General features: G+C 37.2%; 4 protein-coding genes and 2 long non-coding RNA genes across 7 annotated transcripts; 3 read left to right on the top strand and 3 right to left on the bottom strand.

The window, feature by feature from the left end:
- Window positions 1-1,639: 1,639 nt before the first annotated feature.
- Window positions 1,640-11,891, bottom strand: LOC114537191 (sedoheptulokinase-like). Of its 2 annotated transcripts, XM_028558320.1 has the most exons (5): window positions 11,254-11,891; window positions 10,610-10,785; window positions 9,888-9,949; window positions 9,688-9,751; window positions 1,640-2,467 (listed from the first exon to the last, which is right to left on the bottom strand). In XM_028558320.1, the coding sequence occupies exons 1-5, from the start codon at window positions 11,886-11,888 to the stop codon at window positions 2,010-2,012; spliced, it is 1,395 nt and encodes a 464-aa protein (XP_028414121.1). In that variant the 5' UTR covers window positions 11,889-11,891; the 3' UTR covers window positions 1,640-2,009. The 2 variants fall into 2 exon arrangements, with proteins under 2 accessions (XP_028414121.1, XP_028414120.1); XM_028558319.1 differs by lacking the exon at window positions 9,688-9,751 and having other exon boundaries at window positions 9,800-9,949.
- A 1,335-nt stretch (window positions 11,892-13,226) lies between these two features.
- On the bottom strand, window positions 13,227-15,176 carry LOC114537193. The gene is made up of 2 exons (XM_028558321.1): window positions 15,089-15,176; window positions 13,227-14,555 (listed from the first exon to the last, which is right to left on the bottom strand). Exons 1-2 carry the CDS (start codon window positions 15,140-15,142, stop codon window positions 13,338-13,340), a joined length of 1,272 nt encoding a protein of 423 aa, XP_028414122.1. The 5' UTR covers window positions 15,143-15,176; the 3' UTR covers window positions 13,227-13,337.
- A 1,179-nt stretch (window positions 15,177-16,355) lies between these two features.
- On the bottom strand, window positions 16,356-29,578 carry LOC114537210 (rabphilin-3A-like). The gene is made up of 18 exons (XM_028558345.1): window positions 29,381-29,578; window positions 28,340-28,480; window positions 27,500-27,629; window positions 26,698-26,784; window positions 26,221-26,310; window positions 25,572-25,626; window positions 24,762-24,893; window positions 23,954-24,154; window positions 23,107-23,280; window positions 22,246-22,325; window positions 21,853-21,927; window positions 21,213-21,322; window positions 20,211-20,337; window positions 19,980-19,997; window positions 19,244-19,383; window positions 17,664-17,745; window positions 17,013-17,109; window positions 16,356-16,564 (listed from the first exon to the last, which is right to left on the bottom strand). The coding sequence occupies exons 1-18, from the start codon at window positions 29,458-29,460 to the stop codon at window positions 16,431-16,433; spliced, it is 1,953 nt and encodes a 650-aa protein (XP_028414146.1). The 5' UTR covers window positions 29,461-29,578; the 3' UTR covers window positions 16,356-16,430.
- A 1,964-nt stretch (window positions 29,579-31,542) lies between these two features.
- On the top strand, window positions 31,543-36,332 carry LOC114537207. The gene is made up of 3 exons (XR_003688563.1): window positions 31,543-31,651; window positions 36,096-36,151; window positions 36,314-36,332. It is a non-coding gene; the product is annotated as an uncharacterized LOC114537207 (long non-coding RNA).
- A 24-nt stretch (window positions 36,333-36,356) lies between these two features.
- LOC114537202 (stimulated by retinoic acid gene 6 protein-like) lies at window positions 36,357-39,028 on the top strand. The gene is made up of 5 exons (XM_028558338.1): window positions 36,357-36,412; window positions 36,617-36,674; window positions 37,127-37,212; window positions 38,417-38,550; window positions 38,904-39,028. The coding sequence occupies exons 1-5, from the start codon at window positions 36,357-36,359 to the stop codon at window positions 39,026-39,028; spliced, it is 459 nt and encodes a 152-aa protein (XP_028414139.1).
- A 3,555-nt stretch (window positions 39,029-42,583) lies between these two features.
- On the top strand, window positions 42,584-43,511 carry LOC114537183. Its single transcript, XR_003688561.1, has 3 exons — window positions 42,584-42,640; window positions 42,734-42,809; window positions 43,462-43,511. It is a non-coding gene; the product is annotated as an uncharacterized LOC114537183 (long non-coding RNA).
- Window positions 43,512-61,841: the final 18,330 nt, after the last annotated feature.

Here is a 61,841-nt window from a genome sequence, read left to right as displayed (position 1 = left end):
GCATGTCAGTAGCTGCAAGTATATAATTATATGGCTATGTGAAATATGATGTCAGATGAGCCCTAACTAATATTAACCTACCAGCTATGAATAGTTCGTCCGATACTTTTCATCATCAATAAGAGCGAGATGTTCTCTGTTATTAATAGCAATTCACAACTTCACAAGAGGCACAAAAGTGTGTAAAACATCTTTTTATTTCTTGTATAACATTCGAAAGATCCGAAATTATTTAACCAAGAATGTTACAGCTACACTTGTTACTTTTCGCTTTGAACATTGCATTGGTTTACTGTACGGATAACTTTGAGATATCAAAACAACGTTAATCTTTAAAATATGTAAATCAGCTCTCTTGGTGTTTTTCAGTGCAAAGGAATCTACTAGCTTTCTAATTATAGATATGCTTAACGATCTTGGTTTTGTGGAAAACAATGCTCTTCCGTGTCTTAATGCACATGTTCGAGTCGTTGAAGGGAATGTTTCCCTCATTGAATTTATTATTTCATATAAAATCCCTCCAAAAAGAATTAAGTCAAATAAAAAAGTAAAGCTTTCACCAGAAGTTCTGGCGGTTTAGTGGAGAGGAAGGGAATGTTTTTCTCATTGAAATTATTATTTCATTTAAAATCTTTCGAAAAAAGGATTAAGTAAAATAAAAAGCGGCAGCCTTTCACCACAAGATCTGGTGGTCAAGTATGCAGTCGATGGTTCAAGTCCTGGATGAACCGAAAAAGAACAAGGTAAAGCGACAATTTGTGAGCGTGAGAGGACTAGAGCGAGTGGGTGAAATATGCCCTCGCCTTGGGCGAGAAGTAGACTTAGGGGGGTTGTCTTTCCCCCTCCTTTCCTGACTTTTAAAGCAAGCTTTCCTCAAACATTTAGAGGTGTTAGGGAATAGTTTGGAATATCTAGGAAAAAAAGTGGGGATAAATAGGAGTATATATAGGAATAAAGAGGAGTAAGTGAGTATAAAAAGATTTTTTTTCTCTCGTTTCCCATCTCATCCCAAGCCCCGGCTCCCACTCGCCCCCCAAGTCTTTTTGTATTCATATACCCCTCATCACCCCTACATATCTCCTGGTTTCCCTGAATTTCCCCAAAGATTAATTTTGATTGATCAACATACCTACCATACGTTATTTCTTTAACCGTGATGAGAAACGTACCATCCCCTTCTTGATCCCTCGATCACATGAGACTAAGGGGCTGTTTACATGAGCCCGGTTACCCGAGATTCAACGAAGTGTGAGAGGACTTTGAGGTATTGAAATAAGTCTTTATGACACCAAACAAGCACATGCAATTGTTGTGGTGATTATACGACTGCCAGGATTATGTTATCTGCTGATTTCAATACCTCAAAAATCATCTCACGCTTCGTTGAATCTTGGGTAACCGGGCTCATGTAAACAGCTCTTAACTGGTGATTGTTGGAAGCCTAAAGCAATTCTAATTTTGCCAAGTATTGTTAAGAGTGAAAATTCTGATATAAAACGTGTTAAATAGGATTCGAACCATGGACTGCTGACACAGGAAATTTTTATCTTTACCACAAGACCACGAGAATAACTAACGGCAGTGGTTAACGGCAGTGGTTATTTAATTCACTTTTTGCTTTTCTCGAAGGTCGTGATGAAAAAGAGTTAATGCTTGGATTCGAACCATCGCTTGCCACTAGCTGTCAGAATAATTGTCTTCGCCACAAGACCACGAGATATTTTGCTGCACTCATTTATTTTATTTAATTCTCTTCTTAGTTACCACAAGAACGTGTGCTGAGCAAGAGCGATTATTTATTTTACCTAATCATTTTCAAGGTCTTAATGAAAAAAAAAAGTTTTTGCAGGATTCGAACCATTGATTTACAAATATTGGGGGCACCATAATCACCATTCATTTAAACTTAGATCAGAGACCTAACCTCGAGTGCAAAGCTTGTGAGTTGTGTAAAATGTTTTTCTTTTCTTCTTCGTGAATTTCTAACTTCGTGAATTGTTTACGACTATTCACGTAGAACATTTATTAATCGACATGGCTGCGCCCATCGCTGCATCTGCAATTTCACATGTTTCAAAATCCTTACGAAAGATTTCCCGAACATTTTCCTGTATCATTTTGTTTTGAAGTAATGCATTACCAGTTCCTACAAGTTTGGTCACTTTATATTTCGTAAGAAACTGGTCAATCATTGAATGGATGTTGACCAAAAGACCAAAGCATATCGAATTATAAATATTCCCAAGGGACAAAGAACCAGGCAAGATATCTTTAACAAAGGCTTTTTGCTCTGGATCATGGCGCTCTCCCCAAAGTACTGGATGTATTGTAAGTTTAGGAACATGTCTATCTTGAACACCACATGTGAAGAGTCGTTGGTAAATGTAGCTGTCTGGCGGCGGATCATATCCCAGATCATGTAACCAACTTTTCAGTGTTTTTACGAAATAAGCCAAAACATTTCCTCCTGTAAAGTGAAGGGAATTTTACGATATAGCATAAATTTCTAGAGTATTAAAATTAAAGAGATAAAATTGTATCTTTACAATTTCCGGCAATTCGAGAAGCCATGGGGAGATTTGAGACTTCTATAGACAGCGTGGAACTCGATTTTACACAAACACATTTAAAAATTTTGTTTTATTTTGTAGCCCGACTGCTTCATTTCTTTTGACCGCTTTCTTTTTTTTATTTTTTTTTGAATTTCCAGCTTTTAAACAGGAACGTTGGTAATATTTCCACTTTCAGTAAATTAATCCTCAATAACAGGATTTGGTTTTAGACTAGATTTATGACTGATTATGGTTAATCCTAATCCCTAATCTAACTTTAATCCTAACTTAATGTGAAGGATTAAAATCATGAATTTAGAATTTGCTAAACATGAAATTTTTAAATGGAATGTAAATGAGACGACTCACGGATGCACGAACAGCCTATTAATTGTTGTGGCAGTGCTTCCACTTTCAACAAAAATTCCAGAAACAACATGTTTAAATTTCCATAAAATTTCCATGAAAGAAATCTAGAAAAGGCAGTATTTTTTAACGCATAAAGTTGTTTTCTGTCAGTTTCTAATATCAAATTATCAATAGTGTTCCATAATAATGCCAACAATTACGAAGTTGTTTATTCACTTTCAAAATTGATGATTTTCTAAAATTTTCTAAAATTTTCTAAAGTGTGTTACATACCAAAAATGGCTTCAAATATTTACTAAGGCTAATCTATTTCATTTTTGGGCATATTTGTATTTTGACTTCATCGAAAATACAAAACAATCGCACCGTAACCATTAGCTTCACCTGGGCCGCATATAACAAGCTTATGGCAGAATGATGCTGCTCCTTTGCTTAATGGTTTCCATACCTGTGATATTTTAGCGTCAGCACAAATGTTGATATTATTAGTTTAAAGCTACGAATAAGATTCGAAGTTTTGTGCGTTTTAGACAAGAAATTAAATCATCATCGTCAAAGTTGAACTGATATAAATTTATGTAAAAACCTTCGAAAAAAGGTTGAGTAAAATAAAATAGTGTCGTAGTTCACCAGACGTTCTGCTGGTCTAGTGTTGAAGGCAATGCTCTCCCATGTTCCAAGCCTGGGGTCCCAGTCCAAACATGTCCTTCGACAAAAGGATGAAGTAAATGAAATAACCATAGTCTTTCAGTACATGATCTCGTAGTCTAGTGGTGAAGACAGTGGTCTCCCAATTGCGAAGTCATTGGTTCGAATCCCAGTATGCCTGTTTTTCATTATGAACTTCGTGAAAAGGATAGAGTAAATTAAATAACCATAGCCGTTCAGCAGAAGATCTTGTAGTCTTTGGGGAATACAATGGTCTCCCAAGTGGTAAATTGATGGTTCGAATCCTACCATAGCCGTTTTTCATTATGAACTTCGGGAAAAGGATAAAGTAAATTAAAAAACTATGGCAGATCAAGACAAGTTCTTGTAGTCTAGTGGCTAAGACAGTGGTCTCCCATGTTGTAAGTCGATAGTTCGAATCCCACCAAAACCATTTTTCATTATGAACTTCGTGAAAAAGATAAAGTTAATTCAATAACCATAACCGTTCAGTAGAAGATCTTGTAGTCTAGTGGTCAAGATGTTGGTCTCTTGTGTCGACAGTCGAAGGTTCGAATCTCGTTTTAGATGGAAATTTTAGTTATTAATGTTACATGGTAAGGTTATGGAGAATAAGTTAATGTAGGCTTCCAACAATCACCAGTTAGCCTTGTGGTAAAGTCGTGGACTATCAAGTACAGGATCGGGGTATCATGAACAGGATGGTACGCTTCTCATGGCGGTAAAAGAAAAAAAAAGTTGGCTATGTTGCTCGGGGGAGGTTTATATTCGGTTAATGTTTGGAATTCAAAGTTAATCTTTGGGGAAATCACGGGATAGATAGGGTGAATGAGGGGTATATGAGTACAAAAAGACTTAGTAATTGGGCGGCCTCGGCCCCCGGGGCAAGGGGGGGGGGGAGGGGCGGGGGGGCGGCCTCGGCGGGGGGGAGGGTATAGGTGAGAAAACAGTATATAAAATGTTTAAGTCTTTTTGTACTCATTTCAACCTCTTTACCCCTATTTATCCTCCTATTTACTCCTATCTATCCCTACTTTTTCGTATCCCCACATACCCCCAACTATCCCCTAACACAATTAAATGTTTGAAGAAAGCTTGCTTTGAAAGTCAGGAATAGCGGGGGAAAGAGAACCCCCCTCAGTCTACTCCTCGCCCAAGGCGAGGGCATATTCGCCCTCTCGCACTACTCCTCTCACACTCACAAATTCTCGCTTTGTTACCTTGATCTTTTTCGGTTTATCCAGGACTTGAACCATCGACTGCATACTTGGAAGGTCACCGTCTTCACCACTACACCACCAGTTCTTGTGGTGAAAGCCTACAGTTTTTTATTTTACTTAATCTTTTTTTGGAAGGATCTTTGACGAAACTTAATACCTTTTGGTATAGGATCTCAAATGAAATAACAATTTAAATGAGTTAACTTTAATGTTGATGATTAATTTTCTCAAAACTCACACACTATATCTTTACTATCTTATTTGCGGCTTGTAACTTAATATTAGCCATTTGTGTTGTCGCTAAAATATCACATACAGGTATGCAGTGCCTTATTGCACTGACTTTCCATAAGTTGCTTATATGCGGGCCAAGTGAAGCTAATGGTTACGGTGCGGTTGTTTTGTATTTTAATGAAGTGAAGTCAAAGTAAAGTACAAGAATTAACAATGTATTTCAAAATAGGTTTAAAAGATAAAGTACAAGAATTAATAATAGCCGAATACTCATCTTACTGAGACGGGAAAGTTGATAGCCGTAAAAACCCGTCTGAATGTGACTAATCGGGATATGGAAAATTTATACGTACGATGGGTCGGGTAATGCGTAATCATTACGATAATAATTGTGTATACTTTCCTTAGCCTTGTTCCGTCCTCGACCGTGCTGATATTTCTGAAACTCGTCTGATTTATCCGTCTAAATGCGATTTTAAGATGAGTTTCTCTCCCAGACAGGATTCCCGTCCAACTTACTCGGGAAAATTCGGACGAAAACCCCGTCTGTGATTCACATCAGACGAGTTTCCCGTCTTGAATGAGTTTCCCCTCATCGATGAGTTTCCCGTCTCTAATATGAATTAGGCTGTATATAACTCGTAAAGTCATGAGGCAACAAGCATTATATCTGAAATGGCTAATGAAGCAAATATCCAGTTGAAAAGACATTGACTATTTATTTGAAGACTTACAAAAAGACGAAATACTAGCTAGTCTAGCCGGTTCGTCGAATATTTAATACTTGGATCCTTGGAATGAAGAGACAAACGTCTTAACAACTACTTGACGACCACATTGTTTGTCGATAAGCTATTGTTCTTTATTTTACTTAATCGTTTCTTCGAAGAACTTTTAAATGAAATAATAATGAATCGTCGCCGTAATATTGTTGAGCTGCTGTTTGTTTGTTACCGCGGTTAACTGCTTTTTAAGCGTATTTTATATTCGACGAACCGGCTAGACAAGTTAGTATTTCGACTCTACCAGAGTACGAGGTCCATGCTTGTTGCCTCATGACTATATATACGCGTTATACACATTGAAATACATTCTTAATTCTTGTACTTTTTTTCTTTTAAACCTATTTCTACTTTACTTTGACTTCACTTCATTAAAAATACAAAACAATCGCACCGTAACTATTGGCTTCACTTGCGCCGCATATAACTAACTTAGTTATGGTATGGTGGTGCTTTACGGCAATTCGTACATGCATGTATGTGATTTTTTAGCGACAACACAGATGGCTAATATTAAGTTACAAGCTACGAAGAAGATAGTAAGATATAGTGTGCGAGATTTATGAAAATAAATCATGAACATTAAAGTGAACTTATTTAAATTGTTATTTCATTTGAGATCCCAAAAGGTCTTAAGTTTCATCAAGGATCCTTCCAAAAAAGGATTAAGTAAAATAAAAAGTGTAGGCTTTCACCACAAGAACTGGTGGTGTAGTGGTGAAGACGGTGATCTGCCAAGCATACAGCCGATGGTTCAAGTCCTGGATAAACCGAAAAAGAACGAGGTAATAAAGTGAGAATTTGTGAGTGTCAGAAGAGTAGTGCGAGAGGGCGAATATGCCCTCGCCTTGGCCGAGGAGTAGACTGAGGGGGGTTCTCTTTCCCCCGCCTTTCCTGACTTTCAAATCCAGCTTTCTTCAAACATTTCATTGTGTTTGGGGATAGTTAGGGATACATGAGGATAGGAAAAAGTAGGGATAGATAGGAGTAAATAGGAGGATAAATAGGGGTAAAGAGGTTTAAATGAGTACAAAAAGACTTAAACATTTTATATACTGTTTTCTCACCTATACCCTCCCCTAACCCCGGGGGCCGAGGCCACCCAATTACTAAGTCTTTTTGTACTCATATACCCCTCATTCACCCTATCTATCCCGTGATTTCCCCAAAGATTAAATTTGAATTCCAAACATTAACCGAATATAAACCTCCCCCGAGCAACATAGCCAACATTTTTTTTTCTTTTACCGCCGTGAGGAGCGTGCCGTCCTGTTCTTGATGCCCCGATCCTGAACTTGATAATCCACGACTTTACCACAAGGCTAACTGGTGATTGTTGGAAGCCTACACCAACTTATTCTCCATAACCTTACCATGTAATATTAATAACTAAAATTTCCATCTAAAACGAGATTCGAACCTTCGACTGTCGACACAAGAGACCAACATCTTGACCACTAGACTACAAGATCTTGTGCTGAAGTGCTTTGGTTATTTAATTCACTTTATCCTTTTCACGAAGTTCATAATGAAAAACGGTTTTGGTAGGATTCGAACCATCGATCTACCACTTGAGAGACCATTGTCTTCACCACTAAACTACGAAATATTGTGCTGAACGACTATGGTTATTTAATTTACTTTATCCTTTTTTCGAAGCCCATAATGAAAAACAGCCAAGCTTGGATTCGAACCAACAACTTACGACTTGGGAGACGATTGTCTTAGTCACTAGACTACAAGATCCTGTGCTGAGCGGCAACTGTTATTTTATGTACTTAATCCTTCTAACGAAGTTCATAATGAAAAAACGTTATGGTAGGATTCGAACTTTCGAATTACCACTTGGAAGACCAATGTCTTCGCCACTAGACTACAAGATCTTCTGCTGAACGGCTATGATTATTTAATTTACTTTAACCTTTTCACGAAGTTCATAATGAAAAACGGTTATGGCAGGATTCGAACCCCCAGTTTGGAACCCGGGAGAACATTGCTTCACCACTAGACCAGCAAAACTTGTGGCGAATTACAACACTATTTTATTTTATTAAACCTTTTTCGAAGGATTGTACATAAATTAATGATGTCAAAGAGTTTATTTTGACGATGATGATTTATGTTCTTTTCTAAAACGCACATAACTGTAAAGGCTAATTTCCACTCCGGAAAACGAGCAGCGGATCGGATCGGATTTTTTTCCGAGCTGGTCCAATCCATGAAGTGATTTCGGATCGGATCAAAAAAAATTTAAAACTATTTGAACTTTTTTTTATTTCGTCTCGGACGCTTTCGGATCAATATAAGCCAAAAATTTCAACAGACGGCGCACGCGCGGATTATCTTTCGTTCCGATCCGCTGCTCGTTTTCCAGAGTGGAAATTAGCCTTAAGCAAATCGCACCGTGACCATTAGCTTCACCTGGGCAACATATAACTAGCTTATGGTAAATAATTCATTTTTGCTCAATGGATTCCATACCTGTGATATTTTTGCGTCAACACAAATGGTTGATATTAGTTAAAATCGGAACGAAAGATAATCCGCGCGTGCGCCGTCTGTTGAAATTTTTGGCTTATATCATCCGAAAGCGTCCGAGACCGGATAAAAAAAAGTTCAAATAGTTTTAACTTTTTTTTGTCCGATCCGAAATCACTTCATGGATCGGACCAGGCTCGGAAAAAGATCCGATCCGATCCGCTGCTCGTTTTCCGGAGTGGAAATTAGCCTTTACGGTCAATGAAGTCAAGTCTGATTTCATAGATCACAAATTAAAATTTCAGGAAATGGTATTTCATTTGGTAGATTCATGAGAACTAATTTCACACCTGAAATTGTACTCCAATACCAGGCAACAGATAATAAATAACTCTACTTCTCTTAAGCTCCGTTAACATAAAAAATATTGTCAGGACAGGAGAGAACCGGTAGACTGGCGTGTCACACAGTGGATGGGATTCCAAAAACAGAAGGCTTATTGCGTATATGACATTGCTCTTTGTGGGATTATTATTCGTTCACTGCGACTGCGCGGGAATTCCTTATATTAAATTTGACTTTTTATCGTTTTCCAAAAGCGTTAAGTATGTTTATTAATCGTAAAGTGTCCTTTTTCACTCACTGCGGCTTAGAAAGTTTACAGCTCACAGCAACATAGGACAAGCATTTGACATTAAAACAGCGTGGTTATCCATATCAAAATATTTGACATTCATAACCAAAGCATGGTTATATTGTTTAATGTTTGTATATGAGCCCGAAACATGCTGGAAACTTTACATAGAACAAGCATTTGACCATTAAAACAGCGTGGTTATCCATATCAAAATATTTGACATCATAACCTAAGCATGGTTATATTGTTTAATGTTTGTATATGAGCGCCAAACATGCTGGAAACTTTACATAGGACAAGCATTTGACCATTAAAACAGGAGGGTTATCCATATCAAAATATTTGACATTACAAAGCATGGTTATATTGCTTAATGTTTGTATATGGTCATTAGGCATTAGTATTGCTTCATTAAATAAGGGCATAGGCCCTCCAAGATGTCATCGCAGTCCCAAAAAGTCTTTGGAAATATTTAATTTTAATCACTGAGCTCTATGATTTTAATTAAAGAAAGAAAATGTTGAAAGTTCTATAGAATTTCCATAAGTTTTTCATTCCATAAAACTTCCATTTCACTTGCCTGTATATCAAAATTTCCATAAAAAATCGCGTTATGTCGTATTTCCACTTTTTGTCAAAATCAAAAATTATTTTTCATGCATGCGCTGAAGAAGGATGTTTTGCATCCATCTCATATAAGGTGGTTCTAAATTTAATTTAAAAGGATAATTTTGTGACATAATTACCGAAAAGGTCTATCGCGAAGTTTATTTTAAAGGCATCTTTGACATCCCATCCTGAAGCTAAAATCTGCAATTTAAAAAACTGTGGTCTAAATCATGCATGCATACTTCTTACCTGACAGTGCAGCTGCGACAACTAAATAGCAACTGTTGAAGTATGGTAAGATATGCAAGGCTGGGTAGAGTGATATGTCATTTGAGACCTCATCCTTTCTGCTCTCATTAATGATCACTGATAGTTGTGCTGAGGTGCCAATGTTAAGAACTAGAAAAATGCAACAAAATGAGTCAGTACATGCATGAGCAAATTATTATTCAGAAAAAGATACAGGGGTTACTAAAAAAACATAATTGAGATTCATACAGAAATTTTCAATGGCACCCTTGAAATTGTTTGCATAAGCGTCACTTTCTGAAGTTGAAAATAGAAATTTCCTGAATGCCCTAGCTATTTTATGTATCTTATTAATTAAGTAACTATCTGTTTTAGGGCCAATTACAAGATTGGACCATTCACTTCTGACATATGGAATGTAGTTTTCTATTAATAAAGCATTAATACTGCATTGGCTTTAGATGATTTGCTGTCGATGTACATTGCAAACCAACAGATTATGAAACATCCATCAGAAGCAAATTGAATCTGACAAAATTGGATTGTGTGAATGGACCTTTATATCTCATAAGAAATTGACAAATATTTCCTATAAGATTGTGAAGACTTTTTGTCACCCATTTCCTTGCAAATGGCAGTGATGGCACTTTCAATCAGCTTTGGGTGTACCCTTTGAGAAAATGTGCCCTTTCCCAAGCTTCATTTCAAGTCTCATGTAGTTTGCCAAGCCTCAATCATTCCTATGTCTCATGTAGTTCGCCAAGCCTCACTCCTATGTCTCATGTAGTTAAAAAGATTTGAAGCAGATACCAGCATCTGTAGATCCAGCATTAGTAGCTAAAATGGAACATTGCATATCTCCGAGGGCAACTCTGACTGTAGCATTTGGCTGAATATTTTCCCAGGTGTGTGACAGATGACCAACAATATATCCTGGTGGGCAAATGGTAGGTAAAAGATGAACTGGGAAATTTGCTGCTTGTAGTCTAATTAACAATAAAGTACTCAGGTAATTTAATTAACTATATATACTTTTAATAATTAAGTTGGGGACAATGGGTAGAAATAGAATCAGATAGAATCTTTATTAAGCTTTTTCCTAAGGCGTAAATTTTACCTAAAGAACAAACTGCAATACTTTTTTAATTTTTTGCTATTTCACTTTGATGGATTTTACAAGTCACACTTTGCCTTCTAGCTGCCATTTTGCATGGGCACATAAAAAATTAAAATATTGTTGGTTATGAGAAAACCACCAAAGATGTAACTTGTACATAAATCTCTAAACCTCCAATGAATTGATTGAATTAAAAGCCTCTTATAACCTACGATGGCAGCACAGATGGCAGACAACATACTCGTGTGATACCGTCATTGCAAGAGCCCTGATTACCTTACTCTACCATATCTTATGCAGAAACATTTATTGTGATTGCATGTCCAATAGCACATACTTTTCAATCTCCCATTCCTGCTTTTCAATATCATAATAGCCCCAACTACAAGCATTCTGTGTAGAGATATAAACTCCATTGGAAGAACAAAGGTAAGATACAACAAGATCCATAATGGTGCCTGCACTGTCAAATTGACTGACGAAATCAGGCTGGTGTCTTTGTAACCAGAAAAGAGTCGCACAACCAAAGCCTGAATACAGCGATAAACTTGACTTTGGCAGCGAACTTAAAAATTCTGTCGAACAACGTTTGTCTTCCCAGGTGAATAAAGATGATATCTGAAGTTTTTCATTTTGAATAAAATTCTCCTTGACTAGATTTTCAATATTTGTACCGCTTGTCGTAAATTCCTTGTTCCATAATACGCACCCATGCATTTGTCCACAAACAACAATATCTTTTACCAGCCTGCTCTTGTCTTTCGGTAGCAATTTGATGCACTTGTCTATGGCCACAAACAACTTCTGCACGTCTTGTTCGCGCCAGTTGGTCCCATTTTCTTGCAAAATAATTTCAGCACAGTGCTCAACAGTATTTCTTGCAATAACCTCTTCACTAGACATAACAACAGTTTTTATACTAGTTGTTCCAATATCAATTCCCAATGTTAGAGATTCAAAATTGTCCGCCATATTTTCAAGCTGAAATTTTGCATACATCCACCAGAAAAAGGGGGGGGGGGTTTGTGGGCGGAGCCCCCCTTCTCAAATCTCGGAGAGGGGTGAGCCCCCCTTCCACTTTAGGAAATTAATAATTTATTAAAAAGAATATTAAAGAAAACTTGTCTACTTTTTTATTAAGCGGAATAAAAAATTCAATCAATCAATGTCTCTTTATGCTCCTATGTTCATCTTAGCTAAGCTAAATTTAACTTCCAGCGTGAGTCTTGTGGAGCTATTTTGATTGGCGCAGCCAGCCAACTAATATTTGATATTAAAGGATGTAATATGAGTTATGATCTGTGCGAGTCGATATCTTTTTATTCTCCCCTATACGAGTAATCTCAGTGACGACTTCTGACGTCACACAATGACGTCACCACAGCTCCAACCTCGTTAAGAGAGCTCCCCTCTGGTAAATTTAGTTCTCCAGCACTTGCTAAAAGCACAGAATACCATAGAGAAAGAATAAAGATGACTTTCTATTTAGTCTTCTGTGCTGAAAGTGAAGCAAAATAGCGAAAAAATAGCAAGAAAAATAAACATCGAAGGAAAATTCTCTAAAATTAAACCACTATTCACTGTTTAGTGTTTATGTGAATGTGAATGCACTGACTGACCTATATATAGGTCAGTGTGAGCATGTGACATTACCTACCTCTTCCGCAGGCCCTTTTTGAAATTGCCATACCTTTGGAATTGCTATACCCATAGCTATACCATAGCCACAGCCACAGAGGCCCAATAACGAATAGTTTATTTGAAGTAAAATGCAAACAGTAAAACAACAAACCATTGCTACTTTAATGTCATTTATTTACATGAAACTGATGAAAGTAGCAATTTACTTTCATGTCATCTCTTTACTTGGAAATATACAAAAATCCTCTTGCCTACAACGGGTGACGTGCGAGCCTGACAATGTTCAGGCAATGTAGGTATTGTATGGTATATATATTATATATGTTATAATCTTAATAGTCGTGATAATAGCCATTTCAACCGATGTGAACTAGTCCGGTTATTTCTACACACACTTAGAAATATTCTATCACATTAGCCACCTGGGGCCGGTTGTATGAAAGCCGGATAGCGCTATCCACCGGATAGTGATTTTTTCAACCCTTCTAAAAATGCTTGAATAGCTATAAAATTTCAGCTTTGTAGCCAACATTGGTTAAAGAGGACCCTCACTTTAGGAATACTAAGTGTTAATCAAAGTTATACCCAACAACGGGCGATTTTAAAGCGATTGAAAAAATCACTATCCGGTGGATAGCGCTATCCGGCTTTCATACAACCGGCCCCAGGTCATGTTCACGATACTAATGGCTTTATTGAAACCAGGCATTAGATCTTTAATACAGTCGTGCTCACGTTCTTTCGTCTTTTCTTTTCGACTTTCAACTTAACTGCGACTTTTCACAGTAAGTTACATCTGGAAGTTTTATCATCCGGTATAGGCAGTTGAGACGTTCGAGAACCCCGAGGAAAGTCTCTGATTGGGTTATATTTCCCGCGTAAAAATTCTATCATATCTTTCGGGACAGGAAGCTGATCTAACAACGTCGGTCTGACACATTCAACAATAACGGCCCGACACAAGATCTTTAAACTGTACATAGCAGGAATCTTGTAAAAAAGCAGCTCATATTTCTGTTTATTCCGTCTACCATTCTCTTTCGCAATGTGGCAAGTAATGAGTTTCGTCTCACATTCCGAAAAGACAGGAAACCTCCAAGTAAGCCACAAGTCATCCAAAGTGCTGTCCATTGATATCCGACACAAAGGCTCAAGTGTGCTGACTTCTATGATCAAGCAGGCATCCATAGACTCATTTTCTATGTAACAAGGTACACTCAAGAATCGACCATCCGAAGAGAAATCAATTCGATCCCCACGATAATCCCGAGCACCGTACATCCAATAAATTGGCCAACGGGATTGAGGTTGCACTGATTCCAATTGAAGAATTGAATGTCTCAGCGTTACCAGGTTTAGCATAGTCAAAATGATTTCTTTTTCATTTCCTGTAATCATAGCCATTTGATACTGACCTTGCAATACACTGGAGGGATTCAATGCAATGGCAAGTGGGTCATGCTTCACAAAAGGTGTTTCTTCAAAACGTCTTTCGAAAAGTTGTACTGGAGGTGATAACTGGTAAACAGCAATTGCTAGTAATTCTGGAGAACGAGGTGGTCCCAAAAGAACAGCATGGTTTCCATCATGTGTTAATCTGCAGAAGAATTGAGTCTTCTTTGTAAAGTCACCACGAACAACCATGTTAAATAATATGCTCTCAGGTGCAGGAAAATAGCCCAAAAGAGTTATCTCATTTGTAGCATGATCAATAAAAATTACTTTAAGATCCTCTTCGAATTCATCAGAAAGAAGAATTGTTACCAGGCCATTCCCATGAAGTGGAACTGTGAGATTTCCTTCGAACACAAGATGTTGTAACGCAACCTTACATTGCTTTTGTGGATCCTTCTGTTTCCTTAAGAACCATAAAAACATCCTAACAGAGTCAGCAGAGTATGACTGCAGTACCCTGCTCACAGCTGATTCAAATTCATCTTTGATACCTGTTTTTAAGTAAGGCTCAACAAATGTTGCTGTGATGGTTGGGTCCGAAATCTAAAATATGTAAACATAGTATAAATAAGAATCTAAGAATACCTGGTATCTAGTCACATCTGAAACAGAACAATTGACCAGACAATTTGCTTAAAGGATATCATTGCACAGTCCAGATATGGGGCATAAGCCTTCATAAGGCATGGTGGATAATGATTAATGGTCTGTTACTTGTACTAGGGAAAATATATTTAATAATTTAGTCTGAGGTTGTTTAATTGAGGCCCAATCAACACTAATTATCCAGGGTTTAATAATAACTGCTGTTATTCTGCATGGCTGTTCTCTTTGAGGACTTTCTTTGGGAAGTAAAATCTATTGGACCGGCCAGGGAAGATTTCTGCAAATCCAACTAAAACTTTTGGAAAGTTGGATTTTTTTAGTAGTTTTTCATTATAACCAAGGTTTAAGCTGACTTTTGAAAATTAAAATCATAAAATGCAGGTATTAAATGTCGTACAATCGTACATCGTATAGAAGTAACAGAACTTTAGGTCAGATCCGACCAATTATATGATGAAAACTTCTCATACCTTCTCACGATAACTGGCCATATTCTTATTTGACAAGTTGACATCTTCACCCATATTTTTTTTAGAGTTCCATCATGGACAAAGATCATGATGATTTGCATATTATTGATATTGCGAAATATTCCAGTGAACTATATATACAACTGGAACGATAACTGAGATGTCTTGATTTCAGATTTTTAACAATTAGCCTCAAGCTGACTGTGAAAATGAACAAATAAAAACCTCGACTTTTTCAGTGTCCACCTCGTCTTCAATGAATAATTGTTACCTTCATTGTAAGCCGTTACACCTTGACAAGCAAATGAAACAATGTCAAACAGAACATGGTTATGGAACGTATGTTACCACAGCTCAGCTTGTGTGTGTATACTGATTAATGATGAACTAATGAGAACGAATGACTGAACGTTTCATAAACTGGTGAAGACCTTTAAAAAATGTTTGCCTTATTATGTCACTTGCGGGCAAAACAGGAACAACTTTTTACGAAGGTTTATGTTATTATGTACCACAGCTATTTACAACTCTTCCGCTCCTCTCTGCGTCACAGTCTCACAGACGCTCTCGGTCAAAAGGTGGCCGATATAAGTCTGCAGATTTTCGTCTTCAACACACTATGCGTTGTCTATACCGCTTCCCGTGGAGACAAAAACAGTGTTTACCATTCTATTAACAACATATCCTTACAAGTGTCTATTTTGTACCAAGTATATATGCATTTCATTTGAATCAATCGACTTTTAAAGTCAAATTTGATAACATTGCACATAACATCATTGTTTCGTAATTAGTTTACATATTTTTGCTGTGACAGATGTGTAATGTTTCAATTAGAAGCATCCATTCCATTTATTTTTACAGTTGTTTGAGAAGGCAAGCTCACTTCGCAAGCCTGTGAAAAGTTTCGAGGTGTTTCTGTATTCGACGTAGAAGATTATTTCTTGTTGAAATTGTAAGTCTTATTGACAGTTATAGGGGTGGAAAATTTTGGGAAAAGGAAAAAAATGAAATTCGATTGCCCTGTATCCTGGAAATGGACATTTCGGATCATTTCTAAAACCTATATAGAACTGTAAATACTCAGTTTGAATTTTAAAACATTTTCTTCAACGGATACTCTGCCGGTCCAAAAACTTATTCGGGGGGGGGGGGGGGGAGCAACGCTCCCTCCGTTTTCCACGCCTCTGACATATTATTTTTAACACAGAAGACGAGGCGGAAGACGAGGTGTGTATTTACATGAGCGTGCAATTTTGTGCTTTTAGCTTTTAGTGTCTCGCATAAATAAATTCGGGACAGAAAAAGCAAAGAGCAAGACGTTAGCTCGAACATAAAATCGTTATTCGGCTTCATTCAATGTTATATCTTTTGTGAGTGAGTGCCAATACTTGGATTCCTTATTGTGATATTTAAGTGTCTCAAACCATTGTTTCAGCAGCTGACCCTGCGATTTAACTCCCAGGTGAATACCACCTGAAACAGATCAGAAAAAATAGAATTTTAAAGACTTTCGGATTAGATATTAATATATAAATAAATTATCAATAGTTTATATATATAAAAAAGGTTTTCTCAATTGTTCGGGGTGAACTCTATGAGAAAGATAGATAATTTTCAAAATTATTCCAATATTTTTCAAGTTATAGATTTTCACTATTTTCATGCACGACACCAGGGATAATGGTGAGATGCACGAAAATAGCTAGCATATCGTTACTTGGTACAAAAATCGACCTTTCTAAATGGTTCAAGGTATTGAATCTGTTTTTACCGTGTTTGAAGTTAAGATTTGATGTTTGGGTAAAAAATTATCTATGTTCCCTTGGCCTCGTATAGAAAAAGGCTCCCCTCAGCCAATCGGCGGCTGTGTACTATAAACATTACTATAAAAACAGAATAAAAGTTGAGTTTCCAAAATTACCAATAAATTCGTTAGGTTTTCCAAAATCTTCATCCCAGACTGTTATTTCCAGAGTGCAACTTGCCAAATCATTCGGGGCAATTTTGTACGAAAAGTGCTTGAAGAAAAAACCAAAATATCAAAAATAGGCGCGCTTCGCGTACCTGTGGTTGTGATTTCAGACACAAAACGAGAAAGCATAATATAAAATTTCAATGGTAAAAACACATATTAACCTAATATATTAAACCCCAACCAAACATATATTTTAAAAAAATGATTCTGCGAGAGGTTGTCTATGTTTTGGTCGTCAGGTGAACATATTGGAAAACTAAGAAAATTGGAACAGAATTATCAGAATTCGACTAGCTATTCCGTAGTCGACTCATTCACATTAGGTTAGTCGATACAAGCATCCAAATGTCAGAAGAAATGTCGCTCAAAATTTAGGCGTCCACGGAATTCAATCAACAAGCGTATCAAAATCTTGTCTTTTATACCCCTGATACTGATTTTGAACATATCTGATTTTGAAAACGAACATATGACAGTTTTGTCAAGGCCCCTCAGACGTCATGATCGCAGATCGGCTGATGCAATCTCTTAAAAATCAACACCCATCTTGTCGCTAACTTCATGCACATAGCTATAATATAAGAGGAGAATCTTTACCTCGTTGAATTCCGGATTGAGGTTACGCTTTTTAGTTTTTGTTCGTTGTTTCGACTTCTTGTTCGGATCTGGTAGTAAGTAACTAAAGAGAGAACATAGTAATAGTTATTTTCATAAATAGTTTTGCTCAAAGATGCATTATAAAACAAGACGCCTGGTAGGCGTCAACTCGAGCTATGTAGCCGGTAAATACACTGCACTGAAACTGAGCTATATTGATACACTGTAAATACGCGACTGTCCGCGCGGAACTCTAAGCCTGCGACACACACACACACAAAAAAATTATAATCGCGAAACCTAGACTCAGCTATACCGAGTAATAACATGTTTATAACGTGTGTCTTTATTGGTCGAAGCCAGTGTTTGGATAAAAACACGGAAATTTAAATCGCTTATGGAAATCAAACTTGGAATAATACATTTTTGTTGTTATGGTTCACGTGTTTGGATGGTCTGATCCAAACACTTAGGAATGTTGTTTGAGTTAAGAAAAGCTCGCAAAAAAGTTCCGCCTGCTTTCAGTTCCTAACTCTCGCAACATCCCCGTGTGTTTGCATGGATCAGGCCATCCAAACACGGAAACCATTAAGTAATTGTTTATTGATCTTCTAAAGTTCAACGATTAGCATAGTGTTTAGTTAAAGAATAGATGTCTAAAAAAAGGTGTTATTTACTTTTATTATATACAATATGCGGTGTTTTTTTGGCGAATCCGCCATTGCAAAAAGCGATAATAACACATGTGCGATTATCGTGTTTGATCCACCATTCAGGAAGCAGGTATAATCAAGTTTTATTTAAATCTCCCGGTTGGGATCGGTTTTTTGTTATAAAACAACACTCGAAATAAGTTCCATATTTTCCGCATTATTCTCTATATAACGAGTGATGGTTGATGGCCACCTACGTCTAGAGCTGCGAAATGCCACGATGGTTACCCCAATTAATTAATTCCAATTAATTGAAAGATAAACGATTATAATACAAAAACAACTGCCATTTTGCGATTCAGCCGAAAGAGAAGTTATTTAATTGTTTTGCAGTCATCAAAGATCACGAAGTTTTGAAATTTCTACATATAAAATTTAGCTTTTTCAATAAGTTCATTTCATTTTCACTCACCGCACAAATGGTTGATGAAATCGAAAAAATAAAAAGGTCCTGGAGCCGGTTGTATCAAGCCCGTTTAGCTTAAACGGTGGTTAAGTTCAAAATAGAAAGCAAGTCTATCGTTTTATTCAACAAGCAAACTAAATGTTTTTAACCTTAATACAAAGATACTGTTTACAATTACATATTCAGTGCATAATATTCAAGTTGAGTCATTCAAGAGAGATGTAAGAGTGTTATTTAATTTTGACTTATCCACCGTTTAAGCTAAACGGGCTTGATACAACCAGCCCCTGGTTTTAAACCCCTTCCTCCGCATGGCATCGCTCCAGTTGTATATAGAGCGCCTTGACTGAATATTGTCTTGAAAATTACGTCATAATCGCCATTCATGGCGGACATTTAATTTATCGCTGAATACACTCTCCCCATGCACATATTTTTTATTTTGTGTATGATATTCTTACCATTTCACATATGGATCAGAGTAACCATTTACATCCATTGCAGCCAAACTGGAGCAACGAATTATACCAACAACAAGCTTGCTGTCTTTTGAAACGTAACGCAAGGAGATGTAAATACGGCCAAGAAACTCACCAGGAGACTAAAAATACCAAAATAAGGAACTTATGCACACATTATATTCACTTTCAGTATATAACGGGAAACCAGTAAAATGTTTTCAAGAGGACTTAAGAAGAGTGTTTATATGTCGCGTATTTTGGCGGGAAAACGTTCAAAACATCAAATCTTTTCGGCGTATAGCACTCAAAAGTGCTTTTATTTTTGCTTCATTCTTGACATTTGTAGTAAGTATCTCTTAAACCATATCTATAGTGGTTGCAAACACCAAGTGACAAGTTTTTTTCCACAACATATGTGGCTATCAACAATGACAATGTTTTCAAATTCACTGAAATGAATACAAAAGTACAGTAGCTTCGTTCAAAACGATACTAAAGTGTCATTTTCTTCTCGGCGTAGCCCGAGAGATCTCTTCATTCACCCCGAGAAATGTCTTCATTTTTACACTGTTTTTAGATTATCTAGTAAACATACCAGGTTTCCAAAACGTTCTTAATTACAATGGTTAAAATTTTAGTTCGGATGCATGAAGATATTATAAGGTTTCGAGCACATATATCACGCGATATAGAAAATATTTCCGGTTAAACTTTTAATTCTCGAGTATCAACTTACAGCAGCGTCCGCTTTATCCTTTTGTGCCGACAGACATGTTCATAAAAACAAGAACAGATATAAATCAGTGAATTTCAGTGTTACGAGGAATTGATATTTCAGTGGAGAATATTGTACAAACTTTACTGTAAGATATTGTACAAACTTTACTATCGATGTTTTATCCTAACCATTCCCCAGGAGGTACCAAATCAACTTTTTCTAGTCCAGTTGATGGTTGTTAAATGTTACCTCGGATTTTGGCTGCAGTATTTTTTGCATTCTTCTGTTGTTGGTGAGGAGCACAGCCGTCAATGGTAGTTTGATTTCTCCAATGAAGTCATTTCTAGCCAGCTTGTCTTCATCAAGCACTTGTAACCTTAGAAAAAAGAAACTCACAGATCACTCAAAGTTCAGGTTAAGACGTCACTCTAAGGTCAGGTTTAGACGTCACTCTAAGGTCAGGTTTAGACGTCACTCTAAGGTGAGGTTAAGACGTCACTCTAAGGTCAGGTTAAGACGTCACTCTAAGGTCAGGTTAAGACGTCACTCTAAGGTCAGGTTAAGACGTCACTCTAAGGTCAGGTTAAGATGTCACTCTAAGGTCAGGTTTAGACGTCACTCTAAGGTCAGGTTTAGACGTCACTCTAAGGTCAGGTTAAGACGTCACTCTAAGGTCAGGTTAATAAGACATCACTCTAAGGTCAGGTTTAGACGTCACTCTAAGGTCAGGTTAATAAGACGTCACTCTAAGGTCAGGTTAAGACGTCACTCTAAGGTCAGGTTAAGACGTCACTCTAAGGTGAGGTTAAGGCGTCACTCTAAGGTGAGGTTAAGACGTCACTCTAAGGTCAGGTTAAGACGTCACTTTAAGGTCAGGTTAAGACGTCACTCTAAGGTGAGGTTAAGACGTCACTCTAAGGTCAGGTTAAGACGTCACTCTAAGGTCAGGTTAAGACGTCACTCTAAGGTCAGGTTAAGACGTCACTCTAAGGTCAGGTTAATAAGACGTCACTCTAAGGTCAGGTTAAGGCGTCACTCTAAGGTCAGGTTAAGACGTCACTCTAAGGTGAGGTTAAGACGTCACTCTAAGGTCAGGTTAAGACGTCACTCTAAGGTCAGGTTAAGACGTCACTCTAAGGTCAGGTTAAGACGTCACTCTAAGGTCAGGTTAAGACGTCACTCTAAGGTCAGGTTAAGACGTCACTCTAAGGTCAGCTAATGCAACAGAAATCTTTCAATTACTAAACGAACCTCAAAGTTTTGTTCTTCATATCTTCTTCTGTAATTCCATGGTACGTCAACGTTTCGTTGAACACTGGATCCAAGGTTTTCTTAATTGTTTGAGTGCGAGTTTTGTTACCCTGTTGCAATGTTTAGAGCATTTTCATTGATCAATCATGAAATTCTATCAGTGATATTTAACTTTTCCTCAGATAGAATAACACCGGTGTGACATCATATGGGAAAATAGGCAATCTTCAACATTTCCACTCGGTCAGTGCCACCGACAGTTCTCGGTGAAAATTGTCACAGCAAAAGTCACTCTTCACAACCAACATTACATTACCGGTATTTTAGAATACGTTTAAAAAGTTTTAAAATACTCTCATACATCTTGTGAATGACTGCACCTATATCTTATGCATTAAATATGGACTTCCATTGAAAATTAAACTATTTACATCGAAATATCTCAGCGCAGTTGTTCAATAAATAGATAATTTTGTTTTCTATTTTGAACTTATCCGCCGTTTAGGCAAAACGCCTTTCGAACAACCGGCCAGGATAAAGTGCTTTAATTGTTTGCGAAGCGACCGATTTGCGAGGTCAAAAAATTACCTAATTATGATGTAGTTATCATATGGCTCAAGAAAGGATTTATAATACTTACCCTTTTAGCTCCAGGTAAAAGATGAACTTTTACATAAGGATCAGAAAAACCGGAAGAATCCATGGCTCGTAATCCCTACAAATTGTTAAATTACAAATTATAGATTATGTTTTATTTCTGGAGAAATACGCGCGCCTCATGTCGGGTAGTGTCGCAGCACCTCGCAAGAATTATTTTCATTGGCTGAACTTTACAATACATTTCTGTTTCAACCAATAGCATAGGTTCGTTCTTTAGAAAGCATAGAAAAGCATTATCCAATTGGACGAAATCTTCCGAAAGCTGCGACATGTCCCCTTTTGTCCTAGAGGGCTTTTAGTAATCATATATACACAAAATTCTTAAAAGCTGTGATTATGAGGGAGCTGGTGAAAAAAGTATAAATGATTTTACCTTGCCATGATGAATATGCACTTCCAAACGTCTATCATCTTTTATATAGTTGACAGTAAACTCTAGAACGCCAAGTGGACCTGCAAAATATATAGAGATTAAATAAATTAGTTTGTAGGTACACCACGTAAGTATTTAATACTGCAAAGCCTTCGGTCCGTTAACCCTAAAAACACAAATTATTAGTTTGTCCTACAAACAAACCAATTTACTTTTTGATGTTACCATGCAAAGCTAAAAGAATATTATAACATATAGAGATTATTTGAGAATATTGAAATCAACCGATGTCGAGAAATGAATATTCAGAAGAACTAACATCGATTTTAGCAACTCGAAAAGAAGATCTTAAGGCCTGTCTACGAGGAATACGACTTGCAATATTTGCTGCGATTTTTATGTCCGATTTCCTTCTCTTGATAGATGTGAACGAGTGAATTAGTTACGGAAGTTCAAATAGGAGTTCGTACACATCAGAGTATTCGTAACTTATTACTCGTTCACATCTATCAAAAGACGTGTAAACGGGCCTTACGATTTTACTGTATGTCACTGACAGGTTATAGTATAGCTATAGATTTTATGCCGGGCAGGCTATAGTATAACTACACCACAAAATTCAGGAACCAGTACAAAGTTTGGATTTTGCAACGGTCAATACAATAGCAATCAAGCAATTTTAGGTCCTCTTGAAACGTCAAGGTTTGATCGGAGAATTGATCTCAAAAGGTTTGGTTTGTCGTAAGTTACTCGCTTGAACGTTTGAAATTTTGACTTCTTTTGTACTGGTTTGTGAGTTTTACCAGCCATCGCCGCCCGAGAGAACACCTTTGAGAACATAAACTCTGAGGCAATAAATACCTTTCAATTCTTCCTTTGAATTACTCAGGCCGTTTGAACCATCTTTATGATCTTTAGGAGGATGCAGCCGACCTGAGTTCTGATCAGACACCGCGTCACTCGACAAAGAACCATCGCTTCCTCCGCTATGAATGCTATGGTTGCTATGGTTACTCGGCCGTTTGTTTTTACGAACTGAAAGTTAAAACGACAATGTTAACAGTGTCGCCCGGTGAACTCTATGTATACAATAGTTAATAATCTCTCCATATAACGGAGTTTAATAATGGTGAAGTCGGTCCGTATACTGGGAAATATTTCCCTCGGTCACAAAAACGTCCCTCGGCCTCGGGCTGTTTTTGCACCTTGGGAAATATTTCCCTTTATTATATACACAAGCGACAGATATGAGGTATGCTGCAATTTCATTGGTTGGCTACTAGACAGATATTAGCTCATATCTGTCTAGTAGAGAAAATTAAGCAAAATGGCTGAAAGATTTGGGGAGTTGAGTGAAATAGAAATCCAAGCTTTAGTTGATAATAGCACACCAAAATGCACCGAAAGGGCGACAAAGTTTGTGTATATAATAAAACTACGCGCCGAGTTGGCTATCAGCTCATAATTATACGACTCGAGTTCGCAGAATAACTGTTAAATATACGGACCTCCAATCTGGTAAATAACATATATGTATTTTATTGCTTTTTGGCGTATGTGCTTGAGGACCGCATGGTAAAAAAAGGTGATAGATATCGTGAGAAGCAGATTGTTTTGTTTTATATTTTTAATAAAGAAACAAAATGATCGTTCTGAGTGCTTCGTTACAGTATATAGCTACACTACGGCTGATAATACGCATACATACCAAGCAATGGACTGTGGCGTAATATCATGCTGTTTTTGGATTCCGGTTCACCATCCGACGTATCGTTAGCACTTCGCTGAGAGCCGCGATCAGGAGCTTCCTCTCTACGTCGACTGAAATCATTCGCAGTCAGGGCTGATGAACGTTGCAAGCCGTTATAGTCAGAGTCATTCTCATCCACGTCACTTTCATATTTAGGTTCTGCACATGACAAATAAATAAATGTTTTTACTGTATCTAGTAGTCACTGACCAGAACTGTTATATTTCAGCTCATAACTCAGAAAAACTATTAATTGACTTCAAGCTAATATAGGGATGTTTGTCAAGAGTTAGCGCTCCAGTTTACCTACACAGTTCAATGAACTTAACCGAGCATAGAATCTGTATATACATATCAACAAAAGATTGTTGTCATGAAACGTCTCGCCGGCCCGAACAAACAGCCAAAATACTGGTCTGAAGTAAAAATGACCGGTAAACCTTATTTTATGCTCGGTCAAGTCGGTTTTTGACTGGTCACTAATATACGTATCGCAGGTGATCCGAAATGGCGGGAAAAGACTGGGACTTGTTGTAACATAAAAGTTCATTCCTCGGTTGAAACAACATAGTAACTTTTGAAATATACTTTATTTTTGGTTCCAAATTGATGTCAGAGGTAAAATTCTTGTGGCTAAACATAATCACAAAACTTCGAGTGATTTCATAAAGGATAACAAAAGATATTATCGATACTGCAGAATAGATTTCTATTTCGACGACCTTTCTGAGCGCTGATTGGCTGAAATATGAGCGGTAACACTTACTTTCATGCAAGCCGTCGCTAGCTTGTGGCTTGTCCTTGCCAACAGTTTGACCCAAAGATTTTCGTCTTCTGTGATCTTCGACCAAATCTTCGGAGGAACTATAAGATTCCACATCTGAATCGGAGTACAGTTCTAGAAAGACACGAGACGGGGTAAAGAGGTCGGCAAATTTTTATCCAACTCTACCAAAATTCGGGATATTTCTGCCAAAATTAGCGATTTTGGTAACCAGTTCACGATTTGGGTCATTTTTACTGAAATCAGCCCCCTGCCCCTCAAAATTTTTACACCTGTACACCTATGCGTTTGTTCTACAATGTTTGTGCCAAATATTGGTACATGTGTAGTTTAAAATTCAATATACCAATTTTATCTAGCAAATAAGGGCACTTTTCTTTATACAGTAAAAACGGCCAGACCTGTACTGTTGAATTTCAGTACAGACAGATTACTGGAATTTCTTAGTGTTTCAAGAACTCTGTATTTAAGTGGGTCCATATTGTTATTTAAATCTGCCTAGCTCGGAAAATGCAGTTTCACCGCTCAATTTAAATTCAAAATATGACCAGTTTGACGACCATTTCGGCCGCTGAAAGGAAAGCGCCCCAGGACATACAGTGTTGTGCTCGATACAAAACTAAAGTTACTGGCGTTAATAAAGAGGATCGCGGGCTCTGGGTACGAGATTGGACGAATTATTAATAAATGTTTTGACATGCAGAGAAGGGGACCAATGCTACAGCCATTTAGGGACCGCAATTTGGACGACCATTTACTTTTTAACAAGGGGATATAAACAAAGAAACATACCGCTTGCAACACTTTCTTTTTTGTTTTTCAATTCCGGAGTCGGGACAATAAAACTCTAAAAACATATTAAAAATTATTGACTTGTGCACAATCTATGTGCAAACGAAATTTCACGTGGAACTATAAGATATCTAGGGTTGATGCTCAATCTTTCTGCATGCTGAAGCGAAGAGTTTTTAGATAAAATTCTCGTCAAAACAAAGACGAATAAAGCCTACACTATACACTAGGAATTAACAGAATCGTTTTATCGACACACAATATAGCCATGCAGTAAAAGTGATAGTGCATTATCACTCAGGTTATGAGTGAATATTGTAATGGCGCCACTCTGAGTAAAACCAGTCGTTTGACAACGGTCATAGGAATCATACCCGCGATCTTTGTGTCCGTTTTTCCCAAAGTTAATACGTTAAGATCCGATGGCCAAATACAGTTTTTGAACAGAAAAATTTCTTTCCTATTTGCCCTTTTACCCGTACGGTAGCGGAGTCTGAAATTCCCCGATTCCCTGAGATCTTGGAATTCTTTTCAGGAATATGAAAAGCCTGTAGCTGAGTTCTGAACTTCTGAGACTGTTAGAATTACTGTGGTTTTGTCTGCACTTTTCTTTACAAAAACGACTCCTAAAATACTGATCCATTCTCACCCCCGATGACATATACTGTCGCTCCCTCGCTGGAGGCAATTCATGCTTCGGCAATTGTCTGAAAAACCAAGCACCAGATTTCTTCCAAAACTATAACAAAGCCCAAGAAGAAATCATCAATGGCAGATATCTACAAACATTATTATAACTTATAGAGACTTCTACACACAAAAACAAACAAGCTGGTGGAATAGGTCTACAAATAAGTTGTTACAAATTGCCTACAAGATGTCAAGAAGATTTGTTCAAGTTGTTGTACTTTTGGGGACTAGCTGTATTTATAGTGTACAGTATTTGCGACAAGTTGTTGTAACATATTTGTGGACTTTAGCCTTATATCAGACTTGTCCAAAAACCATGGCCAGCAGACATTTTGATGAAATAAGAGATGGGACACTTTAGTGTTGGGAAAATACACAGAGTGGAGCTTGTTGGTGAAGACAAAAGCATCTGACCATTAACAGTGATCTGACTTACCTCTCTTTGTTCATTGCAAAGTTTGCAAAGAAAAATTGGCTCATTTGCACTGCTCATGGTGTCAACACCACACTTTGCACAGGCAGCCTAGAACACAATGATGCATGTTAATATATTTTCATGTACCTACACTGAAATGATGTGAAGGTGAAGCGTGGCAGCTTTTGTTGAAAGTGCACTCTTGTAGCAGCGCATAAAGAATGTTTGCAAAACAATTGGTCGGTTGAACTTTGTATTGTCATGTATGTGTTTTGTGATTTCACCAGACGACTGTGCAATTCTTGATGCTTGTTGGTGGCACTTCTAATTAACTTATGATATAGAATGTAATATTTAAAAATGAAAGGGCATCTTTCCCCCCCTTCCTTCGCTGGTAAAAGGGAAAGGGGGAAGCTGCCCCTGCTGGCCCCTTCTGAATACCTTCAACTAATATGTCAACTAATATCAATCAACACATAAACTTCAACACTAATCTCTGTCTTCAACTAATATGTCAACTATTATTTTATATAAATAAAAAATTATGATTTATGAGTTTCCAAATACTATTTTATATAAATAAGAAATTATGATTTATAAGTTGTCAACTACTATTTTATATAAATAAAAAAATATGATTTACTGTATGAGTTGCCAACCACTATTTTATATTTTCTGACTTGTCAACTACTATTATATATAAATAAAAAATTATGAGTTGACCATGTTAGTGGCTTAATTGCCCCATATGAAATTTTGAAAAGCCAGTTCTAAGGCTTAGTATGTATATATCAGCAACCTTGCTATAATAATTTGTTAATACCTTTTCACAAATGCTGCATTTTATTGGTGTTGCTGTTATTTTCCCAAATTTTTCATTGCACAGTAAACATGTGGTAATTCCATTACCCTGTGCATTATTCTTGATATTTTCTAGACGATCAACAAGTCTCCTGTTGCACAAAAAAAAGGGTAAAACCAAATGAGTTAAGAACAACTGAGATAAATTAAATCTGACAAGAGTATATTGTAATAAATAGTGTTATATACCTAGTGTCAAAATTTATCTTTTCTGCTTTCCTATTGGACCTCTTGGTCCACACACAGAGTGCTTTAAATCTGCATGATTACGCGTGATCAACACAAGCAGGCATCAAATTTCATAATATTCCCCAGGGCAAATTATGAAATTTGATGCTTGTTGCTATGCTTTTCCTAGCAATGCAATCCTGGAAATCACAAAGTTTTTGAAGTTAACTTTATATTGTTTTACACTACATTCTAATCTATACAGGTAATGTCTAGGAGTTGGCTCTTCTTTGGCCTCTGGTTTATTTTCATTTTGACACTAGATATAATAACAAATCACTTATTATTTACTGACACTTCAGGAAAGCAGTGTGTTTTGTTGACCCTCGACCACTCATTGTTGTCCATCAACAGCCGTCTTGGGTCAACCAAAACACACTGTTTCCCTTGGCTTAAGTAAATAAATGTCTAGTGTTGTATCCCCTAAACATCTATACCACATTGATGGCTGATTAAAATAGATATATTCCAATGCAATTTTAATAATTTATGTATATAGCCCCTTTTTTAAACCATCTCAGACCTATATCTTTAAGCAAAATGCCCACATTTAAGTAGTGTAAAACTAACTTACCCAATTCTAAATTCCTCTCTTAATGTGACTTCTTCTGCTTTTTTAATGATGCCTTCAATAATGCAAATTTCTTCCTTTTTTATTGGCAAACGTTTTCCTGCCTGATGTCGGTTTGTGTAAAATGACCAACCACTATCAAGCCTGAAAGAGAGTCAGATTTTTCGTTGAATTACCTAGACCTACTGTATGGGTAAATGTTGGACTCTGGGAGACCATTGGATGAAGGAGCTAGGGGTTGACTTTTCAAAAATTTCCAAACAAATGCCATTCTCATTATTGTGGCGTACAGCTTTATGAAAATAAATACAACAAGCTTTTGTGGATGCTAATTGTAACATTCAAACAGGTTTATTGAAAAAGTACTATTAGTACTAAAGGAAAGTAATAATTTTGAAGTTTAAAATGTAGTTCTGTTAAATTCTATGATTTTGATCTGTTCAATTCTATGATTTTGATCATTAAACTATTGCCTGGCATACCTATATCTTTCATTGCATGATTCTCATTTGGTTCATCATTTGCAAAAATAGCAACTACTAAATACGCATACGTACATAACTCTTTCACACAAACAGAGAGAATAAAGCAATCTTTTAGATCGAATTCTTGCCTATGTTATGCTTACGTATTGTGATCCGATATTTCTAACCTAAAATCACATTACTGACCAGTATCAAGCCAAAGATAAAAGATAAAAGACCAAAGGTCATGAATGCCTAAAATTAACAAGCCGTATGCTTGTATGAAATATAGCTGTATGTAATGGCTGCAGAACAGTACATGCAGAAGGTAGTTACATAAGTAGTTCCGTGGTCAAAGTTACTTTTATATGTTGGGTCATCTTTTATATTTTGAAATACCCCATTAATCGTCATTCACCTACAAACAAAACTAAAATCGAGCCACGAAGACACGCTACGTATATCCAGCGAACAACAATGACCTCAAAATGAGCATCGACCACAATCATATATATATTTAATGCTAAAGTAAATATAATAAAAGAAATTTGATATTAATTTCGATATTACGACGACGTACTTTGCACGGAGCCCTAATTCCCTGTCATTTGGACAAACCCATGGATCTTCCGCTTGAAGTTTCATATCGGTGTCCATCATACAGCGATTGAAATGCCCAAAGCTTTGCGACCATTAATCAACAAGACGAAGACATTGTCTAGCCACAACTATGCTCAGTTGACCTTGAGATTTCACGTTCTGCTTCGCTTAGGTTCTGTCTTTGTTTTGGACAAAGATCCCCCCCCGTGCTGAGAGTGCACATATATGGGTAACAGGGGCGTGGCTTCAAGTCTAGATTTGGGGGGGTCGAAGGATGAAATATCCTGTTTTCCATTCGTGTTCGGGCCAACGTTTCTTTGCCCAGCTGAACTAAGCCAAATTTATCACAACTTTACTTCCGAAACTTTCCATACCGGTAAACGCGATTTTTATTTTTTTAATTTAGCCTGATTTTAATGGTCAGGCACTAGTAAAATCGTTTTATCTAAAGACGTTGGTGTAGGAAGTTGCTTATTCAAGGATATTGAAGGAAATTAAAGGTCATTGGGAAGGGCCTTTAGGAAATAGATCTTGATATTCACTGATAATCACAAACATTACAAATAATCAGTACCCCAGCTGAGTACAAAAATCAACCAATCAGAAGCCAGATCCTCGACAAACTGAATTATAATTTCTTTCATTTCATATGACTTCGGCACTTGAAAATTTGAGTAATACTGATTTTGAGTATTCTGAATTTCATAATAACAAATCACTTATCTACTGACACCTCGGGAAAGCATTGTGATTTCGGCTGCACCTCGGACAACAACGGCGGTCTCGGGTCAACAAAACACACTGTTCCCTCGGCTTCAGTAAGTGTTTAGTGTTGTATCCCCTAAACATCTACAGTATAGCAACATTGATGGCTGGCAGACCTTGGCAGTCTAAATGTCTAATTCCTTGTTTACAAAACCGTTCGCCAAAAGTAGTCAATTTTACGGTCAGTTATGGTCAAGCTCGCTGGTGTAATGCCTAGTTTCCATTCAGTTGTTAGCTGTCGTTACATGTCTTTCCGTGTCTTTCAGTCTTTGGAATACTCGTGAAAGACCGATAACGAATGAGAGAAACAGAAAACGACAGTGTCGCTCGGATAAAATTACGGATAGAACAAATCCTATCTCAACGACATAAAAAGACTGGAAACGACATGATTCTTCCCAGTGGCGTAGCCAGCCTGACAATTTGGTCATGCTATGCAAATTTTAAGTCATTAGAATTATTAAACTCTTTAGAAATTCATTGTTTTCACAGTCAATGAACACCAAAATATTAGCATAGCATGACTAAATTGTCGGGCTGGCTACGCCACTGATTATTCCCATAACTCGTTATCGGTCTTTCATGATTATTCCAAAGACACGGAAAAACACATACGACAGCTAACGACTGAATGGAAACTAGGCATTAAGAATACATTAGGAATATGCAGTGGCGTAGGAAGGGGGGGGGGCACTGGGGACACGTGCCCCCCCAACTTTCAAGAAGATAAGAAAAAGTGCCCTTTTTACAAGGAAAGTGCCCTTTTTCATACCTAACATTGGTATGCCTTTATGAGAGTTTGTGCCTAAATTAATGAATGCAGTAAGTTTTTTTAGGATTCCAGCATTCGCTAGCCCCGACTTGCCAATTGCGACGTTTATGTCAATAAAAATAGCACAAATACCGAAAGTTTCCAAGCCGGAAATATCACGTCTTCTTGTTGCTAAGTTACCGAATACAGATTTTATATGGTCAAAGTTATAACATAATCAAAGTTGCTAATTTTTCTTGTTAAAAATTCATGTTAAAATTTTAAACTCTTCTTATATGATAAGTGATAGCATACAACATGGTCCCGCGCACCATGCGGCACTTTTTGAAAATACTACGAATTTGCTGTTTCAATGTAGCTTGCATTATAAATGTGAAATACAGACACAAACTAAAGTCATAATTTTAAGACAAAACAAGAATTGCGCTGTTTGGCAATCGAAAATGAAGTAACTTGAGGATGCTCTTTTTCTATGAAGAAGTGCCCCTGAAAGCATGTGTCTCCCCCCCAACTTTAACTTGCTCCTGCGCCACTGGGAATATGCAAATTTGTTTTTTCAAAACAAAGTCGTGACCGCAGTGCGTACCTTTTGTTCTTGTAACAGATAACAGACAGACTATACCAAGTGGCTCGTCACTCACTACTCAGTGCACTATCCATATTGATCAACACTTCGATCGAGTAATTCAAGCGGAATTCTTTGCGAATAACACGGTAAGTTACAGACATTTTGGTCTAAGGAATTGAAGTTTTTGGTGACTTCTTTGAAAATTTAAGTGATCGGCAATCGAAAGGCAGCAAAGTGCCAACCACGCTTGCATGATTGATGCATGCTAAGAACGGAAATCTCGCTTGTCAACTTGCGGGCATTACGCGATTCGAATTTACTCTATGGTTTGTGTTTGTTACTTTATTGCGATCAAAAATCATCCAATCGCCGCTTTGTCACAAAAGAATTCTGGAAAATTGTAGCGCGTGACATCTCACAGATATTAGCCAGACATTATAAATTCCATGTGTACTAGACTATCATTTATACCTTGTTTATAAAATGGAAAATATTCACACAACGATAAAAAATGCAGAACTCTTTCAAATGCAGAAAGAATAAATTATGAAAAGTTTACAATAATGTAGCCTTTATCAATGTTTTGGCGCTATACTATAATGTACTGGTATGAACCCAAGATTCCCGCTAATTATAAGTCACAAAGAAAATATATCAAAATAGCCGAAATTAGCATTCAAAGTACCTCACCGAGGATACTGAAAAATCGACGAAAATTGCAATAAATGTTATCTACTTATCTCTGTGTAAAGCGCCGTCGTACAAATGACGAAATTTACGTGAAGAATATTTGGGGCACAGATTTGAGCACTGTGGTTATGACTAGTTTTATTATGAATACGAAAGATTCTCAGTCAATCAGGGACACACGTCCAAAACATGTTGTACGCTTTGGCAACGACATCATGCTTTTATGCATGTGATCAGAAAAGGCGTATATTTTCAAATATAAGCTTAGGAGGGTCGAAATTTTGAAATTCCCTCGGAAACCAAACTTTGGCACATTTTGGGCAGCAATCTTCTATTAAGTTCCTTATTTTAACGTTTGAATTTTCCCGGTTGGTGAACCAGTGAAAGTATAGCTTCCGGTTAAGTGCCACAGTCTAGTAGTTACATCATACAAGTATATAGATATAAAATTCTCTTGGCATAGACTTTTTCTCAAGAAGGGTGAGAAGTCTACACTCGGGACTCAGGATAATTGGCGATTTTGACTGAAGCCAGATTTGACCCCTCTAGCTAGATCATTGAAAATAGTCATTCCAGAGTCTTACTCTTAGTCGTAAACAGTCCTAACGTGTAAGGTTTTAAAAACTCACGAAAATTGTAACAATCACGTACATTAATTTCAGGTATACACACTTTTAATTTAGAACACATTCGCATTTCACAAGGACACAAAGTCTGCCAATCAAGGCACGCTATTTTACTGCCTAGATGCCTGAATCTCAGAAAATACAATACAATACAAAGCATTTATTTCACACGATAAATTACAGCATAGCTGATGTGGTCGTGTATCTAATAATGAAATATAGTACAAATATACTAATTAACCTAACTATATACATAATTAATTATTCTGTATTTCATGTTTAAAATGACCTAAATTAACTATAGCTCTTTGGTTATTTTCCAAGGAGTTCCATAAAACGGCAGCTTGATAAAAAATTGATTTTTTCAGATATTCAGATTTTGGCTTAGGTAGTAAAACTGTTTGTTTCCGTCTTAAGTTATAGTTACTTTTGTATTTAACTAAATACGGCAAAAGTAGCTCAGGCAAATGACCATAATAGCACTTATGTGCTAAAGTCAGTAACTTTTCAGAATAGATTTCTTTTAGTGATTTCCATTTTACTTTCCTGTAAACGTCTGCTGTCGGTGTTTGCCAGTCCATCCCATAGATGATTCTAGCAGCTCGTACGTGTATTCTTTCCAATTCGTCAAAGAGCACCGTTCCACATGATCCCCAAATGATCAAACCATAAGTAACTGAGGGCAGTAATACTTTATGGTAAAAATCCCCTTTGGCTTGGATAGGGAGAAAGTATAAAGATTTTAAAAGGTTAAGTTTCTGTACAAAAGACTTTATTAGTTTTTGAACATGGGCTTTCCACGTTAGTTTATTGTCAATTTCAATACCCAGACATCTTGATTTTTCAACCAGTTTAATACAGTGGTTTCCCAGTTTAATCGCTTGTAGTGGACCTATAAAGTTGCTTCGACTTAATATCATGCATTCTGTTTTTCCTGGATGTGGTGTTAATAGGTACTATTACACCAGTTTTGCATCGCAGATAAAACTTTATTTAGTGCTGAACAAACTTGATCATGGGTTGGCCCAATTACATACAGGGTAGTGTCATCTGCATACATGAAAATGACACCTTCATTATCATTACAAATGTCTGGTAAATCGTTACAAAACAATGCAAACAAAATAGGGCCTAACACTGACCCCTGCGGCACCCCACATTTTACTGTCATTGGGTTTGATTTACAACCGTTTACAACCGTTATTTGAGCTCGATCTCTCAAGTAATCTTTAATCCAACACCATAAATCTCCTGATATACCAATACCTTGCAACTTTTGAAGTAATATCGTATGAGATATCGAGTCGAATGCTTTTTTAAAATCGACGAAGACGATTCCTACGACTTGATGGTTATCTAATGCTCTTCTCCAGTCTTCAGTCATCTTAATCAGCAACAACTCAGTGGAATGACCTTTCTTGTAAGCCCACTGATGTTGATTACTCAATTGATTTTCTGATACGTGAGTTGCAATTGTCGTGGCCACATTTGACAATTGCAACTCACGTATCAGAAAATCAATTGAGTAATCAACATCATCAATACCCAGACATCTTGATTTTTCAACCAGTTTAATACAGTGGTTTCCCAGTTTAATCGCTTGTAGTGGACCTATAAAGTTGCTTCGACTTAATATCATGCATTCTGTTTTTCCTGGATGTGGTGTTAATAGGTTACTATTACACCAGTTTTGCATCGCAGATAAAACTTTATTTGAATCAAATGAGGCTATAAGCCACAGGTGGATGTTGCTGTGACTTCATCGGTTAGCAAATTTTCAAATGGACTTATCGAAGAATATGGGCGTCGGTCTTGCAGCGCGATAAGGGCAGAATTTCGATGTTGTCAATGACAGATCAAATGCTATAATAATCTGTCAGCTAGAACCGACGAATATCGGACCGCGGTTTTCTGTTTGTTTTTGCCGTTTTCATTATAAATGATCTGTTTTTAACTCGTAGACTTAGCACACCACTCGTCCAATACAGGAAGGAAGGGATGGGCCGATATCGTGGTATCTATTATCGATACTAACTTAAGTTTAGGAGAAAATTATTGATATACTAACTTAAGTTTAGGAGACAAGTATCGATACTAACGTATATTTAGGAGAAAAGTATCGAAACTAACTTAAGTTTAGGAGACAAGTATCGATACTAACGTATATTTAGGAGAAAAGTATCGAAACTAACTAAAGTTTAGGAGAAAAGTATCGATACTAACTTAAGTTTAGGAAAAAAGTATTGATATACTAACTTAAGTTTAGGAGACAAGTATCGATACTAACGTATATTTAGGAGAAAAGTATCGAAACTAACTTAAGTTTAGGAGACAAGTATCGATACTAACGTATATTTTGGAGAAAAGTATCGAAACTAACTAAAGTTTAGGAGAAAAGTATCGATATTAATTTAAGTTTAGGAGCCAAGTATCGATATTAACTTAAGTTTAGGAGAAAAGTATTGGTATTAATTTAAGTTTAGGAGACAAGTATCGATACTAACTTAAGTTTAGGAGACAAGTATCGATACTAACTCAAGTTTAGGAGACAAGTATCGATACACTTAAGTTTAGGAGACAAGTATCGATACTAACTCAAGTTTAGGAGACAAGTATCGATACTTACTCAAGTTTAGGAGACAAGTATCGATACTAACTTAAGTTTAGGAGACAAGCATCGATACTAACTTAAGTTTAGGAGACAAGTATCGATATTAACTTAAGTTTAGGAGACAAGCATCGGAGGCTGAATAGTGCTATCCAGCGGACAGTCATTTTTCAATCGTTCACAGAAAGCTGGAAAAGCAACAAAATTACAGCTTTAGAGCTAACAATCATTAAAGAGGATCCTAAATTTCAGAATGCTAACGAAAGTTATACTGAACAGCGGGCAATTTTTGAGAGACTGAAAAAATGATGACAATTATTTACGTTAATTGTCAAAACATCTAACCTCCAATCATTGCGCAATATTTTGGTCACATGTATACATCTGTAATTCTCCATAAAGGTCTTATGAATTAGTAATTCATAAATTAACTTTCAGATTAGCATTCCTAACTTTGTTACACACATGCCCTAATATGCAATAAGCTTAATTTATTTATTTCACAAGCACGTTAAAATACTCGCGGCCGATGTAAATACCCGTACAGATCAGCCGCTCGTATTTTAACTAGTACTTGTTGTGTTAGATCGAGCGATGTATACTGCGTGCCAAAAAAGTACCCTTAACAAGTGATTCCAAAAGTGGGTATTTCGATTTCCGTTTCAGATACCATCCCTCTGACTTGCGATGAGTTTTTTTATCACAACTCAACCTCCCACAAGGTGAGCCTATTTTATGTCTACAACATTGAATAAAGAAGTTCTATTTTAATCTATGTAGCAGGCGGGCACTGTGCTATCTGTGCTATCTGTGCATGGAAAATGGCCCTTTTTAAGCTTTGCATGAATATTTCCATGTGATTGACAATATTATTTTGCTCGAAGACGTCTTAGGCTAAATTTTGTGGTGGGGGGGGGGGGTTATGGAATGGCCAACCAGGGAGAAATTGAATGTTTAAAGATTGCTGCAGTATTTTATCGCAGGCACAAGCCCTAAATGTAGAACTGAACTGATTTGGTTCCAGGACCCATGCATGGCTACAGGTCTTGGAGTTAACCTCACCGTTGCATGTTAAAATATTAATTTGCCCACAACTTAAAAACAAAAAATGTACTAGTTTCTAGATGAATCTATTTTGTTGCAAACAAATACTATGTTGCATAAATATAAAATTTCTTTACTTTTAGTCCTCCCCCCTGCATTGTGGATGAAAACTTTTTTCGTCACCTATTTTTAGTTCCAGCTGTAAGTTTTTAGACGCAGTTTTGTCGAATTAATAATATCGATAAGATGTATATAGTACTTGGCTACTGTTTCTTTATTATTATATACAATGCTGCCATCAAGTTTGAATGGCACAGAGGTAATCTTTACTGGGGAGAAAATACTTACATAGAGGAGGGAGATGGTTCACCCATCCAGTCTATACGTTAAAAAAGGTCCTGAACTTGGCTTTGAAATGGATTCAAATATGGCGACCGAGTTCTAGTTCTAGTTCACATACATGTATTTCACTGGAAATTTCTATTGGAATTTTTTATTTCATGAAACTTCGTGTCTTCATGTCTCGCCGTTCCTGTAGAATTTCTAAAAAAAAACTTGTCTACTGTCTTGTTAAACTAGAATTACCAGGTAATTGTGAATATCATTCAACCCAAGTTGCCTATCGGATAGCAGAAATCGAAAATTTTTTTCAGGGGATAATTCTTACAGTATTGGCATTCTTACGACGAAGAAGGAGTTTTAAAAAAGATATTTGTGGAGGACGACCTGGCCTTGTTATGTACGTTTATATCATACTTTGTTAACCGTCAACATGTTGGACACTTAGGGGCCGATTACATGGGCCGGGCTAGCCCGGCAAACCGGGCTGGCCCGCTTTGCCGGGCCAGCCTGTTTCCTATATTATCGCAAGCAATTTTCACGTTTCGATTACATGGGAATTTTCAGCCCGGCTTGCGGGGCTGGCCCGGTTATGTCAACCGGGCTAGCCCGTCTTGCCGGGCTGAAAGTTAGCATGTAATCGTTTCAGCCCGGCAAACCGGGCTGGGTATTCGTCAACACATGCACAGTGTTACACACATGCATAAACAACAATGGCGTCTGCGTTTGCTAAATTTTCTTCGTTTGCTAAATTTCAGCCCGGCAAAGATTACTCATATAATCGTTTGCTAAATTTCAGCCCGGCACAGCGGGCTAGCCCAGTCCATGTAATCGGCCCCTTAGGGGCTGTTTACATGAGCCCAGTTACCCGAGATTCAACGAAGCGTGAGAGGACTTTGAGGTATTGAAATAAGTCTTTATGACACCAAACAAGCACATGTGATTATACGACTGCCAGGATCATGTTATCTGCTCATTTCACTACCTCAAAATCATCTCACGCTTCGTTGAATCTCGGGTGACCGGACTCATGTAAACAGCCCCTTAGGGCTGCTTTCCACTGTCGCGTAATTTGCAAGTACGTACTTGCACGTAAAAGTTTAAAACCTTTGTTGTATAATTAATTTTATGCCAAAAAAACCACACCAAGTCTTCAACAGAATTCTACCCTATGCATCCATTCAATTGTAGATTCTATAAGTATAATCTAAATGATTTAAAACTTTTATGTGCGTGTACGTATAGTGCAAAAAACGCGACAGTGTGAAGCAGCTCTTATGCAGGTTTTTTTCTTATGCCATTGTTCAACAAGCGTCACTTCGGTGTAAAGAGTATATATTGCATTAGAATTGGTAGGCTTGGTGGAAATAACAATGGAGTAATAAAAAACCCCGCATAAGTGTTATGTTAGCCCGGCTTTCTCGCGATGACGAATATGCTTTTCATATATTGTTTTATAATTGTTTGAATTTCTTTTTAATTTTTAAAGTTAGTAAAAGGTGGCAAATTTTCGCCATCGTGATTCGTGAGAAAGGCTAATCTGGAAGCTCGAGTTGTATTTGAGAAGTTGTTAGTGCATTAATAAAAACCTACCTCCTGTTTAGACCCGTTGATTTCCTTGGTTTTGATCATGACCGCTTGGCCATCATGTTTGTGTTTGGAGCTACAGCTGGAACAATTTTAGATCTCCTTTTACACTTGAATATTAATACGGCTGTTTCAAACTCTTGGACGACTGGTATGTTAGTCTTGTGATATTTATTATACTTTCAGCAGGTGTCTGGTAAAAAATGAGCACGAAGTTTTGCAATCTAAAAGACAATAGTTTTCAACGGTTAGTAAATCCCAGCGCGTATTAGAGTTTTCAGTTTAGACAGAAATTTCATTAATAGTGGTGTCTACGAATACCGCTGGCAAACATCTGCGCATGCGTGGCTTTTTTCGTATTTCGCACACTGATCGATTTCGTGCCAGCAAATAGGAACAAGAAGAGTTAACAAACTGACGAGGAGTAAACATTCTTTTGCTTAAGGAAGATAAATTACAAGGCATTTATTGCTCATTCAAGCTCATTATTGGTTTATTTTATAGCGTTCCTCACCATCGGACTTGCTCTTGAACCAGCTTTCTTGTACTACCCATACTTTGCATGTTTGGCTTCCTACCACAGAATCATTGGTGCGATGATGGGATTTCCCTATGCAGTAATATTGTGAGTCTTGACTTAATTCTACTCGATATTCAAGCCTATTTCAACACAATAATAATACTATTGTGGCCCGTTTTAAACGCCAGAGTTTTCATGTGCCGAAGATCATTCACAATGGACAATATCTATATATCTTTCCTTCATATCTATTGCGTTCATAGTTTCGGTATAAGAGAAGTTCGATATTTTCTGCCGAGAGACCATTTCCGAAGTAGACCAAATGCTTGGTTGGGGCAGCTGGAAAGAGCATGCCAAATTCAATATAGTTGCTTTAACTGCGAAATGTTGAAAAATAACTGAAAAATATAACCGTGCATGTGAGGAGCAGTGCGTAAGACGAAAAGCTTTAATTTTTATGCGATGTCCGCTGGAAAACCGAGCCCTCTGTACTGGGAGAATATTTGCCGAATATGACCGACGTGGAAGCAAGCAGTTAATTTTGTATGAATTTAACAGTAAAAAGTAAATGTAACACTGACTGATATATATTCCATTACTACTGATGTGCGGAGTCCATTCTGGGGGAGCTACGTTCTGGGATTGACTTTTGTACGCGTTTTGTATTTGATAGGAAAAGCCTACTATTGTAAATTCATCTCAAATTCATCTCTCGATTCCCGGACCGACTTTCTTGGTCTCATTCAGATTTTCGGACCGACTTTAAGACTAATTTCAGAAACGCTATAGGGGGATGTGCGCCCCCTGTCTGTGAGCTAGCAACACGTGTTTGTAGTCCATTTAAGACTCGCTCGTTTTATCCATGATGTAGCGTTACATATACGCTTTATGACAGTATAACTGTATAACTTCATAACATAACAGCATACGCATAACAGCTTTATGAAAGCATAACTTCTGTGAATTAATGAAAGGTATTTTGTGGTTTGTAGTTTTTCTGTTTCCACGCTTGTAGATCTTCAAAAGTGTAAAAATGTGAGTTGGTTTGGTTCTGGAGCTTATATATAATGCGGACATGAAGTCCTAGAATAGTTTGACAAACCTGTATTTCCATTTGCTTTTAGAACACTTCGACGTGGGACGAATATGTTTTATCAATCGTTCCAAAAATACCCACAATGGTGTGCCGACTGTGTATTCTGGGAAAGTTCATACTTGTCCTGTGTGTGGAAATCAAGAAATACAGGATTATCGGGATGCGGGTATTGTCTCGTAACGTAAGTACATTCTAAATGGTTCTCAGCAAATTTTAAGGGAATACAAAAGCCATACGTTAGGTTGTATTTGGCTGTAAACCATGCAATAGTTTATGTTCAATTATCGTGCGACTCGTAAATAGTGTGGTTAAATGCATGTCTATCCAGGAGGAGAATACACCTTCACAAGTGAAATTTGTCAAACCTTGGGTGAAAAATTACGTGAAAAACCTATTTCAACAAAGGTAATATTCCGTCCCAGTTCAATGATCGAGTATTTAGTTGCTTTGCCGAAGGTTTTCTTGTATAACTCATTTGTTTACACAGTAGTGTTTACAGCACCCTGGTCAGTGATCCTGAATATAACATGCAACCTAATAATTTTATGCAGTTAGGATACTTATAATAATTCAGATCAGTTATCCGCGTGGATTAGGCAGTTGTCATGCTAAATTTCAGGCGAAGCTATTCCAAGACCCTAGCATTCTACCCCTACGTAATATTGGGACTTATAATATAGCTACTCGCCGTATACGAGCTGTTACTGTGATTACTGCGTTCTTGGATGATTGTTGACTTGCTGATTGCTGTAATAGCTCACGAACTGAGGTTAACTCTATATGTTCCCTGGTTCGCCATGTTTCTAGACCACCCCGTCAATATTCAAGAATGGAGTTCTACCTGAGGAAAATTTACAACCCTGAGAAAAGTGAGTGTTGGATTTGAAGTCCTGAATTTCAAATCCTGAATTTGAAGCATCAGACCCGTCACGGTAATTTCGGAAACCAAATGACTCATTTCTTTTCTTATACAAACATGCCTGTCTCACCCTCACGTTCAATTTGGTGTCGTAAAAAGGTAACAATTTCAAATTCAGACCTGTTTGGAAAAATTATGGAGATGACAGCTTATGAACAAAGGTTTAAACCAAATTTTTGAAGCGTATTTCTTTGAGCAATTTCGTCCTTTGAGAAGACAATTTGGTACTTTGAACGGTCTCAGGTCTCCATATATATACGTCTCATTAGGTTCAACATGAAGCAAGCCCTATAATTATTATAAAGACTGGGCTGGAACGATCACTGGATTGTCACAACAAAGTGGAATTTTGTTTTAAACCAAGCGGAATATTTGTTTGCATTTTCAGGCGAAGCCAATCAGAATGGCTGGATTTTTAATACTTCATGTAAAATGGCAAATCATGTACCTTTTTACCGGAAGTAGTCAAAATTCATGCATTCTAATTGGTTACTGAAAATGTAAACAAACTTACTGATTGGTCTAAAACGAAATTTCCCCTTGTTGATTGGCACTTGTACTCAATACGGCTTGAAATTAGCTTCTGATAGCAACCGAGTTATCGTCATATTCGAGGACGACTAGCTTGTTAAGTGATAAAATGATGCGAATGCAGCTCCAGTCCCTCCATTTATACTGGAAAAAGATCCAATTGAGTTGCATTATTTTTTTAGATTTTAAATTTTCCACCCAAACGTTGTCAGTAGTGATGATCTGTTGCATTTCGCTTTACAATGTGAGTGCTCCGTTGATATTAAAACCATACCAGTTACACGTTAAAAAACATAATAAAATGTTAGTATACACTGCAGGACGCTATTGTACGTCAATTATGTACTGATAAAACTGCGTGATCGTATATAATCAAATGTAATAATGGTATATATAGACTATATCTATACATACTATACATATATGACGTCACCTCTGGTTCGCAAAAAAACCCCCGTATCTCGAATACTATATAGATATTTATAGATATACGTCTATTTGCCAAATAGTTTCCTTATTTCCGATCTAAATTTTCTATTCTGTATTTCAGATTTCCTTTCAAATTATTTTTCTGTCCAGTGATTTTTTGCTTAAAGTCAAGAAGGCTCGCAATGCTGGTTTTCGTTCACCACTTGTGGAAATTTTGTATGTAGTTTTAGGTGCGTTTTCTTCCGTTAATATATAACGTACATGCTTTAAACCAGCGATTAATTATGATTGGTATATTTACCAAGGTGATTATTGAAAATTCTGTATTAACCGATGCGTTTAAAAGGTAGAAATGTTACATAAGCAGAATTTAATAATACGTGTGTTGTTATATTTGTATAATTGAGCTTTCATGGACTATGCACGGTAGTTTTCTTTTATGAAATAAAATAAGTAGTCGAACAAAGTCCATTTATAACAGAAACTAGTAACAGCAACATACGTATTCGTAATCTTCCTTATGTAAACATTATTCCTATATTTTATAAAATCGTATAGTTATACACATTAAAATCACCACAAGTGTTTCTATAACTATATAGAAACGCAGGAAAAATGTTTTCTATTTCTTGCTATACTGATAATTATTGTTTATTTGATACCAACTTAGGGCCACTGATCGCCGCAACTGTTCTCGCTACCGCTGTCTGCATGATTTCGTTGCTTCGCTTCCTGGAGAATCACAAGTATATGCACCAAAAGATGTTTCTGTCAGGTTTCTTTAAAATTAAGCTATTTTATAGTACCCCGATAAACAAAATCTCGCTCTTCTTTCATAGGAATAACATGCTAAGGATGTTCAAAGGAGACAAATCATTCATTGCCAAGAAAATTAACGTGTCACAGTTCATGATTGTAAGTTGAAAAAATTGTATCATGCATGCCATAGATAATCCTGCCATAGAAAAAATTTTGATCAAGACAAGAAAATCTGAACTAACACCATTTAATTGAGTGTTAACCTGTGCCCAAGTCCATGTTGTAAAACATATCGTGAAAATCATACATCATTGGATCATAATCCAAAAAAGCCTTTTAATTTTTAAACCGTGATTATCCCGAATTCGTAACAATAAAAAAGATTACCTTTAGTTACGCTTGCAAACTTATTATTGATCACGCGTTTGAAACTTTCAAGTCTAACGATGACATGCATACACGGAATGGAATGGCTAAGTGTATATTCGCCATGATTTAATACGAAACTTTCGCCAATTTGCAAATGTAAAGAAGTCAACTTCGCGTCTGGTCTTCGCCGGGTTTGTGCGAATTTAAATGAACGCTGTAGATGAAAATTATAAAGAAAACATTAAATACTACAAAAGACACGGCATAATGAAATGAAAAGGAATTACGAAGGATTTATTCCGCTGGTTTACTTTACTGCAGGAAAGCAGTTTGAAAACGATATTGAATTCGCTGTACATACCTGAAATCTGCATCTTTTCGAATAGTCTTATTCCTTTTCCGTGATTTAAATTACTTGGCATCAATTTTGTCCTTGTAGGGTAAAGGGCTGCGATACAGCAGCTATCATATTGCATACTTCTTGTGCGGTAAGTGTTTTTTCCTTATTTAAGCTTAATTGAATGAATAGATTATTCTAGTCAGCGTTAAGGGCCAGATTGTTTTGTTGCATGTTTAAACCAAAATGATCAACAACACCATTTCTATGGATATTTTGGATATTTAAGATCAAAGACTAGTGCCAAGGCCTATTTAGCGCAGTAGCCCCCAAACAATTGGCAACCAAAGGCTGAATTTCGACTTGCGAAAAATGGTTCACAAGCGAAAAATTTGGATATTTTCTATTGAAATGAAGGGAGTCTCAGGTTGAACTAATTTATTTATTTCTGTCAAAATTCAAAAGAAAATATACAACTGAATAATTCGCTAGTACACCATGTTTCTGCAAGTGGAAATCCACCCTAACTGACTATCAACTGATATCTCCTTCTAACTTAGGTTCACTATGGTCGATTTATAGGCCACACTCGCTCCTATAGGCCGAAAGAATCAACCCACCGTTACATTACCTGACTACGCGATCGCTCGTATGAGGGGGATATGTTATTTGATGCCCCTAACTTTGGTGTTTTATGTTTAGGGTATTTCCTAGTTATGTCGCTTTTATTTGTCTTGTGTACAAGTTTGCGTCTGTTGCCATATCCAGAAGTTCAACACTGGCTTGTAAGTTTTCTCTCAGGAACTGGGTAGGTCAAGCAATTTGTTCATATTTCATGTATTAAAGCACTCATGCGTTATCGTATTACATGCACAAGTTGATAATCAAGGAACGAGAAGTTCAATGCAGTGTTGAACTTCGAATTCCTTGTTTAGGAACGAGTGCATGTAAAAACCGATAACGCACGAACAAAGAAAGTGTTTTAAGACTTTTATAAATACACACAAAGTCTGTAAAAAATGAATTTTTGTTTGTTTCCTTAATTGCCGCCATTTTGCCAGTGCAATGAAATCAATTTGATAACGGCACTGCCGTAACATTGTTGCTATATAAAATTCACTCACGTGGTTCAAATCGACCAATCAGAACGTAAGTTCAATACAAAAGTACAAAAAACAATATATATATATAGCAACATATATATATATATATATATATATATATATATATATATATATATATTTGTGAATTTTATATAGCAACAGTGTTACGACAGTGCAGCCCCGTCACGAGCTATGACAGTTCTTTATCTACTCTTCCAGTGTAGTCATCGGTATGGCAATAATCACTCGTCTGTCCTTGCCTATCACTTCGATGACGATATTTCGTGATCACAACTACTCAAAACACGTCATATCAATCAATAACAGGTACGGCGTGATTTAGTTCGATTTACCAAATCGAATAACAACCAGGTGAACTCGCGTTCATATTTTAGCCAATCAGAGCTAAGAAGGTTTGTCGAAATAGAAATCAAAATGTTGTATTTATTAACTTATATCCTTCGTTATTCTTTATGGAACCAGTCTAAATTTTGTGATTACGTTTATTCATATGAACTTTAGTTCTGACATTTGAGACCGAAACAAAGTATGTTTCAAGAGATATTTTAAAAGTTGTCTCAACCGAGAAATGGATGCTTTTTGACAACCAGTGACTAGTCCAAGTCTTCTCCCGACATTTCAGTTCACCTGGAACTTTTATTGCATAACAACACCTCAGTTTCTATTTTTTGTGCCTCGTCTTCACACACTTCATTCTAAATCGCTATGAGAGAACAATTAAAGTGCAACGAGTAAAATATTTTATCGAGCCAGTATTCCTACTGAGAGAGACTGGGGAGTGATCCCGTTTGGGTAGGAAAATTTTCAAAATTCTATAGAAAAATGGATTTTTCTCAGAATTTTGTTGCAAACATTTACATGATTTTGCAAAATCATAGGCCGTAAAGACTTCGCCCACTCATTGCAAAAACTAACTCGGAAGCTCGCTGCGAGTTATTTCGTCAATCACAATGCTTGACGAGCTTGCGAGTGGGTTTGAGCGAAAAGAACTATAAGGCTTGGTTTCCACTTGCAGATAATGATGTAAAATACGCATAAGTGCTGCCTCTCAAGTGAATTTTTTTCTTTTTCCAGAAACGTCTATTTGGTGTTCTCGTACTTCTGGTTTTTCCTGGGGCTTCCTCAGGCATTCATGTCTGCCATTTATCGGGTGTTGAAGTTAATGTGCCTCGGCGCTGTGATGTTGCCAATAATTAATCACAGCGTAATGCCAGATGGCTTTCAACAGTTTGATCAAGGTAAGGTAAAGGCCAGGGTTCGTAACGCATGCTTAATGTCGGTTGTAGTAATATATTTAAATACAGTATTTATAATTACTTTTATATAATTGCTTTATTTATAATATTGTGGCTGTGTTACTCTGAGTTACCAACCGGACAAGCTGGAAAATGAGCTTGACCATGGTGGAAATCAGACAAGATACCTTTGAACTACTAGGTCGAGACGGCTCTAATAGAAAAACCAAAGTCGCGAGTTAGAAACCCTCTTGCTATTAGGGCTTATTTTGCACGTACGTAAATACGCACGTACTGTAAAAGTTTAAAATTATTTACTGAATCAGTGGCGGATCTAGGGGTTTGCAGAATGGATTACTACAGATTAAAATCGCAATCGCATTGGCATATTTTAATGTAAAAATATTCTTTTCAAATCTATAATCAATAGCGCTGTTACAGGTATGTGTCTAACAACTTAGAAGGTTTTAAACTTTTATGTGCGTGTACGTACGTGCAAAAAACGCGACAGTAGAAAGCAGCTTTTATATCAACAACTTATATCATTTCCTTCAAGGTTTTATTTCCTATATTTGTTATCTTCATGTTCAAACAGCGTACAGAAATCCAATTCTTCGCCTTTTCTGTCAAATCTTGCATGATCATGCAACACGTAAGTGCTACAACGCGTTAAAACGAATGAACCAGGGGTGAGCTCCGCGTGTTAAGTGCGTTTCTCACAAACTTCATTAAATAGTTTGGAAACAAGGCTGGGGCGTGGGTGAACGAATATAATGAAACAATACCAAAATCCCTCGAGACGCGTGTTTTTCCCCGTTTAGGCTGTTTGTTTTATATTACTATGCACTTTACTATTGTAGCGTGACTCTCGTGCATTCTCGAGGTTAGAACACACGGTTCAATAACGAAATGTATTGCAAAGTTTTTTAAAATACCTTGAACTTTTCATACATTCAAAATCCGCAACCATGCATGATATAGGCACTTAAATGTACCTTCCCGCTAATTTTGATGACAAAAAAGCATTGTAAGAATACAGTCACCAGAGAATAGTAAAAACTGTCTGTAAATTTTTTTGTTTCAGAAAATCAGTCGGGAAACACGCACTTGTTAGGTATGTATAGGAGTAATATATAAATATATCAAAACTCCCATAAATTACGAAAATAACATGTGCATGCATTGGCATGTAGTCTGCATCAGTGAACTGTAAATAATAACTGGAACGATACGTTCTCATTGTTTCTTTCCAGCACTTTGCAAAAAAGGAAAAAGGTTCCGGCCAACTTTGCACGCAGATATTTTTCACGCTTCTTATTTGCTACCAAACCAGCTCATCCGTTTTGCTCAGTTTAAAATGCTCTTTCTAGCTGCACTAACAAGGGGGGAATTTCGTTTTAGACCAATCAGAAAGTTTGTTTACATTTTCAGTAACCTAATAAGGATGCCTAGACTTTGATAAAAAGTACAATATGTACCATTTTACATGAAGTATTGAAAATTGAGGAATTCCGATTGGCTTTGCCTTAAAACGTAAACAAATGTAAACAAATAGGGTGATTAGTTTCAAACGAAATTCCTCCTTACTAGCTGCATTAATGAATATTTCTAGTCTTAATTTTAGTTCAATTGGGGAATGGTCTATTATCCAAGTAGCTCAATAGAACCTGCATGAAGTTAGTCTTTTCAATTTCATCTGCATGGTCGGGTTTAAACAGGGAGCCTTCAACTAATCTAAAACTACCCAAGTATAATAGATTATTAACACGAAACCTAACCTGTTTACAATTGATTACTGTGTATTGCAGGGCGAAACACGGAACAGAAATGGATATTCTCAGCTCAAGCTCGCACGAGGTGGTTCCTTGCCCTTACCCTAGCCCGCAACCCACAACTTGCATCTGAACGCAGACCAGATATTCGTGACCCCAGGCCGCGGCTGACCGAATATGGTGGCAGGCATTCTGATGTCCTTATTGAAGTTCATCAATATGGCTCTGACAATGTTGGACTTATTCAAGATAATTAGATGATTGACAATAAGATAATTCTTGAACATACGAGAAATTTTGCATATATATTTTCAGTATTTTAACAAAACCACTACCATTACACAATGGAACACAATTAAATCTAATTTATCTCAGCCAAAGGCATGGGGCCAATTGTACAAAGGCTGGATGGCGCGAAAAGTTGTGAAACCGAAGATTTTAGCTAAGAATTAATAAAGAGAGTCTCCAATATATAAATACTAAGATTTAATAAAAGTTTTTACCGAACAACAGGGATTTTGGAACGTGAAAAATCACTATCCGGTGAATAGCGCTATCCAGCTTTCGTACGACTGGCCTCTGGGCGTTTTGAGTGAGTTAAGAATCGCGTTCACATGATTGGCTAATTGAAGGTTAGTTCGTTCGATACTTGATTGCTACATACGCAATTTCTAGCAAACTACAGTACATAGAATTAAGCTGGTTTATTTTCAATTTTAAAAGATCTCTAATCAGTATCATTGATATGGTGATATAACATTGACATAACGGCGATAATTCTTGATTATTTTCATAAAAAACAAGGTAAATACATTAGTTGTCATTTTGTTACACAGCGGTCTCCACAATATGCGATTGCTCGTGAACAGGGTTGTCTTGAGACTCTCCACTTTCTTCATGGTCGATTTTAATCAATTTAAAAACGAAAATGTTTTTTTTGGATCCACAAACTCTCAATGTATGACCAAGTTGCTCGTTCATTGACATACAACTAGAGTATCTCCGATCCGCATGGTGATCAGCATAAATCATGTCAAAAACGAAGGGTACCAGGATAGCAACAATGGTGCTGATTGCTTGGAGACTTCCGGAAAGTCCAGTTTCTTGAACCAGAATCATGACAATGAACATGATCCAAGCGTAAATACCAACGATGACGACTCTTCTGAAGAAACAAAATAGGAGATGGTCCAAAGGAAGGACAATTTTGCTAACTTCTTTAAAAAGTTCTCTCGAGATCATTGCTTCGCCAGTTGTGTCAAATTTGATAGCGAGTGTTTTTTCCGCGGCATTGTTGTTTACATCCTGTGAACTGCTTCCACTTTCTTGATAGCCGTTACCATCTGCAAAACGATAATAGTTACTTTAGGAATTATGAAAACCAGAGGACCCCCTCCCTACACTGGTAAAATCTTGGTCTCCTCCTGAGAAAATGAGATGAGTCATTGTTATGACGTCAATAATGCAAACAATCTGTATGTATTTAATCTCATCAAAATTGTACATCAACAATGCTAGAACATCCTGCACAGAATGTTTAGCACAAACCTTGCACAAATCTTCTGCCCCCTTCGTTGTTGGGTTCACCAGTACTCTCATCTGGTCGACCATTTTCCCAACCATTCCTCCTACGGATTGCATTTCCACCATGATTGACCTCATTTGAAACAGGACTGGTTGTCAACGATGTGTCGTTGTTTAAACTGGTTTCTCCAGTGCTTTGGGTGGGGACATTACTGCTATCTTCTTCGTCAGCACCAAACGACTTAATTTTTTGCTTGCCGACGTCAATGATTAATCTTTTTAGCTGAAGACATTGCGCTTCAACCGAGAACTTCCAGTTTTTCGAAAAAAAGACAATCAGAGTAACAACGGGAGCAACAAAAGGACTAAAGAACTCACCATTCAGAATCACACCAACGATAATGGAAAGAACGAATATGAGCAACGAAACCATTAAGAATACGATGGCGATTAAAGTAAATAATCTTAAAACAATCGCGCCAGAATTTTTAAATATTTTGAAAGGACTTTGTTCAACACGGCGATGAGGAAAGACAAAACCCCAAAAAAAATGAAATATGAAAAAAAGGAAATTCTTTGCGACGAGCAATGGGAAAACCAGCGTAAAATAGATAAGGGTCGAAATGCAAACAAAAGAACTTTTAAAAAAATCGAACAAGTTTTCAATGCACCAGTAGTTTTGATGCCAAGTAGCGGTGTTTTTGCTGAGTAAACGTATGTAATTAAAAGGAAGAAAGAAAGGTTCTGAGAAAGAAGAGATGAGTTTTGCTCCAAAACGTGGCTTCAATTCATTGTCCGTCATATCAAACTTCATGTGTAAACAGAAAAAAAAAGCCCATATAGCGAAGAAAATTTTCAACAGCCAAATCCCCAAAAAATCGGTTAAGAGCAATACTACCAACGTAACCCCTACGAAAGCATATCGTCTGAACAAAGATTTGGTTGGTCCCTGACCTTCAAAAAATATCATCGACGCGATGGAAATAAGAGACATATGACTGAATGAAGTTTCATAAAAGTCTTTGTATTTGTAGGTTATTATGTACTCCAGTAAGAAAGGTAACGTCATTGAAGAGAATATTACCACTCCAACTATTAAACCTGGGAGAGCCCATCGAAGTACAATAGAAGAATAATCTCCGCAGATTGACAACTTCCCATCACCTAATATTCCACAACATTTAAACTGAACGTGTCCTTTTTTGTCGTCGTACGGACGACAAAGTTTGTAGTACCTGTCCTTGTCTTTATCTTCCATGTGTATAAACATCTTATTCAAAAGAAAGTCAAAAACTAGGTCTGACCCCTCTTTCCCAGAAGGTAAACAACCAGTAGGTTCCTCCGTCACTTCCATAGAGACTTCTTCCATTCCGACTTCTAATGGAAAAGTATAAATCGCCGAAGCGAACATAGAGTCAGCGCGAGAGATCAACGACATTAAGGTCCGACCAATTTCGTTCGCCCACACCCACTTCATTTCTGGGAAAACTCGAGTTCTGTTCGCAGACGAAACGGTCATTGTTATTTTAATCGTGTTTATGGCAGATCTCCGCATCAAATGTAGCACGTCGGCCAATTTTTTTTCATCAAACTGAACATTCTTGCAAGAAGTTGAACTGACATTCCTTTCACTCATTTTATCGTCTACCAAATTTCTAGAAGCCACTGTTGCTGTTAACAGTTGCAAAAACACGAGACAAACCAAGAGGTTTGATAAAGACATCTTGAAACAGGATTCGAATCTACACGTGTCAAAATAATGCGTCAGTCAAAACTTCCATTTGACGGAGTTTTCTACTCAGAACGAAATTTTCCTTTCATTCTGTGAGCTCCAAAAGGCGGTTTTCCAGGAGGCAAAATTTTTCGTTCTAACGAAATGTATCGCTTAGCTTGATTTTATTTTTAATTGGAATCAACGAAATCCGCTAAGGTCGAATTCGCACAGTTGAAAAAACAATCAGACGAAAAATTTAGTTCAATCAAAAATTCTGCCTAGTGGAAAACCGCTCTTATGCAAAGCTAATAGTTGAAACAAGACGCCTGTTCTGGCGTTAACTCCGGCGTGCCGCGCACGTGCCAGTCTTCAATGTAAAGCTTCTAAACATAAACGATACAGTTCATATTCATTTAGATGGCTTTCGAACCTAAATGTTGCTCGATCGCGAAATTCAAAAGCACATCGTACTTTAAAAAGTATAGACTGCAGTTCAAATATTTAAAAATGTAAATAAACCGCATAATACGTTCACTTTGTCCAAAACTTTGGAATTCGCGCTTATATTACATTTTCAATCCTGTGCAAATTGCGACGTGTCAACGTGACCATACACGACCACATCTTGTTAAACGGCGAAATAGCAGCGATATTATTAAAATAGGACCAGAATCTCCATGTATTAAATATATTCTTACCCCAATTGAATCTAAACCTAATCGAACAGCATCAAAAGAACGGTTTATTTTTTCCTCTTGGAGGAATTGCCGTATCATGCGAGCGAAATCAAATCGCGCATCAGTAAATTAGTCAGAGATTTCGAGCTGTGCACCACAACTCTTGGGAGACAAAACTGTGACGTAGATGAATACGGTCACATGAAACGGTCACATACACTTTTCGCATGCTAGTATTTTTTGCGCCAAAACAAACTTTCAACGACGAAAAATAATAATAATGAAAAAAAAATAATAAAAGCAAAACCGAGGTGAATTTTCAACTCTGTCGCTGATAGTAGATAACCCCCCCCCCCATATATCTAGCAAAGGGTGCCGACACAATAGAATTCACGTGAACAAAAATCACGATTCACGTGGACAAAGACCATGCGTTTGCACATGGGCATGGGTCATGGATCATGTGAACAAAGAGGTCATGATTCATGTGGGCAATGCATGAGGGATGAGGTTTCCCATCACGTGAATAGGAATCATCGAACATGTGAACAGTAGGACGTAAATGGAAGCGCAGATGCATATTTGATTAGGTATTATTTTAATATGGTATAAATCTGAGTAATTATGCTACATTGAGTATTTTAATTGACAAAAGACATCGTCTAAAAAATAGTCCAAACATTTGGTTAAGTTAGTTCCTTTTTGCCTCCGGTATGAAGTTAGGAGTTGTAAGTATGGTGTATTGAATATCAGTTCGAATTCTCTTTGGGTTTTTTCGGAGGGTTTTCTAATATTTTGGTGTTCATTAACAGTGAAAACAATGAATTTCTAAAGAATTTAGTAATTGTAATGACTTGAAATTTGCATAGCATGACCAAATTGTCAGGCTGGCTACGCCACTGCCTGTAGCTTTACATGATTTTTGATTTCTTAAAATCGAGGCAACATTATCAACGGATATTGGGGAAAATTTGAAAGATGTACTCTGAGGCCTGATTTCTATTTAAGAAATAGAAAACATTTTCCGTGTTTCTATACAGTTATAGAAACACGCGTGGGAGTTTGGGAGAACGAGAAATAATCAGTGGGAAAACGAGCCCGTAGGGCGAGTTTTTCCACGTTATTTCGAGTTCTCACAAACTCCCACAAGTGTTTCTATAACTGTATAGAAACACAGGAAAAAATGTTTTTTATTTCTTTTATAATATAACTCAATAAAAAGATTTTGTACAAATATTATAATTCGATTCAATTACAAATTCTCATTACATCGCTTCGCTTGTCAAGTTCGGCGGGAAAATTCCCGTGTTTCTATACAGTTATAGAAACACGCTTCTCGACCAATCAGCACGCGCGTACTATAAATGTTATATTATAATATAGTTTATGCGCAGATTATCTTCATTGCCACAGGACTCATCAATACATTCCGCAGCCAGCTTTGACCCGATACTAGTAAAATAATTATTAAATGCATCCGCAATACATTTTGGATCGGAAACTGGTGTATCATCAACCAACAGCTCACTCACGTTGTTGGATTTATCATTCTTACTCAGTAAATAATTAATTAGTTTCCAGGTCTTTTTAGGATCATTCGTATTAGTACATTCAGTGATTTTATCATGAAAATATTTTGAATTTGATTTTCGCATTTCAAAATTCACTTTATTTCTCAGAAATTGATAGTTTTCCCAGTGTGACTGTGAAGCATTTTTTATTGCATGTTTTTTGCAATAATCTCTGTTTCTCATCACTTGATATTCATATCTGTGCATTTTTTTCTGATATACGTATATCATTACAAAGGCTTCAATATAAAACCTTGCAAGCCCACAAATGAATCCCTATATAATCCTCAAGGTATATGATGCCATTATGCCAATGTTTTCCTAAACTCTCAGTCACTCTTTGCACCTCGACATCCGCTGGTCTTTGCACTTGCATGGAGAGTGCATGTCTATAGATTATTAGGTTGATAAATGAATTTCGCTATTATTGGCCTAGATAATTTGATGAGTTATAGTGGTTATCAAAATATATATTTACATCAAAGTATATAACAGAGCAGCATGCACTGGAATATTTATTTTATACATTTCTGCCGCAAAGTTACACCGGTTATACCCGCAGATATGTCGTTATGGGGTAGAACATAAGCTGTCAGGTAATATGAACTTACATAATTGTGATCAGTAAAAATTTTTTTTCAGTGAGACATTCAGCCGACAGTGTGAATATATCAAGGTAGCTATTGTTAGGACTATAAGTTCTTCAAAATTTAGGTTTAAAATTTTAAAACGGAATCAAGGCTGATTATAACTTAAATACCAACGAATTCGTCTCGAATGAATGTACAGATGATGACTGAATACTAAACCATATGATTTAAACACATGATGGGTTTGTACAATGGGGGTATGAGGGGTTGGAGACATGAAGCAGGAAGAATTAAAAAACGGTCACTTCCGTTTGTGTTCCGTTCATGCGTATCCCAGCGTTTTCGCCCACAGAGAGCGGAAGACGTTTAAAGTTTCACGTGAATTTACAGCCGCGATGAACGTCCGGTGACAATAATAATGTGTTATCAGTTATTTGATATGGCGCTGGCCTTTGCGTCGCGTTGCAGAAAACTTATCAACGAATATTTCTTACACGCTTGAAAATATTCGCACAACTTTTACCAAGTGGCTTTGTCGCCTGAAATATTCGTGTGTTCTTTCAGCGGTATAGCGCACCAAAAATGGTTTAATTTTTCGTATGGTACGTGATATTTTATATAGATTATAACACTTAAAAATTTAAAGTGGAAGTCAAGCTAGTCCGTATGTAAACAAACGGTTTACATTTTAAACTAATGATGAACTGCTATACATTTGAAAGACGTTGTGTTGTCATTTAAATGAATATGAATTAATGGTTTTGATTAGAAAATTCGAAACATGCGAGGAACCAACCTCGCAAGCCAGGCTCTTTTACCTCGCAGCCCACGCTGCGGCAAAGACCCTGGTCAAGGCTGGTCATGTGACATCGCAAAATCTCCCAAAATATGGGAGATTTTCAGAGATTTTTAATTAGCGTTTAGTTCATATCCATGGGAGGAGTGGCAAAGTCGTTATACCATTTCTGCTATTTTTAGCACTTGTCACAATCCAGATCGCTTTGTACAGTTGTACTAACGCAACTAAAAATAGCGGTTCACACAATAAATAAGTACAGCTGGTGTAGCGCAGCAAAAAACTCAAAAGAGCAATATACCGAATTTAGATTCAATTGTATTTAGATTCAAGTTGGGCGTTAATGAATTTTAGATTCAAGTTGGGCGTTAATGAGCGAATTTAGAGATCAAATAACAATAACGACATTATTCAGGTTATTATATTACACAACACAGGTTATTTGGCTTTGCGGTACAACAGCGCTCAATGTTCAGTCCTAGAAATACGTTGTTTTAACTGATGTGATTTATGCGCTATTTGTGTCCCACCCATCCCCACACGGGAGAAGCGTAAGAAAAGAATCACGTGACCAGCCTTGACCATGGTCTTTGTCGCAGCGTGGGCCGTGGAGCGAAGGTAAAAGAGCCTGGCTTGCGAGGTTGGCGAGGACTCTATCTGAAGACCTCACATTGTTATCAAGAGGACCGATGAGCAGACTTGATTTTGACTATAGTTTTTAACGTTTGTTTACATTGTGAACTGTACTGTACCCCACCTAAAACACTTCCGAGTTTTGGTTTCGATATCAGGTATATTTTTTGGCAACTGTCTCACCAACCTGTCGTTGCTTATTTCCCTCAATTCAGGGCCCTTAGCTTCGCTCAGTGCTTAGCTATATGATTAGCTTTATATGGATTAATACTGCGCGATGAGAGGACTATTTTTGAATGCAAGCGTAGGAAGAATCCTGTTTGATTTGACCCAACAAACATCCTGTTTGACACAACTCAAAAATAGTTTGAATACAGTTCGCAGACATATGCATTATATAGATAAATACAAATACTTGAGTTACTACTTGAGTTACTATCCTTGTCAATGACCCAAAGAGTTGTAAAGTAATTTAGGAACCGCATTAACGAGCATTAGGGAGTTCAGATGCACAAGGAACAACGGGTACGGAATTAAGTTAAGTGTTTTCAAAATTTCTGAAAACAAACAGTTGGATAAAAAAATTTACATACTCCTAATAGTGGACATACACCAGTGATTTTGACCACGCGCGACATAAACCTTATTATTTGGTTGTAACAGCAGAATAAAGAACGTAGAAACAAAATTGACTACGCGCCGTCACTTGTGGAGGATTTTTTATACAAGGGTGTGACAGAAAGGTTTAAAACTTACGAAACACGAGATTTCCGCGTGTAGAATAATCTGAGATGAATTGTAAATGACAAGTATCTAATATTTGCAAGCAGTGGACAAAAATGAATTCGACCGCATTCAGTAGTCCGGTGCCAACATCTTACTAAGTTTACGACACGGTCAAAAGTTAAATTAGTGTATATAGGGCACTCATGAAAGCGACACCCGGAACGTTGCTAAAAGTGGTGATAGAATTCGAATTTACACCTGTTGAATGATTTGAAAGTCATTTCATGAAGATGAAAAGCATTTTACCTTGATTTGTGATTCTGCGACAGCCTCAAGTACGGTGGCCTGTTAGAGACTCGCGCGTTCTGTGGAGGAAGACAGAAAGTGAAGCACTTCACTGGAAAACTTCAGCTTTTCAGTAGCGGATGCATAACTACAGTGGCGTAGCCAGCATCAATAATTGGGGGAGCCCATATTGATATATTCATGTTAACAGGTTGTAAAAACAATTGATTTGAAAGAAACAACGTTAACTCCGGCGTGCCGCGCACGTGTCAGTCCAATATAAAGCTTCTGAACATAAACAATCAGTTCATATTCATTTAGATGCCTTGCGAACCTAAATGTTGTTCGATCGCGAAATTCAGAAGCACATCGTACTTTAAGTTTAAAAAGTATAGAAGTTCAATAGTTCAAAAATGTAATTAAACCTGCGTATCACGAATATATGAATATCGCCTCCCCCGCAATTATCGTTCTGGCTACGCCACTGCATAACTACTTCCGTGTATACGATTGTTTGTTTCCGGAATTCTCAAAAAGCTCAATAATGAATCAATTCCAAGTGTGGCGTCCCTGCTGACAGGGAGTGGAGCGTCAATCAGACCGGTAAAGCAACATACTTAAACCGGTTAGTATAAATATTTTATTCGGTAACCAGTCGGTGATAACTAAAAAGGCAATTAAAGAGAGCTATAGTATTTACATATAAAAGGTTATACAAAAACAAGACAAATGATTGAACATATAAACAAATACGTGGTGACTTACATCTTTGCTAGGACTAATTAATAATGTTCTCCGACTTCATATGTGAAAAAATATTCTCCGACTTTGTATATGTGATAAATGTTTTCCCGGTGTCCCTGATGAAGTTTAGCTAACGTTTTACCGGTAAAGAAAAATTAGTTGTAGCCCGTTGTTTGGGCGAATTTTATACTGCGGCCCCAACGCTATTGATGACAAGACGCCTACTAGGCGTTATGGTCGCGTCGTTCACAGCGGCGTAGCCAGCGTGTCGTAAATACCACTTATTAACCGAATTTGAGGTCCGTACTAGAAAAATATCAGACCCATATTTTTCCAGTACGGACCGAACGTATTCGGTTAATAAGGGATTTATAATATGGCATACAGTATTATTTTAGTTTATTTATTTATAAAATTCGCTGAAGCATTCTTGGCGGCTCTTTCGCCAGCCAGTCGCCAAGCAAGCACTAAAGTGGCTTCCAAAACTTTGTTTTTTACTCGTTAAATAAGAACTGATGATACAGTAATATAAACAAAAATCAAAGATGAATAAGTATAATATTCACATGTACCAAATAATTAATGCTCTTCTCGTCCATTCTCCGTCGATATTTTTCGTGTCAAAAATAAAAGTGCAAGCTTGTTTTTGTTCAAAAATACGAGAGTTGGACCGTTACTACGGCAACGGTCTAATACTGGTGGATTCCAGACCGGCAAAGAACCAATCAGCGCACGCTATTTTAGTCACGAGACCGCGTGCCATATAATAAATGTTCTTAATAATAAAAATGAACAATATACCGAACTATAGGTCGCATGCTGAAAGCAGGAGAAACACAGAACAGCCATCTCAAAACCGCTCTACATCTTTTACTTAGGGCCTGTTTATATGATCCCGCCTAGCCGGGACGGGACAGTTTCCGAGATCCCGCTTGTAATACAAACACTAATTAGTGTTTATATGACCACTTTTCCATCCCGCCTAGGCGGGATCCCGGCACTTCTTGCCGGGATCCCGCTTAGACGGGACGAGAAATTGCCATATAAACACACCATCCCGCCTAGGCGAGTTTCCCGGCTAAGCGGGATGAAAACATCCCGTCCCGGCTAGACGGGATCATATAAACAGGCCCTTAGAGTAGCCGGTGTAGGCTTACTAACTTACCTGTGCGCAGGTTCCCGATTAGGGTGATATATAGCCTGCAGCTAGCGACGCTGGGGGTCGACCCGAGAGGAAAATAATAATAAAAAAACCCGAAACTATAGGTCGCTGTCGCTACGCGACGCGACCAATTAGCGTGCATACAATTAGTGAGTCGTCACATCCAGAAACCAGTGTGAGTTCGCAGATTTGTGTAATCAGCTGCGACCAAGAACGAAAGGAGTAATTATGCCATAATGATGCAATAATCAATTGTAATGATGCAATAAAAAGTATCAATCGTTTTCATGCATCCGCACTAGACGAACTATGCGAATAATTCGTGTTGCATGACAGATGATAATAATAATAATAAACTTTATTTAAAGAGGGTTACAATAGTGCATTTTTACCTAAACGGTATTCTTCCAAATGGCCCTCATTATGATACATATAGACAGGTTATGCGGTCATTTTATACAAGAGTGGCATTAGAGGATTATATACAACACAGTTAATGGACGAAACCATATGTACAAAGGAGAAAATATTATGTATACGCGTATATAAAACACAATGACTATACACAACACAATGTATATATATACAACACAGTAGACTAGACAATAATTATAAACTGACAAAAGAAATATTGAATAGATTAAGAGAAAAGTAGAATGAATATTGAATAGACTGAGAGAAAAGAAGAACAGGTGAAAAGTCAATAGGTGTAACATATACACTTAACAATGTTAGTACATGAAGAGCAAGAAAAATGTTAAAGACGGTCAACTTCATAATTTAAATCACGAAAGAACTTTTTTAGTTTAAACTTGTAGGCCGAAGGGGAGTAGTCAGTGACTATTTTTAGGTCATTTGGTAAGGAGTTAAACAGCAAAACTCCACTGTATAAGACTTTAGTTTTAGCCAGCTCAGATTTGACTAGGGGTACCCTTAGATCAATTAAGGAGCGTCGAGTATGGACATCATGCATTTCACCAGAGATATGAAACAGATTGCGAAGCTCACTTAGTGATGAGCTACGCAGAGTGTTGACAACTAACAGTATTTTTCTCATCTTAATCAAGTTATTGATGGGAATCCAATTAAGTTTACGAAAAAGATCGACAGAAGGGGTTGACATACTCTCATCCAAAGTTAATCTTGCAGCTCTTTTTTAGCAGAAGTTTTAGCAGCGGATCAATAAGCTCGCGACGTGCATTACCTCACACAGTGATGCCATATAAGAGATGAGGGTATATAAAGGCACAATAAAACTGAATTCTACACTTCACTGGAAGGGATGGAAAAACACGCTTAAATAGATATAGTCGAGAATTTAGCAGTTTGAAGATTTTATCCACTTGGTAGTTTCAAGTAAGATTTTTATCAAGAATTATTCCAAGTAGTTTACCAGAATTAATTTCCTCTATCGTAAATTCCTCGTGTAATATGCTGACACAGTCGAGCATTGGATACTTTCGCTTTGAATATATTTTCATGAATTTGGTTCATGATCCGTCTGTTTGGCCGCGTTTACACACAGACGAACTAGAAGAAGAACTATCTTTAGTTTGCTCAAGTTCGTCCAGACAGATGATTCGTCATCTAGTATAAATCAGGCCACTGCTTGAGATTATAAGCAGAAAATCTATTTATCAGACACATTAGATATTCATTAGACCATAGCATTTCGGCTAATGACACAGTCTAATTTACGTCACGTGTATCTATCTCGATACTTCGTTTAATTACTTTAAATCGGACGGGCTTTGGACAACAGCGAAATTTAGGGGTAAAAAAATGCAAATTATATTCAATTGCTATGATTCTAAATAGCGTAAGGGCCTAGCTGACATGGAGCGAGTTATCCCGGCTAGTTCATCAATATGGCTCTGACAATGTTGGACTAATTCAAGATAAGCAGATGATTGACAATAAGATAATTCTTGAACATACAAGTAATTTTGCATATATATTTTCAGTATTTTAACAAAACCACTACTAGTACACAATGGGACATAATTAAATCGAATTCATCTCAGCCAAAGGCATGGGGCCGGTGGTACGAAGGCTGGATGGCGCGAAAAGTTGTAAAACCGAAGATTTTAGCAAAGAATTAATAAAGAGAGTCTCCAAGATATAAATACTATGGTTTAATGAAAGTTTTTACGGAACAACAGGGATTTTTGAAGGTTAAAAATCACCATACGGTGAATAGCACTATCCAGCTTTCGTACGACTGGCCTCTGGGCGTTTTGAGTGAGTTAAGAATCGCGTTTACATGATTGGCTAATTGAAGGTTAGTTCGTTCGATACTTGATTGTTACATTCGTTTATTTCTAGCAAACTACAGGATATATAATTAAGTTGCATGTTTATTGTCAATTTTAAAAGGTCTCTAATCAGTATCATTGATATGGTGAAATAACATTGATATCAAACATTAACATTATTTTCATTAAAAGCAAGGTAAAAACATTAGTTGTCATTTTGAACACAGCGCTGTCCACAATTTGCTAGTGAGCAGAGTTGTCTTGAGACTCCACTTTTTTCATTGTCGATGTTAATCAATTCAAAGACCATGTTTTTTTTGGGTTCGCAAACTTTTAATATATGACCAAGTCGCTCCTTCATGGCCTTTTTCTTGGAGTATTTCTGAGCCGAATGGTGATCAGCGTAAATCGTGTCAAAAACGAAGGGTACCAGGATAGCAACAATGGCGCTGATTGCTTGGACACTTCCGGAAAGTCCAGTTTCTTGAACCAGAATCATGACAATGAACATGATCCAAGCGTAAATACCAACGAAGAGGACTCTTCTGAAAAAACAAAACAGGAGATGGTCCAAAGAAAGGACAATTTTGCTAACTTCTTTAAAAAAATCTCTCGAGATTGTTGCTTCGCCAGTTTTGTCATATTTAATAGCAGGTGATTTTTCCGCGGCATTGTTGTCCACATTATGTGCACTGCTTCCACTTTCTTGTTCGCCGTTACCATCTGCAAAACGACAATAGTTACTTTAGGAATTATGAAAACAATAGGACCCCCTCCCCTACACTGGTAAAATTTTGGTCTCCTCCTGAGAAAATGAAATGAATCATTGTTATGACGTCAAAAATGAAAAAAAAATCTGTATCTAGATAATCTCGTCAAAATTGTACATTATTAATGCCAGAAAATCCTGCACAGAATGTTTAGCACAGACCTTGTCTCGAGGTTGTAGCTCCCCCTCCCCAAAATCCTGGCTACGCCTCTGATATCGATGAAAACACGTAAAAAATTACGCATAGTTTTGGATGAAGTAATTTTACCTGATCTGAAGTTCCTATAAAGTGCCATTCTTGACGGGCAACAATTTTTACACGGGACTAGACAATTGAAAAAGGATTTTAAACCACAACAACATGTTTTGTGGTTGTTAGAATGAGGTTCTCCATCACGCGCATCGGATATATTCATCTCCTCAGGAATTATACGATCTCTGTCAGCACCACGACATTCACCATTGACATGAATTGAAACATCACTGGATGTATTCAACGGTGTTGGGTAGTTTGATATTGTTTCGTCGTTGTGCGTCGATGCACCAGTACCTTCGTCAGCTCCACCATTTTCACGATGATTGCCGTCAGTTGAAAAAGGACAGGCTGTTTTCGACGTTGTTTGTTCGATAAAACTAGTTTCCTGGTTGCCAGGTTCACAAATTGCTTCGTCTGCCCCACCATTCTCAAAACCATAGCTCACTGGTGGAACATACCAGATTGTTCTTGACGCCGTTTGGATTTTGGAACTGCCCCCGTTCGTTGTTGGGTTGCTCTCGTCTGGTCGACCATTTTCACAGCGATTGCTCCCACGGACTGCATTTGATGTTGCTGTGCAATTGGAACGGGTTTCCGAGGTACCAATATTTCCACCATGATTGACCTCATTTGAAACAGGACTGGTTGT

The sequence above is a fragment of the Dendronephthya gigantea genome, unplaced genomic scaffold (genome assembly GCF_004324835.1).
Source record: "Dendronephthya gigantea isolate DGI-Jeju-01 unplaced genomic scaffold, DenGig_1.0 000153F, whole genome shotgun sequence".
NCBI lineage: Eukaryota > Metazoa > Cnidaria > Anthozoa > Malacalcyonacea > Nephtheidae > Dendronephthya > Dendronephthya gigantea.
The sequence above is the reverse complement of the archived record's forward strand: the minus strand, read 5'-3'. Positions and strand labels throughout refer to the sequence as shown.

Bases quoted from the DNA above. Each gene is read 5' to 3' on its own strand.
- LOC114537193 (XM_028558321.1), bottom strand. From the start codon at position 15,142: ATGGGTGAAGATGTCAACTTGTCAAATAAGAATATGGCCAGTTATCGT. The intron at 14,556-15,088 runs GTATGAGAAGTT...TACATATTTTAG, and splicing joins TGGCCAGTTATCGTGAGAAG to ATTTCGGACCCAACCATCAC.
- LOC114537210 (XM_028558345.1), bottom strand. From the start codon at position 29,460: ATGATGGACACCGATATGAAACTTCAAGCGGAAGATCCATGGGTTTGT. The intron at 27,630-28,339 runs GTAAGTTAGTTT...TTTGTGCAACAG, and splicing joins AGAGAGGAATTTAGAATTGG to GAGACTTGTTGATCGTCTAG. The intron at 24,155-24,761 runs GTAAGTGTTACC...TGTCATGTGCAG, and splicing joins TAGCGACGGCTTGCATGAAA to AACCTAAATATGAAAGTGAC.
- LOC114537191 (XM_028558319.1), bottom strand. From the start codon at position 11,888: ATGGCGGACAATTTTGAATCTCTAACATTGGGAATTGATATTGGAACA. The intron at 10,786-11,253 runs GTATGTGCTATT...ATTGTTAATTAG, and splicing joins CAGGAATGGGAGATTGAAAA to ACTACAAGCAGCAAATTTCC. The intron at 2,468-9,799 runs GTAAGAAGTATG...TTCACTTTACAG, and splicing joins TGTCGCAGCTGCACTGTCAG to GAGGAAATGTTTTGGCTTAT.
- LOC114537202 (XM_028558338.1), top strand. From the start codon at position 36,357: ATGGCCAACCAGGGAGAAATTGAATGTTTAAAGATTGCTGCAGTATTT. The intron at 36,413-36,616 runs GCACAAGCCCTA...CTTTACTTTTAG, and splicing joins GCTGCAGTATTTTATCGCAG to TCCTCCCCCCTGCATTGTGG. The intron at 36,675-37,126 runs GTAAGTTTTTAG...AATTTTTTTCAG, and splicing joins ACCTATTTTTAGTTCCAGCT to GGGATAATTCTTACAGTATT.